The sequence below is a fragment of the Protopterus annectens genome, chromosome 12.part0 (genome assembly GCF_019279795.1).
Source record: "Protopterus annectens isolate FY-2018-M chromosome 12.part0, PAN1.0, whole genome shotgun sequence".
Lineage (NCBI taxonomy): Eukaryota > Metazoa > Chordata > Ceratodontiformes > Protopteridae > Protopterus > Protopterus annectens.
The window spans coordinates 1,051,713,501-1,051,785,589 of NC_056746.1; positions in this window are offsets into that span (position 1 = coordinate 1,051,713,501).

Consider the following 72,089-nt stretch of genomic DNA (forward strand, 5'->3'; position numbering starts at 1 on the left):
CTCCAAGATGATCTATGCCTAACATACAAAGCTATGTCAAACCCAGAGCTGTTGGACATGATACACCTAACGAAATCCCAATCCCTCCAGGATATATTCTCTAGGGACCTAAACCTTGTCACCACAATAAATAGAACATGCTGAAGGGATAGATTCCTGTCCCAGAGACTTCCCATACTCTGGAACAAGCTACCTATCTATGTCAATCAGAGTTCCTCATTAGCACTCGTCAAGAAAAATCTTGATGAGTGGATGGGAATTAGGAAATTCACCCCAGAGATCACTTCTGTGGCTCTGCTCAACAGGGGCCCAGAAAAATAACTTTCTTGGGTGGTGAAAGCCAGGGAACCTTGTTGGCTAGGCTTTCATAGGCCCTAGGGCCGATAGCCTAGTACCTACCTATGAACCTATGATGAATACTATATATAAATATATGAGAGCACACTCACGCTTATGGGTTATGCAAACCCATACGTTCTTTTTTACAGCTTCTAATTTTTTTTGACACACCCACCTAGCAGGATACTAAGTTGCATATCTTAACTTAAAAAGTCAGTACATAGCAGTGTAAGACACCCCACTGTAAATGATTAGTTCTTGCATTCCTAGAAACACCCACCCTCCACAAGCACCTTAGAGACACGACTGGTATATTATTTAGTAACCAGAAACATGGCAATAAAAAAACAAGTAGGGCAGGAATTACTTGCTTTCTAAAAACATATACTACAAACAGCCCCGGTTAAGAAACTATATGTGAAGATGAGGCCAGGTCACAGACAGCACCTCACCTTGGAATGTTAACTCCTACAGTCCAGAAGCTGGCACTTTTCATGGGAAACACCTGAAACATGAGATTCAAAGTAGAACACTAGTTTGCTTAAAATCTTAAATAGTACTAACCAATGTCTGAAAGGGTGGCGGGTGCACACTTAAGACATATACACAGAACTGTCTCTGAGTTCAACAGGCAGTCAGGCACTGTCTCACGAAGCTGAAGTCATCACACATGCTGCTGCACGTTGATAACATTGCGGGATATGCTGGCAATGTGTGATGACATCAGTCTTAAGTTAAAATTGTAAATAAATATTAAAAAAAAAATCGAGAATTGAAGGGGGCACTTGGAAATTCGTGTTAACCCATTATTTTGTCCTCAAAACTGGTAAATTCCGAGGACTTTGGTATGGTTGAGAAGTATGCCATTAGGGCATTCAGGGACAAGAGCAGACAGGCACAGCTCAGCTACAATTCATAGAAGCCAATTACACCAATTCATGGTCCCTTCTAATTAAGGTATGCAAATGTGTAGATAATAAGATGGAAATGAGAAGTGACGTTAATGTTCTTATGCTAATTAAGGCTATTTTACACCAATTGCAATTCATAGTCAGTTTTTCCTGTTTTCCCGCGCTTGACACAGATGCAGAATAAAAAGGGAGATCTCACCAACTGGTTAAAATGCTATCTCTTGCAGTGAGCTTTGCTATTGATAGCTTAGAGCTGCTTGTTTGGCTGTGCCAAAACCACTTGCACCCAGAGGCACTCATCCACCAAGAAGGCACAAATATAGGCAAAGGATTACTCATTATAACTTTGATAATCTTATGATTATCTACATGTTACAATGGCCTTCCAGAAACAGAGTGGGGAAACCTCTGGGATCTCACAGACTTCTGCTTTAAGGATACTGAAGGAGTTCCTGGATGTACTCTTGGCGTATGCGGATCAGTACTTCTATTTTCTGGCATCAGTTCAGGACCAAGCTTGGACTATGCATGTCTTTTATGAGATGGCATGTTTTCTTGAGGTATTCAGTGTGATAGATTGCTCCCATGTCACTATTAGGGAACTTCCTGGTCCACAGGCTGAGCGGTACCACAATAGGAAGGACTTCCATACCATCAATTGCCAGGTAATGTGTGATGCATGAAGGTGCTTTACCAACGTGATTCCCATATCTGGCACACTAACTCACTCTACTGCCTCTTCTTGCATGGTCGGATGTTCAGTGGTCATTTTGTTGGTAAGTGGAAAGTTTTTTTTTGTTAAGTATGTAGTTATTAATGTTAAAGGTAACTGCTGTATATTAATCTGTATTTTCACTCCCCATTCTCTCTCTCTCTCTTTTTTTTTTTTTTTTTTTGTAATGAGATGCCAGATATCCACTGGAGCTATTGCTCATGATTCCAATGAGAAATCCATCTGGATCTATGGAGGAGAAAAATAACACACCCCTGTCCCAAACCTGTATTGTGATCGAGAGGGTATTTGGCCTTCTGAAGAGTTGTTTCAGGTAACTGGCTGAGTCTGGGGTGCTCTTCAGATGACCCAGCTACTATGTGTAGGATGTTCATTGCCAGTTGCATTCTGTATGATATAATAATGCATTGGTCTGGTGGTGAAGTTACCCATGCTGTCACTGTAGCTCCCAGTTCTAGTTCCACTTTAACTAGTGATGACCAGCTGGCAGCAGTAGCAAGGGACCCCATGAGGCAGGCTGGTATACGGCATGTGGCTGCACAGGTTAAGAGGTTGCATTTTGTCAATACCTGTAGCTTTGGACATGCAGGTTAGTGCTTCCTTTTTTGGTAAAAAAAAAAAAAAACATAAAGTTTAACTGGTGCATGCAATGATACTTGTGCACAATGCAGTGTGGTGCATTGTCCACTGTCACTGTTCATCTGGCATTCTCTCTCATCTTACAATATTTTTTATTACTAGCTGTTTGCCTGAGTTCTCGGTGATTACTTTTCAATGATGCAGAATGGCAATAAGTCAATAAATAAGTCAACAGTTGCATGTACTATATTTAATGCAGCAAGACTACCCCTTGCCTCTTCCTTTCTACTTCCATCCTTGCTGTATAGTGCACCTCTCCTTATTAATATACAGTCCTCTCTTAAATCCAAACTGGACTCGTGCTACAATAAAGTCGCATAATTTGTAACCAACGCCAAACACTCCTCCCACCACTGTGTATCAATCCAGTGTCTAAACTGGCTAGAACTTTCCCAACATCTAACATACCTGCAACTAACCACAGCTCATAAGCTAATCTATAAGTCTTCTAGTTGTCCTCCCCTCTCCTCCCTGTTCAACATGTATTACTCAAATAGACCTCTGCGATCAGTCAATCAGATGTTCCTTAATGTAGCAAATTCTAACCTTTTCGCTAGTCAAATGCGTTACCCGTATGCTACAGCAAAACTATGGAATGCTCTCCCTCCCTCAATTAGGTCTACTAGCAACCCTGAATGCTTTAAGACTTCGCTGATACACCTTTTCTTCCAGTGACTATGTACATGTACCAGCACTGACTATAAAAAAAAACAATATTCCTAGCCTTCCTACTTTTCCTCCCCATCTCACTTATGGCTTTGACTCCTCATATATACATTCAGTGCTTCCAACTTACTAAGTCCAACATGTGTCACCCAGCCACAGATAATCTACTACTATATCAGTTACTTAGCATATGTTCTATTCACTCTTGATGCCTATATAACAATAGCTCTACGGCTGTCCCTCACTCTCAGAATCTTTAATCTGCTGTTCTCCATCTTTCCCTCTCTACTGCATTGTTCACACATTTGCTATTATCCCATGTTATCAACTGTATTCTCGTTTGGCTTGCATACTTAAAATCTAACATCTGTATAACTCGTATTATCTATTTTATTGTATCACCTATTCTGTAATATACTGTTCTGTACCATCGCTGCTTGATTTCCGTATTTTGATTCTGTAGCTTTATCATGTTATTTGTTTTTGGAACTTTTCTCCCTGGGCCTCTACTTAAAATGGGCTCACCCTGGCCCAGTAGACCTCCCAGTAAACAAATGCAAATAAATAAATAAATAAATAATAATAAATGTTTTTTATTTAATTACTTATTAATATTAAAAAGAAACGTACTGTGAGCAGTGAGAAATGCAACTTTCCTTTTCAATTTATCTCTAAAAAATTATGTTATACTGTACATCACGTCTTTCTTACTGTCATGCAAAATATTGATGAGGTCAGAATCTTTCTTGATTTGTGCAGTGCTGAGATATGTATGCACTTAACATATGTACTTAGACTTCCCTCCTCCCCACAACACAATTACATTTAATCACAAACGTACAAGATTGCATCTTCAGAATATGGTGAAAGTAATAGCTGGAAAGGGAACAACTTTGCATATATAAGAAACCTCATTAGTGATGCAAAGAGGACAACTCAGAGCCAGCAATAATGTATAAAACGTTATTACAGATAATGAAGCCTGGTAAGGGGGGGGGGGCTCATGGTAATTTTACTTAATAAACTGGGATCTGTATAAATAAATACTCCAATTTTTATTAATATATATTCGTAATGGCAAAACTGTCCATTGTAAATGTAGATATAAACAACTTCCTGTTGAAACTTTCAGGCTGGTCAGATATCCTTCCCATCTCACTATTACGTTGGCTATTAATACTCAAAATAAGTAAAAAATGCCATGTCTCTCTTAATAATCACTTCTTGTTGTATTTCATTTAAAAACTCAAGGGAGTATTCTCTCTTCAATAAGGACATCACATTCACAAAGAAAGGTATCAGGTTCGGATATCATTCTGGCCAATCTGACCACTTGGCCTTTGACCACTGGTTTTTTCATGCCAACTGGAATAGTGGAGATATGAGTTTGAAAAGGTTGGCTTGTGATAGACATTAGAGACAAATCTTTGAATGAACCATATCTTAACTAATCTCCACATCTAAAAAATTAATTTTATATTAATCAAAACTGAGAAAAGGAGAGGAATTGTGTGGTATTATTAATGTACTGTAAAACACTTCTAATTTTTCAGGGGTATCTGTTCACAAAATATAAATGTCATCCTAAAACCTGGTAAACAGACACCAACTGCCTTTAAAGTTGCTGTTGAGCACATATCGATCTTCTCACTCAGCCATTACATAATTGATGGTGAACATGGAGGCATGAAATCAAATTCATTTTTGTTATTTGCCCCTCAAATAACATGTCATGTAATACACTATCTATTCTAAAATATGCAATCAAAACTTCATTCCTTGACAACGCTTCATATGTTTCCTCTAGCAAAAACAGGCTCATAGAGTAGATATAGTCACCTTTATCCATTACCATGAGCCCCCCCTTTACCAGGCTTCATTATCTGTATACTGGAATATGTGGTAACATTGCTCAACAGCCTCCTTTCATTGCTACTTAACGTACTAAACTCAACTTCATGGGTGTTATGAAAATGATGTCTAAAATCAACTTCACAGAATTTTTCAAAAGTTTGCACAGTCTGTTGCAGAGGGGAATTAAACACACTTGGTCTCTGTAATTCAGAACTAACACTGCCAGTCTCTTTCTGACTGAACTAAAGAGCCAAGTTCAATTTATAACATAACAATTTCAAGTCAATAATACACTGGATCCACTCGCCTTGCAGGCAGAAATGATAAACCCTTTGCTAGCAAGTTAGCATGTGTACTGGTAACTTGTTTGGAAGAAAAATTAGAAACTTTAAAATCCCCACTATAATCCCCACTATAATTTACAACCAGTGTACAATGCCTAACATCAGTCTCAACAGTCTCAACAGTCTCAGCATGCAAAAAGTCACTGGCCGTTATTTGAGGTTCTGTTTATTCCACTGCTTCCATTTGGGTTTCGCTCCTTGCCCCAGGTAAAATTCGTCATTGTAATTCCAGCATTGGTCCATTCCCAGTAATTTTTGATTCTTTCAGACCTCTGAACTGTTTCTGCTCTTAAAGGAGTAGGCTCATCATTATGAACTACATTTATACTTCCCGAGGGGTAGGGTGGATCTTCTTCCGTAAACTCATGATGATTGGCTAATCGGATCCCATTTCCCTGAAAATCATGTAGTTTAGGGTAAGCCTTACCCTTAATGTATTCTTCAGTATCCCTTTAAATGTATCTAGCTTTCTCCTTAAGATAATGTTGTATTGCCTGTCCACATTATAAAATGTATTAAGATAATTTGTTTCATAATGACTGAAGTGAAAATCATAACAGATGGTTTTATTTAAAGTATCCATGTGTTGAGACAGCTTTTCAAGTTCTAAATTGTTATACTTTACCATAATTTGCATGATATCACACCTGGCCTTATCAAATATGGTGTGCAGGTCGTGAACCATGTCAGGATTGTCCGTGATACTATTAGGATACTGCCACAGCCTTAAGCCCTTAAGTTCATGCTGGACCTCAATGTTCTTTAACAAGTAAGTATTTTCAAGGTGCAGTATGTTACAGGCAAACAATGTTTTATCAAAGGAATATAAAAGGTCCACCATAGAATGAAACTGTTCATCTCATGCAGATTAACATCATTCATTCATATTAATCTGAAAATTGTTAGCCTTCCAATCATTAAACACAAACTGGGAAGGTGAATTCTTAATGTAGTCCTAACCTGACAGTGTAGTAGCTTGAGTCAATGGCAATCCAAGACTAAAAGCCGAACTATTCATACCATTTGAGTGGAATTTGAGAAATTATCCCCTGAATGGATAGAACAATGCTGGCTAATCTCCTACAGAAACAACATCAGGTCTTCAGGGCTTTGGATAAGCTTAACTCTGGTTAATAGAGTTTTATGTTTTTTCTGGCTCCAGGTTATCCTCTGTGCATCACTAAGGAAGTTTTTTTTTTTTCATTTATTCATTTGTGGATTTATATTTCTCAACTTTGCATATATGTCCACCCCACCTCACACCCCCAACAACAACTAATCCTTAAGTTTCATTATACAAACATACTTATAAAGAAATGTTAAATCACAGTGGTTCTAGATCAAAGAAGTCATACACCTCTCTATTTGATAGTCCCGGTGATGGTGCAGCAGATGTGAAGGATGGGCTACCATGAGAACCTTAAGGTCAGATATTGTGATGGTGTGATCTGCAGGAGGAAGGTGATCCTCCTGTTAGTGACCTGACAATGCTTCGTGACCATGACCTTGACCTGGAATGTGAGGTTCTCCTAGATATAGATGACCATTGATGTGGCCTATGAGAAATGTGTTGTGATTTCTCACTGTGAGTGCTGACATTACTGTCTTGAGAGTCAGTGTTACTATCATGTGATCTTGCTACACATGCGCACACTGTCCCCTGTCTCCTTCCAATGGTTAAAGTGAGTCCGGATTGACTCTGGTATGTCCAAATCAGTGTACTAATGGAGGCTGCAACTGATGTCTGGTGTGCCACCACGCTGCACATTAATGAAACCATGGCATTATCCCTTCTTTTTGCCAATTCAAAGTACTGTTTGAAATCTTCATGCATATCCTGTAGGACTCTAACCATTTCTAGATGACTCTGTTGTAGTGGTTTCAGCCGTATGTCACAGCATATTTCCTGTTGTGCTGCCAATACTTTACATGTTTGCTGATGGAATTCAAAGTAATTTCTGTGCCTAGAAACTCTTTGTAATGTTTTCACTGTGATCATAGTGGCCTCATACTGCCTGTATTCTTCCTGAAACAGTTCTTCTGCCTGTGGGGGCACTGGTGTTGAAATGCATGTTTGTTTTTGGTCTACAAGCTTGAGCGAGTGTCAGCCTGTGTTTGATTTCATGATGCAGTGTCACTTTCTGTAGAGTTACTAATGTTGTGAGGTGAGACAGCCTGTCAATACATGGGGAGGAGACTGCCTGCCACTTCCCTCCAGGTGCCTCGTAAATACATCTACATCATCATCATCAATATCAGCAACACCCACTCTACTGCTTACTTCATCTGTATTTATTAATACAGTCAAACTGTTTGTTTCTGATACTGACTTTGTAAAAGAAATCATTACAACATATTAATAATACTGAAACAGCATACGTTATAGCATGCTTATGGGGGGAGGGGTATGTACCATGAAGTCTGCCTTCATTTTCCTTAGCTGTTGATGTACACGGAAGTGCTTTTCGATGTTAAGCGCTTTCGTGTATGTATGTTCGATGTTTTGTGATTCGGGCATATGCTAGTCGAGCATGTGTCCTAGACCCATATATATATATATATATATATATATATATATATATAAAATACAATTGGGTAGAAAAAGTTGCACAAGTACATGTACTTCAAAGTCAGATATTTCATCTGCAAATATGTACTCAAGGTGACATTCTGAAATGCACTCAGAAAAAAATGCCATTTCATGAAATCAGACATCTGTTAATGGGTGAAATAAATGCTGCTGTTACCTATTATGAGGTTACAGAAACAAATTAGAATATCAGTAAAGAATATAGTAATTTAGTAATCTGTCCGGATAACTTTGTAACTGTATTAGTAATCCTCCAATGTCAGTAATGCTGACACATGTAATACAGTTAGAAATAAAACTTGCAGTTACAAATGTAAAGAATTTGTATTGCATTGTACTGCAAAGTGTGTAAGGTCTTTTCCATTTATTACAAGAAGACATGTTGCATGTACAACATTTCTGAAATGGCAGTCATCACACCCTAGTCAAGCTGACTGTTGGGGGAGGGGAGTGGGGGTTACTTTTTTTTAATCATGAGTTGCAAATACCCTTTCAGAGAGCAAGCTGTTATACTTAATTACAATATATTAAACAAAGTTCTCCAGAAAAGGAAATTCACACTTCTTGAATTGTTACAGTTCAGCCTTTACAGTTCAGGTCTTCCACAGAGTGAAACATATGCATTTTCTAAAACAAAAGACAGACCTGCATTCATATTTTTTCACTACCCTACATAATGCAGTAGAATATTTCACTGGTGAGTTGTAATAATACACACGTGTGTATTCAGCAGTTACAACCTGACAGGATAAAACAGAAATTAAAATGAATACAGGGAATATAAGACATTCCCCGGGATTCACAAAGCTTCCGCCAGATGCAGGTGTAGCGTTGGCGTTCCAACACCAAATATGGCCGGCGAGCGATCCAGGTATGAGTTGTTTCCATGTGCACTACCTGCGTACGCTACGCCAGCACAGCTCCCGGCACCTCTATGCTAATTACTCCATTTGCAGCAGTGTATCATGCAAATGAAGGTATTTAGCAATCCAGGAAGTGGTGCAGGCATAGTGTAAGCATGCAGAAATGTAAACCGTAAAAAAACGGTTTACATTTTTGCAAACATAAAATCGGAGTCATGACAGCTGGCCAAACACATGTATTATATTGTTAATATATGCCAATGGCTAAATATATAGCCATTGGCATAAAAAATGTACAAAATATAAAAATAACATTTAATTTTTTTTCGCACTATCGAGAAGTTTATGTGTAGGGCAGCGGCGCACAAACGGGATCACAAGGAAAATAGAAAGATATAGAATAAAACTGCAATGTAACACATATCATGATTTCCCCATAATAGTCAATAGCAGGCATGTTACACCACACCATGGTGCAAGGGTTGCTAAGGGGCTGTGTCAGTGTTATGAGCGGTATCTAGGAATTAGTAGGCAATCTCATGCAAATGAGGGGAGTTATAGTGAATCACAGATTCCCCACTGGTGTAAGGATGCACCTCACAGCGTAGTGTTATAATACCAAGGTGTGCCCATGAGATAAAGATGACATCAAGAGAGGGGTGTGTCACCTTTGCTGTAAGCACATTGGAGCATTGCTAACCCGGTTTGCCCAAAGCTAAGCAAAGCTGCAGGAAAGGGATGTGTTGAACTGGCTTTAGCTTTGCTTAGCTGACAGCACACAAGGTAACTGATTATGCATGTGATCGGAGATTAAAACGTGCTTAAACTCGGTAAATGGGTTTGCTCGGTGCACACTGGAGCTGAAAGAGGAAGGATACAGGTAAAACATAAGGAAATGCTGCAGCAGGAAAATTGGAGTACACATGACTAATTAACACCTAGGAACCTACAGTGGGCCATTGACAACAGCTAACAAGGCTGCAAGCAGCTACCTGCAGAACAGGAAAGGGGAGTGGCTGTACTGCAAAGAAAACAGTGAAGTGTCACAACAGAACAAAGCAGAATTGCATTATATCAGCTACAAAACACATTTTACAACACATGACTGGGTAGGGAAAATACAAAACAAGAAAGCTGGCAGGTGGCTGCATGCCTGACAATGGGAGGGGATCCAGGTTTAAAAGGGAATTAAAGGGCAACAGATTAATCATGGCCGGCAAGCATAACTCTACACTATAGGCCCCACACTTGCAGTACTCACTTTAAAACCCATAATTAAGATACCCTGCAGCTGGAATTGCTCATACACAACCAATGACATCAACAGCATCCATACCACAATAGTATAAAGTGTGAAAGCACCTCACACACACTTGTGTATTCCCATACACGCTGCACCATTGGTGTATACATACAGGGACATTTTAATATGTACATGTTAGGGGCTGCCATAGCTTTGATCCACCAGCATGTGTTGGAGACTGAAGGTGGTGTGGAGGATGATGATGACAACCACCTCAGGCAACAGAGGAGGAGAAGAGTGTTCAGACCCAGGGTAACCTACCAGGGGCTACGTGATCTGGAGATAGTAGAGCATTACAGGGTGGACAGGGACACTCTACAGCAACTTGTGGAGCTGTGCTGGCCATGCCTCAGAGCCAGAACAAACAAAGGGGAGCCCATCCCAGTGGATTTGAAGGTATGTGTAAGCCTGAGAATACTAGCCACAGGTACCTTTCAAAGGCCAACTGGAGATATCATGGGGATCTCACAGGTATCAGCATCCAGGGTACTTCACCAGTTCCTGGATGCCATGCTACCACATGCCAATGAGCACATATACTTCCCTCAAACGCAGGAGGAGTTGTCCAGCAATATGCATCTCTTCCACCATGTGGCAGAATGCCCAGAGGTACTAGGTGCAATAGACTGCATGTACATACACATCAAGTCACCATCCGGTGAGCAGGGGAGGCACTACATAAACCGCAAGGGATACCCCTCCATCAACTGCCAGGTCATGTGCAATGCTCAGGGCATTATCATGGATGTGTGTGCTACCAGCCCTGGAAGCTATCACGACTCCCACATTTGTCATGCCTCACAGCTGTATCAGGTATTTTCCAGGGGGGACATTCCATATGGCCACCTGGTGGGGGATGCTGGCTATGCACTGGAACTGTGGATGATGACTCCCATCAGAAATGCACACGCACCCATGCAAGAACGCCATAATGAGGCACACACAAACCAGAATCATCACAGAGTGTGTGTTTGGGATGCTTAACTCACGGTTCCGTTGCTTGGACATATCTGGTGGAGCCTTACAGTACTCTCCAGGCACCTTTGCCCACATCTTCATAGTATGTGCCATGCTACACAATATGATCCTGCAGAAACAGCTGCAGCAGGGACAGAATGGTGAAGGCCCTCACAGCCCACCACCATTGCCAAGGGCCCCACAGGCACAGAGGTACTCAGACCACGAACACTCTGAGCCAGCCCCAGTAGGCAGATGGAGGCATGCCCAGTATGTCCATGCCTTGGCAAGGAGAGAATATATAGCACACACACTGATAGTGTAAGCACCTAGGGACTGACACCTTTTTCCACCTGCACACACAGTAAAAATGGATGGCACAGACACAAGACTACCTGTAAAATGTCATGTATAGGCAGACTACTGTGTGCATCCAGCATAGGCAACCCCCAACTATTGCACACACAACTGCTATTGGCACAAGGTAAGTCAACACCTGAGCAGTAAATGAAGCTATCAGCATGTCATGAGACTGTATGTATAGGTTCATAGGTAGGTACTTGGCTAACTGCCCGAGGGCATTCATAAGCCTAGCTAAAATGTGTCAGCTTTTACCACCCCATTGATTAATTAACTGTCCCTCTGTGGAGCAGAGCCAATGGTGGGATCCCTGGAGTGTATCTACTGTTCCCCATCCACTCTTCAAGGTTTCTCTTGAAGAGTGTTAGTAAGGGGCTCTGTATAATGTAATTAGGGATGTTGTTCCAAAGCATGGGGAGTTTCTGTGACAGGAATCTGTCCCTCCAGCATGTTGTAATTATTGTTGTGGCAAGGTTTAGCTCACTACAGCATGTGGCTCACTGTGACATGGATTCCCATAGGTGGAGCATATCCATTAAGCCTGAGTTGGACATGGCTTTGTAGGCCAGCAAAGACCATCTCTGACTAAATGACATGCCACTGAGTAAAGCAGGAGTTTATTCAGTCTGGCTGCATAGGACATATGTTTGAGGCCAGTAATCCTTTTGGCGAGGTACATTTGTGGTCCTTCCAGCTGTTGGAAGTGTCTTCTGAGGTACGTCCCAAATGGGTTATTATACTCTATGATGGGACTGATGAGTGACGAGTAAAGGGGTACTATAACCTCAGTATGTCTAGATGTGAACCCTTTAGTAATCAGATTGGCTACATAGAAGGATGTCCTAACTACTCTGGAGATATGATTGTCAAAGGAGAGAGATCACTATCTACCTTAGTCCCCAGATCCCCTATTACCTCGTCTGTATTAAGGTGGCTGCCACTTATGTGTTAATATGTGGGTATTTAGTTTTCCCCAAATGGAATGACCATGCATTTTGTGACACTTAGCTTGAGGCCATAACTTTGACACCCTGTGTCAGTCTCTGTGCTGTGAGGCCCTATGAAGGATGTCTTTGTCAGCTGAACTGTCATTTATGGCTCCCAGGTTTGTCTGTACCTCTGAGAAGTATATGCCAAACAGTAGGGATCCAGGACTGAGTCCTGTGGGACACCAGTTGTGACTGGTTAAGAGTTGGACCTGGAGGCTGCTAGTCTTACCATGTGGGTTCTGTGTGTAAGCCTGTTGGCAACCCATCCTGTGATGTATGGGTTTATGTACAGGCTGGTGAGTTTATCAATAATACCCGAGTGGGGAATGGTGTTAAAAGCCTTGGTAAGGTCCAGGTAGTATGTGTGAACCACCTCTCCCCTCATTAAATGCCTTGGTGACTGTCTGTAAGACGTCAAACAGGTTCAGTAGGCATGATCTGCACTCAACTAAGCTGACCTGGGTTGGGTCAAGTGTTTGGAGGTTACCAATGTCTTTGTTAATGAGTGCCATGATGATGCGCTCCATAGCTTTGCAGACCAGGCTAGTCAGGCTTACAGGGTGGTAGTTACCATGGTCAGTTGTGTTTCCACCTTGGTGGAGTGGAATATTTGTTGCTATGCACCATTGTATGGGCATGTAGCCTGTGTAGAGGCTGATGTTGAAAAGCTTAATTAGGTGGTGGTTAGCTCATCTTGTAGTGTTTGCAAGACACAGTCTGGGACATCATCTGCCTCCATTGATGCTGTTTTGCTTTTTGAGAGTGCTATTTCCACCTGTGTGTCTCTGATGTCTGGGATACTGTACTTTTCGGGTATTGTTGTGGGCTCTTTAGGGGGTGAAGTTTGGAATGAATGTATCTGCAAGGATGTTGACGATATCAGTAGGTTCAGTATATTTTGTGCTATATTGCACTGGCACAGTGCAAATCTGTGAGTTACCACTTAGATCTTTGATATAGCCAAAGAAGGCTTTGTGGTAACCTTTTGAATCCTTGGCTATTTTCCTGTTGAAGTTAGCCTTGAATGATTTCATGAGGGACCTAAGTTTCTTACTAATACTGGTCACGGATGTTTGTCCTTCTTGAGATTTGCTGTTTTTCTGGACTACTGTCCTACTTCTGTTGTATAGCCTGTTTATTGCAGGGGTCCACCAGCCTGGTGTCCTTGTCTTGGAGGAGCGAGTCTTGGTTTACCATTGATGGCATGATCCATACATCCTTGTAGGTGCTTATAGAGTACATTTGTAAATCTTTCTGTATCTTGAGCAGTGTTTTCCCTTAGCATGGGGGCTGTGAAACCTCCCACCTTTGTCTTTAGTAGTGTGACGTTAGCTGTAGGAAAGGTTTTCACTGTGGTTTCCTTGGGTGGGGGAGATGGTTGGGTGTGGAAATCATCAGTGAATAGTTCATGGTCAGATCTAACCAGTGACCGGTTTACCTCTGCTGTGGTGCACCTGTCACCCATGTTGGTGTTTATGTTTCCACCTCTGGTTGGGGAGTTTACCATCTGATACAGGACATTTGAGGTGATAAATTCCAGGAAGCGCTGGGCCTGGAAGTGAGTACTCAAGTAAGTTTTCCAGATAATGGTAGGGTAGTTGAAATCGACCAATACCAGGGTGTTCAGTAGAACTGTCATGTTTTCCACTGTCTCCAGGTAGGTTGAGTGGTGCTCCTGGGTCATGGAGGGTGATCTGTAGGAGGCCACAGTTTGCATTGCAGTTGTGGCTGATGTTAGCTGCACATGGATGATTTCAGAGGCATCATGCTGCCCCACTAACCTGGAGGTGTAGGTATCCCTGATGAATATGGATACACCCCCTCCATGTCTGTGTCAGTCCATGTTCTGTGGCCGAAATGTGTGGTATGGGTTGTAGTCCAGTAGTGTTGGTGTGGTCTCAGGAGCCTTAAAACAGGTTTCAGTTACTGCAGAGATGTTGACGTTGTCCATACTGAGGAGTGCTGTGAGTGCGTGCATTTTGTGATTACAACTCTTGGTGTTGAGAAGCATAACCATCATTGATTTTTCTATTGTGCTGTTTATGGAGGTGGGATTCACCTTTGAGCCTTGCCTAAAAAAGGCATCATGGGGGTGCCAAGAGCCTTGGCCAGTATTCGAAAACCTAAGGCTGACAGATGCAAGCCGGTATGGTATTGTTGCATGCATGTTTCCCATCTGTGCTTGTTTCTCATCTTTCCTGTAGGTAACCTACTGGTAAGCAATAGAAAGCCTTAAACTGATACAAGTCTTCTAGCTTCCAAGATAGATTTTTGGAGTGATTAAGTATCAGTGTTCTGTATTATCTTGCTGTACTTGATTGTTTTCTGACTACATGGTGATTTCTCACTGTATATTGTGATCTGAAAGCTCTGTTTATTCACATATTATTTCTGTGATGGCCTGCACTTTAGTGATTCACAGATAGGTAGTAGGCTATCTGCCCAAGGACATTTAGAAGCATAGCTACAGTATGTTGGCTTTCTCCGTACCATTGATGAAGTAACTGAGCCTCTGTCAAGCATAGCCAATGAAGTGATTCCAGGCAGAGTTGCAGGAAGCTGTTGAAGACTGGGGTGGCGGAGGGTGATAGGGGCACTTAGTGATCTAAAAATGGCATGTTAACATGAAAATTCAACACCATTCAATTTCCCCAACAGGTCTTGCAGCTATAAATCTGGAGGGGCTCCCCCTCCCCCTGACTGTATGGTTTTGGGACACATGATCCCAGGGGTGTATATTCTGTTACCCATTCACACATCAAGGTTTCTCTTGAAGTGTGTCAGTGAGGGGCTATGCCTAATGTAGTTAGGAATTTAATTTATAGTCTCTCATTTCATTTGTTATGTTTTTATTTCAAGAGCAAGTGAAACTCAGTGGATTTGCACGCCTCCGCCCTTTGCTTAGCCTAGCTTACACATAGAAATCATCTAAATAGGAAATAGGCTGAAGCAATGTTAATGTCAATAGTGTAATGGTTACAGCATTCGCATAATATCTGTGCATTTGTGGTTCAAATCCCAATAATGTCAGAGATGTTTTTCATGTTAAAAAGTATACCTTAACCACAGCTTGCATATTTAGGAAGTAATCTTCAGTATAATAAACATTTGAAACACCCATATAAACCCATATGTGCAGAACAGTAAAGTCAACAGAGATAGTAATGTTATATAAGCACATAGTGAGATGTTACTACACTGAAATATATGTATCCTGAGTAGTTAGCAGATGTGACCGTGTTTGCACACACAGGTTATATGTTTTTAAAATTCGTTTAACTGTGTTTAACTGCTGCTTTAATGTCACACAAACACTTTTAAACATGCTTACAAGAGCCTTATTCTGGAGTAAAAAACATTTTTAGAGCATTGCAGGTCTTGAACCCTCAACCATGCACACCATAGACATGAGACTTACCACTACGCCATCTGAGCTGTATACATGTTTCATGTTTTTTAGACTACACCTTTTACTATAGGCATTCCACAGTACTGATCACAAATGGGACAGTCACTTTGTGTACATATGCACAGTACATTGTAATGTACTGTAGTTTGTGAATCAACATATACAAGTCTACATATGTATAACTGTTAAAAATTAATACTAAATATATATATATATATATATATAGATATATATATATATACATTTCAGTGATGTGTGCACATATATATATATATATATATATATATATATATATATATATATATATATATATATATATATATATATATATATATATACATGCATACAGTTATATCTATTGCCATATAAACATCTATGAACACACTTCATGACACAGAAGCAATCCAAAGGAATTGAAGTGTACACAAAACACATACAGCTCTGGTATTATAACTATTAATATTAATTTAATTCACCATAGAAGGGATGGTTGTTGTGTATGTGGGGTTTGGGGAGGAATGATGGATAATGAAATTATGCATCAAGGAGAGCCTGGGTTGGATATTCAATAAGTGAACTGGAGGCGTATACATGGAGTATGGAGACAATAAAAAAAGACACAAAACAAGAACCATTCTCATCCCTAATACACCCTGTCAGGTCACATTAAAACACTTAATTCCACAAACATATGAACATTAACATGTATCATACATATGTACACCAACTGACTGCCACATTTGTTTTCAGTAGTGAGCAATGCCCGTAGTAAAATGTATATTCTAAAAACCATAACATCTGTACATATCTCAGATGCCTTAGTGATAAAGTCAGTGAGTATGGTGTTCATGGTCCTGGGTTCAAGGGCTGTTAACTTATTTTGAGGGCCAGAATAAGGGCTGTTGGATGCAGGTTGATTAAGGCACATTTAAGAAGTTGTAAGCATTTTTGCATGGGTTTGCGCGACAGTAAGCAGTGCTTAAACACGGTTAAACAGATAAGCTCTTCACAGGTGTAACCTTTGTTTACCGTCATGCAGACCACGGACAAACTTGCTTACAGCTGCCTAAATGTGCGTTAATCACACTTTCCCTACCAGTGCCTGCTCTGAGAGGTAAAATAATAACCACTTCCAGGATTAGAACCCAAAACCATGTACACCATCTTCTGAGTAACCTACCACTAAGCTACCTGAAATGGGCCTATGCCAGTTGTATATTCAGACAGGTTAAAACACAAAAGGGAGGATTGTGTGGAACTAGGACAAACCGCCATGTACCCAACGAAAGGTGTATGCTAAATATATATATATATATATATATATATATATATATATATATATATATATATATATATATATGTACAGATGCACATATATATATATATATATATATATATATATATATATATAGAGAGAGAGAGAGAGAGAGAGAGAGAGCTAGATACATGTCTATATATAGAGATATACATATATGTAGATATATAGATAGGTTAAAAACATCTACACATCTATGGAGGTACACATAAACGTATGCAATAATATACATTATATAGCTCTATATATATATATATATATATATATATATATATATATATATATATATATATACATATATATATATATATATATATATATATATATATATATATATATATATATATATATATATATATATATATATATATATATACACACATATATACATACATGTGTGTATACAGCATCTGAAGTGTTCAAATCTGAGTATAACATGGACCATAGCAATCACACATTCTGCCATCCCCAAACAATATGAACATAACATATAAAGAGTATATACCAGTACACTATTACAAATATGTTCTATGGGCATGAGCCAAATAGGGTTATTCACCAGCACAACTGCAATGACTGCAAATATCCATGACAGAAATACACAGACATCTTTCATTTAGCAAAACTTTATTACATTCCGATGTATTGCCAAAAGGATTCAAGGACTAACATTACCTGCATGCTATATACAGGAAGCATTTAACAGTGCCTTAATGAATCAGCCTGCAATTACCATAGTATTAGTCCAGTAATTGATAGGTGTTCACACCCCAACACACATATAGAATATGTATAAAAGCAGTTCCTACACATCTGCATCTCCTATGTACACCCACCAACATCTCCCCCACACCCAAACTAATTACAATACATACTGTCATACCATAACCACTTATTCACCCACTGTACGGCATCTGCTGAAACCTTGACATACCTGGACAGAGCCACACTAACATGGCCCTATGTGAAATAGTTGCTGTTATACAATGGAACAGTTGCTGATGTTACTGGGTTTGTTTGAACAAATCCTGTTTCAGAGGGTTGAAAAGTAATTACACCAGGAAGTGTTACCAATTACTGATTATCAGCACAGTATAATACACATTTTCACCAAACTTAAGATGTCTGGTGAGCACAGTGTAAACCCCCTAACATTATATGCATAGTCATACAGTCTCGAGCTGGTCAAACATCCTGGCCAGACTGAAACATATGCAGAAGTATTAGGTACAGACAATCCCTGCACAAGTCAAGTAGCAATGTTCAGAAATATAACAGCAGTACGCACATTTAGACCAAATCTTCTAGACATTACACACACTATATTTGTGTTTGTCTCCATACAGCTGTTGCAATACATTTCAGACAACACTTCCAGGCTGTCTTCCTCACAAGTACGGCAAAGGGACAACGCCCAAGTGGAGTACGCAAGTATACTCTACTGTTGCCATGGTATTGGCTAATGGAGTAGCTGCACAGCTGATCTGCATGTAATTAACTACTTTGGAACACCAATTGGTGATCAGGATAGCACGTTACTGATCTCTAACTATAAAAGGATGGCTTGTCACACATTCAAACCATCTGTATACACCTGCAGAACAGTACAAAATACCCAACAAAAGATTGAAACACAAACTGACAAAGATTAGAATACCAGTCAATAACACCTCCAATTACCAATAAGGTATATATAACTTTTAGTATGTCTGTGTATGCAGTACCTGTTCTATAATAATTACAGTGTAATCAATGCATATATTGGAAATAGCTATCTTGTAGTGATGTATTGTTGAGCAGTAGTAATGCCTGTAGTATTCTATGTGTGTACTGCTGTAGGTCACAAGGCAAACCCCTCATACACCACAAGGGATGATATATATGGGCTTGGAATTCACCAATTCTTTTCCAGCCACTGTCAGTGTCAGGGTTGGTCCAACAAGTATGTGCTATAACAGGGGATAGTATATGTTGATATATTGTAACAGTAGACATATGTATGGGTGTATTAGTGAGATGAACATGTCATAGATGGGCTTACTTTGCAAATATGACTTGCATTGTAGGATATTGTGCCAATAACTGTGTAATGTATAGTATTGTAGGCAGATCTGTATTACATTTTACATAGCATTTCTCTTATGTTATGCAAACATTAGTTATGTCTATTGGCAATTACAATACTCAGTAAAAGGATACATATGAATTGTAGTCATCTGACAGTTTAGCAGCATGATAGCAAAGACAATTGGAAGAGCTAGGTAACTATCCATGCATATAAGACATGTAATATTCACCTCTTTAGTATCATTTGCAAGCAGTAACAGCTGTGCATGTGTACATGTAATGCAAATGTGTAGTGACCCTTGTTACAGCGCTGGGCCAAATGGCTATGTGCACACCTACATAGAGTGGATATTGAGAGTAGAGACACACTGGTTGAACTTTCAGGTTTGTGTAGCCTAACCTCTCATTGCCAACCTAACAGCTGCTTGCAAATACTGTATGTAAGATTGTGCACAGTAGTGGTAATGAAACAAGTTGCATATCATCTTTAACTCCAGTGTAACATCTGCAGTAGGAGTGTAAGATGTAGGAGATTGCTGCCCATGTGTAATAGCTGCTTCATAGGTGATGGCTTTCACTATCTGATTATATCCTGATCATGTTGATACTGGCAGCAGAGTCTAATGATACTTGACTTTGTTTGGGGAGTGGGTGTCCGTGCCCAACAGACCTCATGGTTCTGGTGGATATGTGAGTATATACTCAGAAAAGGATACAGACCTGTTGATACTTGCATCATCTGTAATCAACTATCAGGATGTGATGTGCTCCTCAGATGAGGATTGCTGCTAAAGTTAGCTACTATGTTTCCGTAATAGCCAGTGGTGTCACGTCCATAACACAAATATTTACATGTGAGCATCACTGTCTAAAACATCTTCATAAGCAATAAGTAAACTAAATACAGTACTTGGTACTTGTAGTACTGAATGCTCATACAGGCATGTCCACTAGTCAGCTACTGGTGTTTACTAATGTCAGCTTTGTGTATGTGGCCATCCTGGGGAATGTAATCTCTATGCCATGTACACTGCCAAACCCACCTAACACCACACCCCACACATTGTTTGGGATGCAGCTACAGAGGTAATCTGGAAGGCAGTCCAGTTTACAGCCATGACTGGACTGGACAATCATGAGGTGTAGGTTAACGCATGCATCTCATCACCACACTCAACACATACCCTTACCAGAACACAGTAAAGACACCCACACATACCACCAGAAATCACACACGTTCACAGAGGCTTCTAAGTATCTGGCCAAGCAAGAGACATCCCAAGCTGGAATAGACATACAACAAAATACACAAACTGTATGACATAGTTTGCCAAATTGTGCCACTCCTCAGAACACATGGCCAGAAACATGCCCAACAGTGCTCATTTGTGAATGCAAACTCTAGCACTATGTTACACACCAAGCTATATGAGGGCAAACATACTGTCAGCTGCCTGTCTGCCATGATTAACCACATACCCATACACTCAGACCACCTTTTGAACTATACACATGGCTCTGGCATATTCCATGTTGTTTTGCAGGACCTGTGATGCAGTAGCCTGGACTGCATGGAAACACACATGTAGGAACTGTCAGGTCTTGTAGCCCATGCAGGTATGTCCCAAGGCCTGAGTAGCATTCTGCCATTGGCCAGAATGAAACTGCAGTACAGGGACAAAAGGTTTGTAGTCCACAATTGCCTAATGTACTAGTGTAATTCAAAGGGTATCCAGTATCTCTCTGCCTCAGATAACATGGTTGACAGACCATGATGCTTTGCCAGGCAGGGCCTGCACCTGTCACCCCTGGGAATCTGGATACTGGCTAGGGCTCATGCTTCCCCCATAGCGCCTTCATCATGCAAGGTTCAAGTGAAAGTCCACTGCTGTAACAGGGACAGCCAAGCAATAAACTGTGGGCCTCGCTACTCAATGATACATTTCAGAAACTCAATATGGACTCACTTACATCAATCCTTAACATGGTGAACATATCTGTGCAGTGACTGTGATATGGTTCAATGCTCCGGAGAGCACCCATGCATGACCATGTTATAACACATACCTCACCTCTTGCCCATTATCCTTTATTGGAACACATGGGCCACAGGTGTGTCCATATTCCTGAAGGATATGTACACCCCACGCTAGTTGCACTTGCATAACTTCAGATGCATTATGCTGAGGAATTACCTTTGTGCCAAAGTGGAATCCAAATTGCACCTTGCAACAGATCACCCACCATGCCTCAGAATTCCCAACTGTCATATTGTGCTGTAATGGGGAATATTAGGTTTGAGACAGAAAACCATAATAATGGCTACTCCCAACTATCCCATTATGAACTGGGAAGACTCCTCATGAACCAACACCTGTGCTCAATGCATGTTGGATTTCATTAACCCCAATGACCTGGATCACCATAGTCACACAAACAGGGCTAACAGTATGCTACACATAGTCAGTCTCCAAAGCCAATGTTATGCTTCTTAAGAGCGAAGTGGTGACTGTCATGGCACCCATGCAGATGGACAATGTATGAGCAAATGCTGAATCCTACACAAATGCACTTTAAGTACTCACATAAGTGCAGTGATTGTGCTATTGAAACAGAACCATGATTCAATCAAACACAAACAGGAAGGCAAACTGGTGTTACCCTTCCTTAAACTGTACCACAGAAGGTAGAAACTGTTGCAAGAGTGAACACACATGATCCCTGATCAGTCTCAATAAGATGCAGAAGCACTATATAAAACCACACAAAGCTACTGTGAAACTAATCAGCCACATATTATGAGGCCAACCACAGAGCATTCTATAGCTGTGTCATGAATCGTAATGGCAACAACAAGAACTGCCATGCTTCACAGCACTCTGGCATGAGAAGTACTGCACCTACAGAAATAACACTTGTTCTTCCAGATAGGGTCTTGGATAACCTAAACCTACTCTCACCTCCCCCCAACAGGTGCACATATTTATATATTAATGTACACTACAGAGTCCCTGTAATATCAACTATGCAGGTACATGCTGCACTCTCTAAAGCCATACATACAGCTTGCATGGGACCTGTCAACATCCTAGGGTGTATTTTACACAAAAGTCAGAACAATTTGCTCTCAACATACACATCATGTTTAATCATAGCTTCATGTCAGGCTGTGTACACACTGAATGGTGCACAACAACAGTTATCACAACCCACAAAGGGGGCGACACCACTGATAATGGGAAATAGTGCACTACTACCCTGCTGAGTCTGGTCTGTAAGGCCATGAACCTTGATCAACTTATTTGATGTAGTCAGTACAGATGTAGAAGACAGTAAGGTTGATTCACAGTGCATATCTTGACCTTGCCAGGTCTTAGGACACCATCACTCATACTGTGTTCCAGCTACACTCAGTAAACTAGGTGTATATTCCTATGTCACAGGATTGGTTGTCAACTGGACCGCTGGCAGAACCAACTCTACAGAAAGTGTCTGACTAATACACGCACATCAAACCAGTGCCAGCTACAGTAATACAGGGTTCATTCCTGGTACTCCCCCTCTTTATTATCTATACCACACAGACTAATACAGACGGCATCTGCCTATTGAAGTTTGCAAATGACTATGAACTAGGAGCTATAGTTGACTCAATGAGTGCTGTGGGCAACATACAGAAGGGCCTTTGTGGATCAGATGTGTGGTGTGTGATGTATGGCCACAATCTCACAGCTAAGTATTGCATTGTTATCCCCTATGTTAAAAACCCTGTACCCATGAACTACCACCTAGGCAGCGTTCAACATAATGGGAACTGTGTGTGTATGGGATACAGCTGGACAGTAGTCTTTCCTTTGATAGTCACTTCACCACACCAGTCAGGTAGTCGTAAGTGGCACCCCTAATCATGACAGGGTGCCATCCATGAATATAGAGATCATTGTTCAGCCATACTCAACACTCAAGGGACCCATAATAGATCACATTTTTCCTTTAAGGGTTATTGGCCATGTTCAGATGGCTTACACCGACCTTCCCAAACCTTAGCTCCACTATGTAGCATGATGCCTACCCTGAATAAAGCCATGTCCATCCCAAAGATGTTGGACATGCTACACTTACACATCCTGATTTCAAATAAACACATACTTCATGGACATCCACCTTTCTAGTACAAGGATCATAACATGCCTGACAGATCCCTGTCCCATACACTTTACTTACTCCTGCCATACTATGCATCCCTGTCCAGCAAAGCTGCACATTGCCTCTCTTTGAGACATGGTGTGATGACTGCATGGCAAATATATCAGTAACCCTGGATCAGTTCTGTGGCACTGCTTGAACTGGCCACTGAAAGTTACCTGTCTGTTGGCTACAGCTAGGTAACCTTTCAGCCTAGGCTCATAAATGGCCCAGAGCATATAGCCTACTAGTTCACTATGACCATACATGCTAAAGTTGATACCCAACCTTGCACATACCATCAAGCTAGCCATTTTCCCATGTGTTTCACATGTGCAACACAGGTAATATATGGCAGGATGCTATACTGCTGTACAGTGCCATGTAGATATATATGGCAAAACACATACATGTACAACTTTCCATGAGCAAGTCTGCAGGGTCACAGGTCATGTCCCTTAAGGCTGTGTATGAATATATATGTGACATATACACAGCATTAAGGTCTCTTGCATTAATGTGAACATATCCAGGCATGTGCTGATAGGTAAAGACACCAGTACAGGCAAACAGACATGCCCACATCAAGACAACATCCACATGGAGTATAAGGAATGTCACCACTCGACACACACATATATGGTGATAACATCAAATCACCAGTAAGTGTCAAATGTCTGTGAGTTAAACGTCAGTGGTGTTAGTGTCATGCAGATTTGCAAAGACATATTTGTAATCATAATAAATGTGTTACACATGTATGTGCAGCTGTACTTCTGCACTTGTCTGTGAGTTACTGTGACCTATCTCCATCATTATGTCTTCCAGGTATGCTGCATGCCAGGCTGCCACCATACACCCACATAGAGGATGAGGTCCTCATTCATACCTCCTTGACAACCATGAAACACTCTTCAGCCATGTGCCACAGGATGCACAGCACCGGGATGCCCAGTGGGAAGAACTTCGCAGAAGGGTGAATGATGTTGGTGGCCACAATCGCACCTATCAGCAGGTGCGCTGACACTGCACTGACCTCATTAGATGGGCAAAACAGCATGCAAATGCAATTGCCAGGGAACAAGCTGCAACAAGTGGGGGCCACTAACCCAGCCCCCACTCACATGTACTGAGGAGCTACTGACCAACCTGGGGACACCTGCAGAACTCCATCCACAAGCTTTAGCTGGTATTGTGGAGGTGGGTGTCTCACAACCACTGAGCCAGGAGTTGCTTGGTAAGTCACTACTGCACATATAACACAACTATATTTAATATAGTTACATGTGTTACTGTACAACATTTAATGTAACATCATATGCAAGGCATGTATGCACACATGCCACATACTATAGTTTGCTACTCTATGTATGCACAGATGTGCATACTCCATAGTACAGTCTATTGTACTGGCTTATGTGCTAACATGCACATTGCACCCTGTAGCTATCACACAGGTGTGGATAATGATCTTACTTCTGTGACACTCCTATTTAGGTATCTCTGGTGTTTCGCAGCAACAGCAGCCTGTTGCTGGTGAGATTGTTATTATTTATCAGGCTTGATAACGCACAGATCATATTAATTGCATGCTATCTGCCATGTGGCCATTTAACACACGTACACATAATGTATGGTAGTCCTGTTAATATATGCAGATCAAACCTGCAATGCATCATAGTGGTTACCCATGTGGAATAATTGAAGACTATATGAAACACCTACACTAAACCTTACAAACTGTCATTGCCAGATGTGTGGACAGCTGTAAATGCAATGGTGGAGGTGTGGTTCACTGTAGGGACATGTACTACAGATCAGCATTAAACATGTGTGGAATGCAAACAGTACTATACAGAGAGCATATGTGTGCACACACACAGTCAATGTTTTGGAGCTGGAGTATGACCAGCCCACAGGATTCACCCTTGTGAATTATACCCTTGCTATGAATGTCACACAATGTCATGTGCTATCTGACATGTCCATGACATTTTGTGGGCTGAATGCAACACTGGCTAACTATCCTGCAAAACATGATATCTCACATCCCAAACATACCACCCTTTGACTGCATAACCCTGTCCTCAGTGGAGCATATGACATCTACGGGTGTATGTCATATGGGACAACACTGACATATGAAATAGATGCCTATCACAACCATTGGACAAAACATGTTTACACATGTCCATGGAGGATGGCCAGAGACATGAAGCAGCACACACAGTAGAAGGGATGTACATCTGTGTACACCCTGTTGTACATTGGCTCAACACAATACAACTATGGCCTCTGTGTAACGGTGGTATTGCAGATGTGACACAATAAACATCATACAGCTTGTGCACAGCTTGTGTAGGCATGACATCAAACCACCACATAACATGTCTTGAACATCTTGAGTGTGTCACGACATGAAAGCTTTCATCTATACAGTATCCAAATACATACATGTGTTGCACAACATGCACATGCAACCACATCAGGCCACAGATACAGTACATTCACCTTGCTGGTGTCAGACATTACTGTCATTGTTGCTCCTCATGTGTGTGAGGTACACATATGGCATGTGGGACATGGAGTACTGCTAAGTTAGCCATGTCTGGGCATAGTTGCTAGACATCAGCAATATGGTTGCAGATGTGCAGGGGTGTCATCTTTATACCCTTCAGTGACCTGTGTCACATTCCACATTAGGGTTTAGTGTGTATACACTTCAGTGATGTGGGTCACATTCCACATTAGATATGTATTGTATCTGAACACAGTCATGGCTATGAATTGTGTCTGTAACTCACACTGTATAGCAATAGTGAAGCCACATGATACCCTGCAATGGCGATGCACATCAGCTCAATGTGCAGTATGTCACTGTATATCTGTAGGGTGGACTGACAACATTGCATCAGCTGAAGGTCCATGTTAGTATAACACATCCCTGCATTGGGACACCATTACCTCACTGCATATTTGAAAGGACACCATTGTGTTAAACATGTATGCATGTCATTCAACACTTCAGCAGAAGACATGTCATACTACATTTGATTGGCAAAGTCATATTCCACACATCAGGCTGGTGTACTGTTAACCTGTGCTGGTCTGTGACACAATTGCAAAGTAGGGACAGCCATGTCAAACATGTTTGTACAGCAACATGCACATTGTCTGTAGACTCAGCTCAGGGGTAAGCAGAATAATGTTCAACAGACATGCACTGCTTCAGGGGAGATATGCAAGCTAGGGCTCAGGCAAACATAGCCTTCTGCTCATGTCCTTCTCACACATAGGGGCAGTGGCCAACACAAAGCATCAGTGGCAGATGTACACAGGTCAGCGATGTTCTGTTAAAATGTGGGGTATGTTGCACAAAACATGGCAGTGCGGTGTAATGGTCCAAAGTGCATGCATTGTGTTGCAGGTTTGGGGCATAACCTACTAACACAAATGGTGCAACACAGGAATGTATGCTAACTACTACTATAATTGTGTAAGGTGCATGCCTTCTGCTATAACACATGCATGCTGTTGTGTGCAACACAGGGATGTATGATAACTACCACTATAATTGTCTAAGCTGAATGCCTTCTGCTATATCACATGCATGTTGCATGCCGTTGGGTGCCATATCATGTGTCTGTGTCTGTCTGTGTCTGCCTGTGTGCCTGCCTCTGTGTGTCTGTCTCTGTGTGTCTGTACTGTGATGTATAACTTGTAATGTACAGTTCTTGCCTGCCCCTCACAGGTGTTGATGTAGGTGCGTTGACCTCCTGTGGTCCACCTGATGTTAGCATCCCCACAGACTCTAGCAGTGATGATGAAAGTATGATTGAAGCACAGGCAGGGTTGTCAGGGGTTGAATCTGTGCCATTGGTTGCCATTCCACCTGTATCCCCCTCATCCCCGCATACAGTTCTCATGCCTACACATACCCCATCACCAGTGGCCATAGTGCAAGGACAGTTGGCGGGTGGTAGCATAGAACAGGAATGTGTGGAGACTATGGAAGGTGTGCCTGCACACCATGATCCTAGCCAACTGACTGGTGATGTCCCACACAGGCATGTGCCCAGGGCTGCTCGTAGGAGGTCTTCTGGCCAACATGTCCCTGCAAGACATAGCACATCAGCTGGTGTCACCAGATGCATGTTTCAGGCTGTAATGGAGGCACAGGCACGTGTTGAATGGCACAACAGAGAAGGTCTGAAACTTCAGAGGGCTGCTGTCCATTCTTTAACTGGCAACATCCAGGCAATTGCAAATGCTCACCATCATTTTGCAGATGTTTTGGATAGACAATTGGGTGACATGGTGGGAGTCCTTGACCGTGGAATGTCAATCCTTGAGCGTGGAATGTCTGTGCTAGAACATCTGGTGGGAGTAAGGCGTCAGGCACGTGGACGTAGGCCAGATACATCAACTGCTGAAGATCTACGTGAACATGCTACTTCACATGCCTGCTCCCATAGTGGCAGTAGCAGCAGCAGTGCAGCTGGTGCTGTGTTATCCACACCAGGACACAGCAGGCCACATGCACATGGTCCTGGATGGTCCCAACAGGGACAGAGTTCCAGTGAACATGTGTCATCAGACAGTACCCAATCTGGACCGCTGCCTGGTAGTGGCCATGCAGCCCTTGGCAGGCGCAGGTCAAGTAGCTGTGGCCGGACACTGTGAACTGTAAAACTTGCCCTGTACAGTCTGCAGCTGTCAATAATACCCCTGTGTAGGCCAACCACATGCCAGACCTGTGTGCATACATACACACACACACACACACACACACACACACACACACACACACACACACACACACACACACACACACACCAGAAACAAATGTAGGGCACCTCAACACACACACGCATAACATCCACACATGCCCAATGAAATAAAAGGCCCTAACCCACACACATGATGTCATCCAATGGTGCAGCCTAAGCCTGTGGCAAACATTATCACCCTGTGCATATGATGATGCCTGTGCCACATCCCTGTCATCCACACCATTGGTACAGGGACATGCTCATATGGTCTGATGCACAGGGTGAACATACTAGGAAGACAACTGCAGATTACCATTGTTGAGTAGTGTTGACAGGCAGCAGACATACCATGTACTACAGTTTTAGAATGCATTTTGTACTTTTGACATTATGTATCATGTGTAACAACAGTAACTGCATATTGATCTTGATGTTCTGCATGTGCTGGGGGATGTCAGTGTTTTCAGTTAGTGTCCCATATGTAAATGTAGACTACTCACAGGTCTGTATGACAATACCTGCATGCACTTTGTAGCTTCCACATCACAGTTATAATGTCTCAAGTTTCAAACATGTTTACTGATCTAATGATCCAAGAGCATGATAGCTGTGTAGTAAGCTACTGTGGTCAGAGCCATCACATCCATAGTGGGTGACATCATAAGTATAGTTACCTGGAGTGGGGAGGAGGTAAAAGAGTGGTTTAGCAGATGACAAGGGTAAAGGCCAGGGGATAATGTGGTTTCTCATTGGGAAGCAGTAATACCTGCTCTCATGACAGGATGCAAACACACATACACACTCAGGGATTCACAGACACAGTAACACACACACACACAGTTGCCAGTGTTGGGATGAGAACCCCTGCCAATGTGCAAATCATCATTATAGTACTAGGTAATTGCAAGATGCACCACAGAGATTACACATGTACAGGCAGTCAGAATGGCCTAAGATCGAGGACATCAACAGGGATACTAGATCACAGTGAGTGTATGTGGGGAGGTAGGCTATGGAATAACAAGCCTCACCCCAGGACTTACATGTTTACAGGCGGTTAGAATGCCCTTCTAAGATTGATGACATCAACAGTGATACTAGATTGCATTGAGTGGATGGGGGGAGGTGGTCTTATCATTTCACTATGGTAAAATACAGCCTCACTCCAGGGACCAGACAGCCATACATACATACATACACACACACACACACACACACACACACACACACACACACACACACACACACACTCACTGTGGCATTCACAAAGATATACACCTATGCCACACACATACAGACACTTGACATGTGTGAGATTCAAACCCCTGCCTATGTCTTGCTTTCTACACTTCACTCTGTACAGATGTCTACAACAGTGTACAGGAGAGTGAAAAACATTTGGGATGTATTCCCCACCATACGTGACATATATGGACACACACACACTCACACGTGCCAGTACTGTGAATCAAACACCTGCCTATCTCATGATAGGTATTACAGAGTTACAGCACTATCGCATGTGCTACAAAGCATACTGACTCTTTCCTTTGCCAACTGTGCTGATATATGCACAATATATGCACAGGAGAGGTGTTACTGTTACAGGTGTCAAGAGGTTTGCCTTCAGTGTCACCCTTATTGCAGTCTACGTTGTGTGTCTTCCCCTTCAATTAACAACCATAGCTTAGCAGTTACACACGTTATTGTAGGAATGGTTGTAACACACCTGTCCTCAGTAATCATTCATCTGCAAAGTAGCCCCACCACTTAGTAGTTATGTCCAAACATCTGTCAATAACTAAAGTACAGCTTACTGTACTTTGAGCATATCACCATATACACCTGGCAATGTTGAGGCTGCATTGCAACTGCATGATATACTAAGACAACAGTCACCTTTAAACATCAGACACTGCACACACATGGAATCTAAACACACATCAATACATGTACACATATGCAGTCTCCATCAGTAAGTAAACTAGCAGGTCAAGAGGATACATTCCACACCTTCCCAACACCATGTGTGAAACCTAGCTGAGCATTACACCATAATGGATGTTGGATTCATGTACTGGTAGGACACACAACCACCTTCACTGAGTAGCTAAGTGTACATTTATGCCAACAGCACATATCAGCAAGACACACACAGCAATATTCCATGTCATGATCCCACAAACTGTTAGTTGACAGTTCCACTGTGAAGCCAGGCCACTGTAATGGTCAACAGTGAGCACATCATATTTGCCACACACACCTCATGATTACTGGAAGAGTGCCAGCAATGTGCTCTGTTTGAGCTAGGCATTACACTTGCTCAAGCATGTGCAAGGTCTGTGGCTTATAAACATCTCACCCCAGCACGTTCTGGATATTGTGGTAATAAGGTTGATGTCCAGACAGCACACGGCATACATGGCTTGCAATTGTTGACATGGGGTATATGTAGGAGCTGTGGGTCATACATGGCTGTACATGTCATGGACATAACACCTGTAACTACTCAGGAACATACAGAGCATAGCTGTATTTCCCTGAGTCTGTCAATACAGGCCATGCGTGTAGGTCCTATGATCCTGTTATTTGGGTATGTTTGTAGGCATTGCATTTGGTGGGCATGTCTAATGACATATATGTCACATGGATCATTGTATGATATGATAGGTGTCATGGGTGACCAGTAGAGAAGGAATATTACTTCTGTCAACATAGATATCAAACCTTATGTACTGTTAGCATTCAGCAGCCATGGACCTATCTTCCATGTGCATGTGTGTAATGAATGTAGCCACCTGTATGTACAAAGGGCAACAGCTATGGTATTTTCATGTATGTTGTATGAGTGTGGGGTGTACATATCCAGGGCAGATGCATCTAGGTCATATCCAACCATGAGGGTATTGTTTACTGGTGTATAGCAACAGTCAACTGTGTTACTGCTGACAACATCCGAGGGACTCTGGTATGTATACAACTGACCTGGTTACAAACAGTGGTATTATTGCATTGCATAAAACATTATGCAACTATGTCAGTACATGGGTACTTTACACAGTTGATGTAGGGCTAGGTACAATCCACCAGTTGAAGGTTATTTGGTGTTGTACCATAATGTTTCATACCACATTTATGGATGTGTGTGTTGGTAGTCTGAAGACATGGTGGTGGATGTGTATGAGGATACAACCTAGAATGCAGCTTTTGCCACTGTCACCTGTACCTGACTCATCTGTGATGAATTATGTTGGAGTAATGGTCTTTAATTGTGAGTAGCCTTTATGAAAATGTGGACACCACCACCTGGAGTGGTCCATACCAGTGTTATGGCCCACATGTCTGGATCTGAGTTATATGGTGGTAGTGCTATTGTGCACTACACAGCCTTCAGCTAGGTGTTCCTCACTGCACAGATGTCAGTATTCCCCATTGTAGGTTCTACATTGAGCAAATGGATTATGAACATCACACATCTAGCCCTGGTTAGCATAAGCATCCAATGCAATTGTCTTGTAGGTGTCAAGGTGTTACTTCTATGTTTAGGACATTTGCCTAGGAATGGCACTATATGGGTAAATGCGACCTAGGTATTATCCACACTCCCTTGAATCATGGATGCATGTGATCTCTGACAAAGGCTTGTCTTCTTTCAGTCATGTCATCCCGGAATGACAGACATTGGACAACCTCATAATTATAGCAGGACATTGGCTCATTGTTTTGGTCAAGCAGTTGCCACTCATACCATGACATCACTGAAAGTGGCAGTATTGTGCTTGGTATCAAATGCTACATCTAAGGTGACGGACAGCAGCAGACATTGTGTAGATGACCAATGTCCGATATACTTAGTGGAGCGGTCCTGCTAATAATGACAACTACTAACACAGCCGGGTGAGGCCATCTTGACACCTGCACCTCAGTACCATTAGACAATGGGGGTCACATATTATGCTTGCACATGCCACTGTCCCAAGTATAATGCCACTGTCCACAACCTGATATCAATGTATGCCTTTCAGGGCAGCAATGTGTGTGACACATGCTGTACTTTGCATCCACCTGTGTGTCCCAGTTAACCAATTGTCTGTCACTTCCACACAGGCATGATTGTGTATACTTCACATATATATGGCAGTACTTCATGTACATGTATGCATGTGTATTACTCAGGACAGACGCAGATATATAATTTATGGACCACATACAGGTATCTGTTAGTAAACCTGTATGATATGCATATATACTGACAATTAAGATGTACATAGCTGTAAACCTGTGTGTTTACAATAGGAGTCCATTACAATGTGTTCTGTACATCTAAGTGTATGAGCATACCCACTGTGGTCTTCTGTGGTTAGAATCAGAGTGCATCCCAAACAGCCCTGTGCTACTAAGTGTATGAGCGTACTCACTGCCACCTTGTGTAATTTGTCAGTGGATCCAAACAAGCCCTTTGTTTCTAAGTGTATGAGCATGCCCAGTATAACCTTGTGTAGTTGGAGTCAGAGTGCATCCCAAACGGCCCTGTGCTATTAAGTGTATGAGCATTCCCACTGTTACCTTGTGTTATTACAGTCAATGAATCCAAACAAGTCCTGCAATTCTATGTGTATTAGCATGACCACTGTAATCCTGTACAGTGATAGTAGTTGTCCATTCCACAGATGGGCATACTCCAGTTCAGGGCTTGTTGTGCTACAACTATACCTCTCAGGCCTACCTATGTCTTACCTGCAGATGATGTGTCTTGTTTGTGCATACAGGCTGTAATGGACTCCTACTTTAAACACACAGGTTTACAGCTATGTACATCTTAACTGTCAGTATCCCTGATGATGTCCTCAATCTTAGAAGGGCATTCTGAGTGCCTTGAAATGTGTAATCTCTGTGGTGTGTCTTGTAACTGCGTTGTACTGTAATAGTGATCTGTAGATAGGTAGGAGTTCTGATCCCACCACTGGCAACTGTGTGTGTATTTGTGTCTGCATCCTGTCATGACCGTGAGTTTTACTGCTTTCCAAAGAGAAACCACCTTGCAAAAGCCTTTATCCTTATCATCTGCTAAACCACCCTTTTCCACCCTCCCAACCGCAAGTAATCAGTCCTGTGATGTCACCCAGCTCAGAAGCAGAATCAGATTAAGTGTAATTGTATGGGTTCTGTGGCACATACCCCAACTGCATACCACTCTACTAGTTACCTTTACATAGGCAAGACTTGTAAGCACAATACTGACAAGTGTGTGTGTGTTTGTGTGTGTATGACTACCCTGTAGCCAGGCATACACATGTGCTATGTCTTTTAACATGCTGCACACCATGGTAGTCATCTGTAGTGAGTGGAGTCTACAAATTATTACATAGTTAGGAATAGAAAAGAATAGACAGTCAAGAATGACTACTGTTGGGTATATTATTTTCCTGTGCCACTGTCAAGCAGTGACACAGAAGTGGTCCCTGGGGTATATTTTCATACCCATCATTCCCACACCCAAACTCCATAATCCCTGGGTATATTTCCTTAGCCATCATTCCCCACCCCAAACTCCACATACACAACAACCATCCATTCTCTGGTGAACTGATTAAGATTTAAATGTTATAATACAAGAGTTGCCTCTGTTTTGCGTACACGTCAATTCCTTCTGTGTCACAAAGGGTGTTCAGACATGTTTATATATATGGCTATAGCTGTGTCTGTGTATATGCATATATATATATATATATATATATATATATATATATATATATATATATATATATGAGTCGACAGCTCATATGACTGAAAGCTCACATGGTCGACAGTTCATTTGATTGACATGAATTTGCCCCCCTCCCCGATGTTGTGCGACCTTGGAGTTGATATATATATTTAGGAGGGGTGTGGGGGGCACAGCTCCCCACATTGGGGGGTGTGGGGGGTGAAGCCCCCCACCTAAAATTCATGTCAATCAAATGAACTGTTGACTATGTGAGCTTTCGGTCATATGAGCTGTCGACCATGTCAGGTAGAACCATATATATATATATATATATATATATATATATATATATATATATATATATATATATATATGTGTGTGTGTGTGTGTGTGTGTGTGTGTGTACACATCCCATAAGTGCATATATGTATATAGTATTTATTTATAACAGTTGTACATATGTAGACTTGTCTATGTTGTTTCACAGAGTACAGTACATTCAAAGGTACTGGACATATGTACACAAAATGACTGTCCCATTTTTTTTCAGTAATGTGGAATACCTGTAGTAAAATGTGTATTCTAAAAACCATGAACCATGTATACAACTCAGATGGCTTAGTGGCAAGTCCAGTGACTACGGTGTGCATGGTCCGGGGTTTAAGACCTGCAAGGGTTGTTAATAATGTCATTTAAGACTGAATAAGGCAGGTGTAAATGTATTTTTGTGACAGTAAGCAGTGGGTACACATGGTTAAAAGACATGTAAAACTTACAGTATGCTTGAAATGCCCTTATTTGGTAATCCTGCTGATGTCATTCATTGTGACATACACCTTTGGGGAAGAAGTACTTCAGTAATGGCTGTGGTGTGTACTATAACTGCGTAGTGATGTAGGTTAATAAACTAATTAGGTAGGGGCTCAAATACCAGATATGATAGGTGTGTGAGTGAGCGTGTGTGTGTGTTTGACTTGTATCCTCTGTAATGGTGGTTTGTAAGTGTGTGACACCTGTGAGCAATGTGGAGGGTGTTTTGCATATATTTTATGTTGGCCGTACTCTATATCACAATGTCAACCATACAGGAATAACACATGTACATTAGCTGTGAGGCTAGGGTGCAAAGCCATACCCATACATGTGACATCAAGGCCAGCCAATCACAGTTAGCAACCCCACTATTACACAGAGCATACACTCAACCCATGTGTCATATGCACACACATGCCTAGGCAACAGCCAATATGTGGGTAGTACACTGCATATTGGCCACTGATAGTAACTATGCAGTGATAGCAGTGGGCTACAGAGGGCATGTCACCCTGTCCATCTGTCAAATATGTACGTACATGCACACAGTGCACCTCCACCATGTTCCCCAGTGGACACCTGCACCACCTATGGTGCCTTCACATGTGACTCACAATGGATATACCATGCCTGACATGCTTACAACTGCTTTACAGTGCCTTAATCACACTGTATCCATCGGCCCTTGTTCTGCCTAGCAACAAAATAAACAATCTTTGCTAGGCTTGAACCCAGGACCATGCACACCATAACCAAAGTCTTTTACCTCTATGCCACCTCTGATATGCACAACCTTGCTGTATTCACAAACATATCACCCGGCCCAGTCATTCAACAGTACAGAGTATGTATTCTAACATGCAGATGTATGTGTGTGTGAAAATATATTAATGTCTACACAGATACAAATGTATGTGTGTGTGTGTGTGTATATATATATATATATATATATATATATATATATATATATATATATATATATATATATATATATATATATATACAGAGAAAGAGAGAGCGAGAGAGAGAGAAAGGGAGAGATATATAGATAGATATGGATATATATATATATATATATATATATATATATATATATAGATATAGACATAGATATAGATATAGATATATATATCCACATATGTGTAAGCAGATATTTATATCTATATAGGTATATATGGACATACATCTGTAGATAAGGTGGGAACATAGCAGAAACATATATGTCCACATGTACCATGAAGGATTGACAGGCACAAACAACATACGTCATGCACGAATAGGTATTCCCCCCACAGCAAAACATGTCTGACCTGCAATAGACTACCAACTGTTGCAGATCCCATAACCAGGACCTTACACAACAAGGCCACAAGATGTTAACAGTACCCCATCCCACCTGTATGATGTCAGGCTGGTATCAGTAACATATCATGCAGTACAGTCAGGCTCATAATGACTCCCATTTTGCAGTCATCTGTTACCTTTGTTAGCCAGAGTCCCGTACTGTTGGCCTCTACTACAGAGATGTAGAATTCAAACAACAGTGGTCCCAGGATTGAACCCTGAGGTACTCCACCTGTCACTTGTCTGGGGATGGATTTGGAGACCGTTACACCTACAGTTTGGGTTCTGTCAGTAAGCCATGTGGCAAACCATCGAGTGGCATAGGGATGTATGGCCCGATTAGTGTGTTAATCTATGTTTCCAGACTGGTGTATGGTATTGAAGGGCTTGGTGAAGTCCACATAGGTGTTGTGGACTGCCTTACCCTCTTCAACAGCTATGCAGACTGAGTCAAAGCAGACAATCCATTTCAAGAAGCAAGACTGGCCCTCCATGAGCCCAATCTGTGTGGGGTCCAGTGTTTGAGGGTTGCCAATGTCTGTGTTCCAAACTTCCCTGATAATGCATTCCATGGCCATGCAGATCAGGCTTGTCACACTGATATGACAGTAGTTCCAGGGATTGAAGGTGGATCTCCCCTTGTGGAGTGGGATAACTACAGTTGTGCACCATTTTGTAACCCAGTAATCTCCGGAGCGCGTCCTGTAACTGCGTAATGCTGTAGTCTGATAAACTAGTTTGGTAAGTGTTCTAATCCCAGACTTGGCAACAGTGTATGTCTGACTGCCTGAGAAGGGAGCAATGCTTTTTAGAGTACTCACACTCCTTAAAATTCATATACTCAACTTTGGCAAGGCTGCTGATGTCACCAACCTAGAAATACACCTCTGGGAATGCTGTAACCCAGTAATCTCTGTAGCATGTCGGATAACTGTGTACTGCTGGTGTGTGATTTAGAACAGTGGTAGGGTTCCATCCACAACCATGGCAGTTATGTATATTTTGTGTGTGTTTCAATGTCTCTGTAGAGAGCAATGCATTATAGCCTACTCACTCACAAGACATTTACAATGCCCTACTTTGGTAATCCTGCTGATGTCATTCCTTGTCAAATACACTTTTGGGGAACAACTTCCCTAGTAATCTCTGTGATGCATCCTATAACATCTCCATGCAGTAGTGTGATATAGATCTTGTTCATGGGTTCTACACCCCCACATGTCAGTTGTGGATGTTTTGTGTGTGTCTCACTGTCTGTTTTGTGAGCAATGCATTTTAGGCTTCTCACTTGCAGGAAATTTGAAATGCCCTACTTTGGTAAACCTGCTGATGTCATTCCTTGTGAAATACACCTTTGGGAATAGAGTAGCCCAGTAATCTCCGTAGTACATGCTATAACTGCATAATGCTGTAGTGTGATAAACTAGTTAAGTAGGAGTTCTATTCCAAAACATGGCAGGTGTGTATGTGTGTTTGTTAGTCATATCCTGTGCGGAGGTGGTTGTGAGTGTCTAACCACTGGACATGTTGAAGAGTGGGTTTTGTAGTTTTCCTATATGGTGGCCATATTATATATCACAATGTCCACCTCATGAGGATTACAGATTTCAATCAGCCAAGAGACTGGGTTGGCAAGCCATACCGCTGCATCTGGCAAAAGTCCTGGTGAACAAAGTAAGCAACCCTACTATCACCCAGAATATGGTCTGAACCCATGTGTCATACACAAACACACTTGCCTAGAAATATACCGCTATGTTGCTAGTACCCTGAACATTGTTGACAGATAGTAAGCATGCTGTGATTGCAGTGGGCTGCAGAGGGCATGGCACCCTGTCCACCAGTACAATAGGCACATAATTGTGGACAATGCGCCTTCACTATGTTCCCCACTGGACGCCTGCAACATATGTGGTGCCATCAAATGTGATCCACAAAGGACATACAATGTCTTACACACATGCCAGGCAAACCAGGTACACATAAACATGTCACTGTACATTAATGTGGGATGTGCACATCCCAGGCAATGTCCATGTCAAGGACTATCAAACACAGACATGGCACGCATTGCAAAGCAATGGCCACACACAATAGTAACCAGGATGACAGGACGATTAATACAATACCCATCTGTGTGGGACATTGCATACATTACACCCCTGAACCACACTGCAGACCACTGTCAGGTGGCCTGATGCCAAGGATTACCCCTCACCCAGCCTTGTACAGCCATCTTGCACAGCCAACCACTACACACCCATGAAGCAATGCACACATGCATGTCAGTACTGGCATCTTGTGTCTGCATGCGGGGTATGATGTTTCCAACCACAGTCACACCCAGTATAACTTCCATTGGCATACTAACTGATGTCAGACACGTTCACATGCCCTAGCCCATAGAACCTCAGGATAACCCCTGTGGTGCATGTAATACCTGTGCATTACTGTAGTGTGGTAAACTAAGTAGTTAGGAAGTGTATTTGTGAGCCTGCCAAAGTGTGCCAATGTGTCTGAGTCCCTTAGAGAGTGCGGCTGTGTTGACAATGACATCTGTTCATGTAGACAGCCATGTGTGCTACACCTAATGTATGTCTACTATACCTCTGTTGCAGATGTTGCTCACCAGCACACATATATGTTCTTACAGCACACCAACATGTCAGCTATGTGGCACATGGAGTAACTGCATGCACTTATAATAGTAATGGCTAGTTAGTCAGGGGTGTGAACCCCTGTACTGGTAGGTTTGTGACAGAAGATGCTTAGGTTTTAGGTTCATAGGTTTATAGGTTCATAGGTTCATACTAGGCTATCTGCCCAAGGGCATTTATAAGCCTAGCCCATAGTTATGTGGCTTTCACCACCCCTTTAGTTTGAATAAAAACTATGCCTGTCATTTTTCTGTGCCTCTGTCAAGCAGTGACACTGAAGTAATCCCTAAATAAACAGCTCTTGCAAGGCTCAAACCAAGGACCCTACACACCCTAGACAAAGTGATGTACCACTAAGCCATGCCAGATAATAATCTCCTAACCCTTCTCTGATGTACTTTGCCTCTGTCTGTCCCTCCAACACACTCTCTGGTGGATGTGGAGATGTACACCTGCTCAGCAGCAGCTTGTATTTTGTAAATGATGGTCATGATCAGGTGATGGCCTCTGCACCTATTGCAGTCATCCTCTTAATGATTGCATGTGAAACAGCTGTGGTGACATTCCAATAGCCAATTGCATGGAAAAACAGTACAATATCTGGGAACATCATGCAGGTATTTGCCCATGACAGTCGCTGAGACTGGAACCTGGATCTGGTGTTTGGTGAACAGCAACACAGATGAAATCTGGATATTCCTCAAACAACATACACTGTGGAAAATAGCCTAAAGATAGGAGGGTGATGTGCCAGACATGACTACAGCTTGTAAGTGTAGCTATGCTTCATTCAGACTACTGCCAGTTTAACAGGTTGTGTGTGGTAATGGCTAGTCTGCATGTTTTAATAACTGACAACACAGTGCCCTGTTTGTGAGGAAACCCCCATCTGTAGGGTCATCTGTGGACTGGTCAGTGTGTAGAACCATTTGTTTCTGGTGTTACTCACAGAGGACACATCTGTGAACTGCAGAAGCATAGTGTGAGGATTGCAGTCAGTACACGGTGACAATGATGAGAGTTACTGACATCGCATCCCTGATTGGGCATACATCACATGAAACAGTGGTATGACAGTCACTGTCTGAAATTATCACAGTGACATGCCAATAATGGGTCACTGTTCATAGCTGCAGTCACAAGTCATCTACGCTTTGGACAGATGTCATGCATTATATATGCATGTGTTGTGCTCCCTCTGCAAATGTATGACATCTGTTGTCTTGGGTTAATGGTAATATCTATGCATGCTGTTATAAGTAATCCTGAATGCTGTTGACTATTACTAAGCCTTATCTGTGTTAAAACTGCAACACCATAGGCTATATGGGATTGCAGGTCTCAACGGAACCACCTGTCCCACTTTAGCTGGCCATGGCACCAGGCACCAGCACATCTGGGGCCCAGCCTTGGACCTCCACCTCTGTTGGCTCTGCACCACCTTCGAGTGGAACTGCCACTGAGGATGGGGCTTGCCCCCGCTGGGAGGGGGTCCAGACAGGAACTTGTCAGCCATCATACGGTCCAGGCCGTGGTGCATAGGGAGCTCAATAAGGGATTTCGAGGCCAGCTACACCAGCTCGAGGGCAGAGTGGCACAATTAGAGGGTGAGCCTGCCCCTCCTAGATAGCCCCCAGCACAGCCACCTTTGGGGCTGTGAAGGTGCAGTGGTGGCTGCCCATGGGTGGGGACCTCCATCCCACTGTTTCCATTTGGGAGCTCATGGGCTTGTGACTGCCAAACACCCCTCCCCATCCAAGGTGTTTTCCCCCCACATGTGTCATATACCGCCCCTGTATGCTGTCTTGTCTGTCATCCTACCCAACCTATCCTCCATGAGCTCCTACTGTCCTTCCCCAACATCCCACTCTCACCTTTACAAAAATAGAAACAAAAGGCCAATCTGTTCCCAGAACAACTTTTGCCCCATACATAGCTGTCCATTTCACACATGTGTCCACTGGACACATATAACCTTTTTAATTTCCATCACAACATACTACTGTTGTCCTCACCCCTCTCTCAGGCATATGATCCTGGTATGCACATGACTCCTAAAGGTTCCAGGTACACATGATGCAGATGACCTCAGTGTACACACAACACTACTGGTCCCTCTATGGTTACCCCATTTAACTTGTTAATGATGATGATGTTGCACACAGCACCTTGCAAGAGTACTGTTCTCACATTATGATTGGACAGGAACTGTTTTGTTAATGTAAATAAAATGCTCAAAGTAATGTATTTGGGCAATGTACAAATGTTTGCATGTATTAATGACACATGTCTGTCAGAGGGAGTCTTGATATTACATAGGACAACACCACTACATAATACAGGAGTTGCTGGTGTTTTCCTTTTCATTCTTTTTTAATGCGTTGTTGTCACGTGGTTTGTTCTTGATATATCTATATATATCTATATCTATGTATGTGTGTGTATATATATATATATATATATATCTATATATATATATATATATATAAATATCTGGACATAAACACGCACACGTACATCTACATAATGAAATACATTTCCTATACTGTTGAATGACTGTGCTGGATGATATGTTTGTGATAACATCAAATGCCTGTATATCTGCCATGGCATAATGATAAATCGCATTGACTGTGGTGTGCAGGTTCCAGGTTTCAAGCCTTGCAGAGGACATTTTGCTGCTGGGCAGAACAAGGGCCGTTGGATACAGAGTGATTAAAGCACTTTTAAGCAGTTGTGAGTGGGTGTGCGTGGGTTTGCGTGACGGTAAACAGTGGTTACTTTTGGTTACAGTTCCTTACACTTAGTTACCTTCTTGATTGCTTAACCTGTGTAGGCAGTGCTTACCCCCGCGCAAACAGGCTGAAACCTGCTCACTGCTGCTTAAAAGTGCTTACTCCCGCTTACCTCTGTGCTAATTTCTTTAAAAGAAAAGAAAAAAGGGGTGATAAAGTGGTGAAAAAGGGGCACAAAGGGGGAAGGACAGTAGACAAGGTAGCTAAGATGCAGGAAGGGTTTAGGGAAGGTCCATAGCTGTCCATTTCTTCTACAGCAATGGCTGTGCATATGCAATAAATTTGGCAGTACATTTGGACACTCACAACCCTGAGAGAGGGGTGAGGACAACAATAGTATGTTGTGATGCCAATTAGAAACATTTATGTGTGTCCAATAGACAGCTATGTATGGGGCGTGCTTTTTTTGTGGAAACAGATTGCCCTTTTTTTCTTTTATTTTTAGATGAGAGTGGGATGTTGGAGAAGGAGAGTAGGTATGATCAGGGAGGATAGGTTGGGTAGGATGACAGACAAGACAAACAAGATGCACATAGGGGCAGTATATGACACATGTGGAGGGAGAACACCTTGGACGGGGAGGAGTGTTTGGAAGTCACAAATGGATACAGTGGGACTGAGGTCCCCACCCATGGGCATTCACCACTGCACCTTCACAGCCCAGAAGGTGGCTGTGCTGGGGGCTGTGTAGGAGGGGCTGGCTCACCCTCTAGTTGCGCCACTCGGCCCTCAAGCTGGCATAGGCGGTCTCCAATCTCCCTGTCGAGCTCCCTACGCACCACAGCCCAGAACGTACCACGGGTGACAGGTTCCTGTCCACTCCCGCTCTGGGGAGGTGCAAGCCCCATCCCCTGTGGTGGTTCCACCCAAAGGTGGTGCGGGGCCAATGGATGAGGAGGTTCCAGGCTGGGCCCCAGATGTGCTGGTGCCCGGTGCCATAGCTGAGGTGGGGCAGGTGGGTCCGTTGGGACCGGCCTTCCCATATGAGCTATGTTGTAGCATGTTTAAGGCAGATATGGGTTAGTAATAGTCAACAGCATTCACGATTAATTATAACAGCATGCATAGGTATTTCCATTACCCAGGGCACCAGATATAAAATAGTTGCAAAGCAGGCAGAACACATGCATATATGGGTAAACAGTGGCCATTACAACAACATGCAGGTTTCATTGATGGTAACAGGCCACCAATATGGGGGTATTTTAACATGGCACATGCATAGAAACAGATGTGAATATTTATAAACCAATAGGACATATGTCCCAACAAAGGTTAGGAGTGTAGACATACCAAATGAGTTGTGTAAATTGGTTATTTTTGCACATATGGTAGGGGTGAGAGAGAGTTCAGTTAACAACTAATAAATCCTTGTAGTTTTCACAACATTCGTAGTCACTGCAGTGGTCTGTCCCTTACATGTATTATTACACTACCCAATGGCTTTATATTGTACAATGGTATGTTTGTAGATAGGTTCATAGGTTCATAGATTGGTACTAGGCTATCAGCCCTAGGGCCTATACAAGCCTAGCCATAACAATTCCCTGGCTATTTCTTCCCACACTATTTACTTCCCTGGACCCCTGTCTAGCAGGGCGACTGACTGAATTTCCTTTCTCCCATCCAATCGTCAAGGTTCCTTTTGAAGAGGACCAAAGAGGCACTCTGCTTGACATGTATGGGCAATCTATTCCAGAGTCTGGGGAGTCTCTTGGTCAGGAACCTATCCCTCCAGCATGTTTTGTTTATTGTGATGACAAGGTTTAGATCCCTGGAGCATGTGGCTCTGAGGGATTGGGATTTCTTTAAGTGTAGCATGTCCAACAGCTCTGGGTTTGACATGGCCTTGTATGTTAAGCAAAGATCGCCTCTGAGTAGACGACATGCGACAGAGTATAGCTGGAGTTTTTTAAGGCGGTCAGCATAGGGCATCTGCTTTAGGCCTGTGATTCTTTTAGTGAGGTATTTCTGTGGCCTTTCCAGTTGTTGCCGATGTCTTGAGAGGTACATACCAAACAGGGCATTGTATTCTATTAGATTAGTATGTATGGGACCTGTGTCTTACGTACAGGCTTAACAATATGCAGGTGTTAATGCAACATGTTTTGAGACTGCTCTCATGCACTTTGGGTGAGATGCTGGGATGACAGGTATGTTTGCATGTACATTCTCTGACTAGGTACAAGTCTGGCTATCAGTTATATGTCATTAACAGCTGCCTACATTTCTTGGATCATCACACTAATTTGTCAGGGGAACAGTGCAAAAGGTAGGTGATGTGGGCCATCTATTCTAACAAACTGTGTGCAGTTGTGTGGAATGATTATGCATACAACTTACTAGCACTCCTCGGATCCAAAGCCCTGCTGTGTGTGACAAAAGCATTACAGTTAAGATCACTGTACACTATGCTATCAGGCAATTGTTTTGAGGCTTTGCAATGTATTTTGTCTAATATGACTGACCTGTTTGCACTTCCAACATTGTTATACAGCACTTCATACATATTTTATCTGCATACCATAGTGTGGGTAACACTGCTTACAACAACAGTACTATTTAATAACTGCAACAGTACAACAACATATAACTGCAGAGTAAACAGAAGCAATCCAGGGGTTACACCTTTATTCGCAGCATATTACACAATTCTGTATACTGGTACAACACTTTCCTAGGCTCTTACATTTATTTGCTATGACAGTACATGCAGGCTATTTACTAACCTGCCTCATGACGCATCCTTTGCAGCCTAGCATCATAGGCTTGCTGGTTCGCAGCACACTCATCTGCAGCTATCATAGAAGTGCAGTGATATTTAGCCATACCTATCCATAGTATACACAAGCTAGGCAATTATTAACTATGTAGTGGAAGGAGTACTTACTCCGTTCTGGGGCATTCTGCATCTGCCTTGCTTCCTGGATCCACTGTTCCAGGACATCCCCCCTCCACCACTTCAGGTCTGCATTGTGGTGCCTGATCTGCGCAGCAGTCCAAGGGATACCTGTAGCACTAGTGAGGTCATGTGCGAGATTTTCCCAGGCCTCTGTTTTGTACTACGAGCCCTGGTACTGGCCCTGCAGTAGTCTCCTGTCATGGTGCTTTTCCAGGAGCCACACCATGAATTTGGACTCCTGGATGCCCCAGCGCTGCGCTGTAGAGTGAGTGCCTTCTCCCACTCCAACCATTCTGCCTGCAGGGGGATGCTACAACCAGTTATGAGCCGTATTTCTGCCTCTTCGGTTTAAGTAGGGCCAGATTCCCGCACTTTTCCGTAATTGGTCGGTTTTGAAAAGGCTAAGCTATGGGCACACCTGCTTACTTCAGGTTGGCACTGCTTAAGGAGGTGTACCTATGGGCATTTGTATTGCCTTCCCTACACATTGCTTACAATTGCTTAGTTGGGCTGTGCTGCGGTTAGCATTGCTTATTGGTTATCTAGCATTATATTTGCCTTTTGTTAACAATGTCTTATTCATTACAGGTTATATATGTGTCTGGTATCCGTGATTCATGTGTACATACACTGCATGGGGTCCTGGGGACATCAAAACTTTATTACAGTGACATCTCAACTCTATGTTTACTGCAGTACTCCAATTCACATATTTATGGTCTGTGTGGGTTATAGAACATTACACTGTACATAGATTCAGTTCACATGTTTGATTTGATTTCTCTGTGGTGAGGATTAGTTTGCTGATACCTCCTTTATAGGTATTGCTATCATGGTGTAGTGGTTAACTACTGTGACTGTGCTGTACAGGCTTCTGAGTTCTAGCCTTGCAGAAGCTGTTTATTTTGTTGCTGGGCAGAACACATGCCATTGGGTACAGAGTGATTAAGGCACTTTAAAGCAGTTGTGAGCAGGTGTGCGTGAGTTTGCACAGAGCTAAGCAAATTTAAACTCCGGTTACAGTTTCTTACACTCAGTTAGCTTTACTTTGCTTAACCTGTGTAGGCAATGCATACCCACGTGCAAACACACTTAAACATGCTTACTGGTGCTTATATATGCTTACTACTGTGTATTTATGCTTAAACCTGCTTACTAGTGCCTTATTCATTATGACACTGACACTTCACTCCAGTTCACTTTTAATTGTTATTATGCAGGTTATACAACAGACGGATATCAAAATATGTTCATATACAGATTACCAATGGAAAATGGTATGTGCTGCAGTAGAATTCGAACCGGGAATGTCTGTTCATTAGGTGGATGCTCTAACCACTACACTATTGCTGTGCTGCTTCATTTGCATATATGCCCATATACCCATGGATCCTAGTTCCCCAAACACCCACCCCCAACACTTCACTGACACAGCAGTCATCCATTCTCCAGTTGGATACACGGTGTATCCACACCATTACACATTGGCCACTCCCTACTCCTGTAGACCCATCCCATGGGTTGACTCACTCCACGTATCCTTAGACATCCCAACTTTTTAGTCCACAAACACTGGTGAAATGAGTGACCATTAGGACACCATTCACAATTTTTGGGTTGTCCCACCTGGGACACACATCTTTATTTCAAGATTAGACTCTATACTTCATTACATCATTATTCCTGTTAACAAGACACTACAATAAATTAATAACTGTGACTATGTGGTAACGCACACATTACACATGAAAGCTAATAATGTATGAGTTCAGCAAAATTATATTACAAATAGGACCGGTTTAGTGATTGGCGTTTCCGTAGCAGGCAGTTCACAGGAATGATGCCACTATTTCATAGTGAGAAAGTCCTCACATTTTATTTTTTGAGAACAGCACTGACTTCAGACAAAGTACACACTTCTGCATTTTTGCAGATTCATCCCTTCCCTCTTATGCACAACCTATTATTCTATCTACTGTCGAGGTTTGTAGGGGCACTTTCATGTTATTTATGTCTGCAAAAGGAATGAATGTGGTACAGCGAATGTACTTCTACATATAGATGTATGTATGTGTGTATGTATGTATACTTATAGCGAACTCGCTGATCTCCACGAGGCGGTCCAGTTAGAACCAAGCCATCCAACCCTGACACTCCTGGATCCATAATTTCATACCCATGGTTCCTCCACCCCACCCGAGTTCGACATACATGCAAACCATCCATTCTCCAGTTGCTTTTACAGCCATAACACACCTCCACACATTGCCCTCTCCCCCAGCATTAGGGACCCTACATGTATGTTGTCCCAACCCATGTATCATCAGGCTCTCCCACCATTTGGTCCTTGAACGTACCTGCCCTTGCTTGTGTAATAGTCGGAAGTCCACACAACCTAGCAATTTTTGGGTAGTCCACCAGGGACTACCCTGTAATTGTTTGTAAAGTAGACTTAGCAGATAGACAATGTTACACCCACTGGTAGTATCCTGCCTGTGGTGTGAGTAGCAGTGATTTGCTCACCCCTGCCCAGCTTGATATGACATAAAATGACAGCACTAAATAATACTGGAGTTGCTGTAGATTTCCTTCTCATTCTTTTTGTGTGCTTTATTGTCACAACGTTCATTCTTCATATATATATATATATATATATATATATATATATATATATATATATATATCTGTATTATATATCTGTACATACACATGTGCATACATCTACATAATTATATACATTTCCTATGCTGTTGCATGACTGTGCTGGATGATATGTTTGTGATAACATCAGATTTATGTATATCTGCCATGGCTTAGTGGTAAATCACACTGGCTGTGGTGTGCAGGGTCCTGCATTTGACCTTTGCAGAGGCCATTTATTTTGTTGCTGGGCAGAACAAGGGCCATTGGATACAGAGTGATTATAGCACTTTTAAGCAGTTGTGAGCAAGTGTGTGCATGTTTGCGTGATGGTAGACTGTGCTATCTTCCGATTACAGTTTCTTAAATTCAGTTAGCTTCTACTATGCTTAATGTGTGTGGGCACTGCTTACACCCGCGCAAATGCACTTAGACTTGCTTACTAGTACTTATATATGTTTACTACTGCTTATTTGTGCTTACACCTGCTTACTAGTGCCTTATTCATTATGACACTACCACTTTGATTAAATGACATTAGTTAAATATTTCATGCAGTACTCCAGTTCACATTTATATGTTATTATGTAGGTTATACAGCAAAAAGATGTATAAATATGTTCATATACACATTCCACATGGAAAATGATATGTGCTATAGTGAGACTCAAACCGTGAATGCCTGTTCGTTAGGTGGTATGCTCTAACCACTACACTATTGACATTATCATTAACTCTGCATGTTTTTTTCTATTTGGATGATTTTGATGTGTAAGCTATGTTAAGCAGAGGGCAGCGACACACAAACATGCTGCGCTTCACTTACAATTTCAATAATGAAGCAATACAAATGTAAAATAGGGACACAGGGAATCTAATTGTGATAGTTCTAGGGACAGGAGCTCAACATTCCACTACGTGCTTGTGTGTTTACTACTTTGATTTTATTTCAGTGTTCGTGGACACTCTTGTATGCTTAGCATGCATTTCAGTATCCACGGACACTGAATTAATTGCTTACTATTAGAGGCAGGCACATTGTAGGTTGTGCAACTGTGGGAGCATGTTTAAGCCTCCGTAGAGCACTTAAACATGTGCCCTGCACTTGCACACATTTCCTGTGCACATCGAGTGTGCAGCAGTGCGCCCTCATAAATATTCATATGGTGCTGCTGCACCATCTGTAAGAAGGATGCTCGGTGCAAGGCTAAAACCGTCCTTGCACCCAGCTTCATGAATCCCGGGGATTGTGTATATGTGGAATATAGTCAAATACAGATAAGATTATCCTTCTTTTACTTGTAGCCAAGAAAGAAAGAAATAGTATACAATTCTCAACAAGAAAAGAGAAAAAGAAAAAAGAGACTGGTGGACTCTTGAAAGATTAACAAGTGTCCATAAGATATTTATTAACTAACTACCCCTAGTAGAAATTATTACACATGATTCAGGATAGCAGTGGTAACCCTGCAAACAACTGTTGTTATACCTTTGCAGCTGAAAGATATTCCAAGGAAGACAGGAACAGATTAAGGAAAATGTGTTATACTGTCATTTTTAATGTATTTATTTTCATTTATTTATTTAACATTTGTTTACCGGGAAAGTCCGACTGGGTGAGGAACCTATTTTCTGAGGAGGTCTGGGAAGAAAAGCTCCAAATGATACATGAAAGTTAAGACATTGTACATGAACAAGACGATAGCAAGTATCAAAACATGCATTAAATAAGTAATTAATAACAAATAAATGCAGAGAGGTAACTACAATAATAGAACATGTACTAGATAGGCAATACTAAATAAAAGTAAGGTGTTAGACTGCAACTTTATTTTTCAGGTAGGATTAGGGTAAAGAGTGCGGGTCAGGCAGAGGGTCAGAGTATTAGAAGCAAGCATATGCTTAGAAGAATTGTGGAGTAGGATGGGAATAGTTAAGGGTGTAGAAATATGTAACGTTTCTTAGATTAATATGGCAATGGTTAGTAAATGAGCATGTTTAACTGCAGTAACTAGTAATTTCTTTAATGTTTGTTGACTGTACTGTAAAATGTGTTTGAAAAGTGTGGAATTGTAATGCAAAATCATTTAAATTCATCACAAGTATGCATAAGTACTACTCTTACACATTTGCCCAAGTTACATAAGCACTTCCCCAGTCACTACTCCCAAGTGTACACATAAGCACTTCCCATACATAACTGGATTTTAATAAAGATATTTTTCTGAATGATTTATTGACTTGATACCTTGCATTACAACAGTATTGTGTGGATTTATTGTGCTTTTTTCTGTTTTCTCTCTCCACACACCTTTTTCTTTTCTTTTACTTATTTGCTTATGCATTTCTTTTTACTTTGTTGCTTTGCTTCTCTATCATTTCATTTTTCTTTTCTATAGGTTCAAATCCCTCGGGAGTAGTCTGGGTATGTACCTACCAGGTTAGGGAGAGATCATCCTCTGCTTGTCTGGGGCTATCATTGCAAGGTCAGAGTGAAGGCTGACATGTGGCAGCTTGGCAAACCTGACTGATTGGAGCTTTGGAGTTTGGTTGAGGACATACTGGAAGAGGTAGTGGACAGGATAATTATGCCAGCGTAAGCCTCTCTTTAACATGTAGAAAACATGCTCACCAGCTGGTTCAGACCAGTCCACCACCCCTACCACCTCAACATCAGGGACTTCCACTGCAACACCATCTGGCAGTGAAAGTGTTTGAGGATCTGTGGACTGGGTACACAGCCATTTCATCTACACCCTCTTCCCTATTTCTTACCCATTCTACCCTCTTAAAAAATAACTTCTGAAAAATAGAAGGGTTTATCCCCCAACAAAAACATAGTGCCCATCTTCTCCCACCTCCTTCAGCTCAAACCCTCTAGATGTTTCCCTTGTGTGTTCCTCTCTTTGTTTGTTTACCCTTTTTCAATCTTTCCTATCACCCCCTTCTATTCTTTAGTGAAACCATCAGGGTATCCACAAAAGGATACCCCTATGTGAAACCGTTTAATTTTTTAAGAAACAGTCTTAGCTGCTGTGCAGTCTGCAGCTTTGCTATAATGCTTTAAGCATGACTCAGCCACACTTGTCAGTGATATGCCAATGCATATAGTATTTACAATACTGCAAAATAGTTTGCATGTACAAAAGAACAGCCTTTTCATAATTTACATGTTTAGAAGAAAAGCTCATAATTGTAGAACTTGTTTTGCGTTTCCTTATTCAACGCAACGACATTACAGTCACCTTATTTGTATATTTGCGTAGGGCCATTGCTCACAGATGCAAGCTATGCACCTGCATAGCCCTGAACTATGAATACCACCCTATATGTTATATTCTAACTCTGGTTCATTTTAGTACTAGTAGAAGATAATATCTAATTGTTGCAGTCAGGCCTAACATTTTGGTTAATGAACAAATTACAGTTGATAAAATGTACAGTTTCTATAAACACTGAAGAGGCGTATTCAATTAGTAGCTTATTTTTTTAAGATCCTTTTCTGGTCATCTAACATCTAAGATTTACTTTCCCTTCTTTCCACTGTCTGTGTTTTTCTGTGTATCTAAAATGCTTATCCTTAGGTTCAGTGACTATTTTTAACAACCAGATATTTTAATGAAATTTAAAAAAAAGAACTATGAATCATAAACAAGATGAAAGCTTCCATACAGAGAACAATTCAAAAAGTTTCTTTCTTTTAACAGAATAAAATCTAACAAACACTAGTAACAAAACAAACCGATTCAATTACAATCTTGCACCCAGTTTCACTTCAAAACAGGCCATTAGAAATACTTCCTAGTCTTCAGGCTGACTAAACTAACCTAACAAATGGCTCATAACATGAAAAAGAAAAAGGTAAAAATCCTGGTAAAAATCCTAACAGGAACAGGTGTAACAAATGCCCACTTCCAATCCTTGCTTAAAAAAGTAGAAAATTCAGAAATTAACTAAAGGAGAAAGAATGAGACTATGGACCAAATTATGGACTAAGGTTACTGTAAGCAGTGTGAGGTGTACATGGTGTGTACCCTTCATGCCAACCATTTCCAGTTCATAGAGAGTCCCATCACTGTGCTTTAGCACAAACATGTACAACAACATGGCAGGCTGTCTCTGTGATTGTGCTAAATTCTAATGAGGCATTCTGGGGGAGTGGACTATGCTAATTAACCATGTGATCTCCCCTGGAAATGCCTGCATAAAGTAACATGGCAGTTCATATTAATAAACACGGCCAAAAACTCATAAGTGCATGTGTGAGTGTGTGAGTGTGTGTGTCTGCCTGGGAGGTCACGGTATGGGGGTTTATTAGGGGGTAGGGTAAATTTTTTGTGATATTTTGTATGTGTATGCAATAATATGTGTATATGTAGGGAGGGCTGCAATGCCTCCACACTCCCCTAGACTAACAATCAAATCCTACAACATTGGTGAGGGGAGGAGTAGACACCAAGGATAAATGTTTTTACAGTGTAGCTTACAGGTACTTATAAAGATAAAATAATGAGGTTTTGCAGCATTAAATATGGGGGAAATGCGGAACATTAGACACCAGAGGTACTTCTTTATAGTGTGCCATTAAGGCACTTATAAAAATAAAACAACAAGCATGAATGATGTGGGGAAGGGGGAACACTAGATAAGGTAAATTATCTCTCTGTCTGTCTATCTATCTATATATCTATATATATATATCTATCTAAATATATATATATATATATATATATATATATATTTCCCTGCTGTGCACTGGTCCAGTAATCAAGGAGCCTCAGTCCTCAACACTAGCACCAGTGAAGGGTGTCCACTTTGGGAGGATAACAAGTACACACACAGTAAAGTACAATTTCCCTTAAGAGCAGACAGAGATCACAGTCAGTCTGGGGCTGGTTTTTCCCTTTCTCTCCAGATCCCCAATAAGATTCCCCACTGGCACAGCTATAGGGTACAGATCTCAGCCGAGTGGTCAAGCCAAAACCTCCAGCACCCTCTCTGTCCAACCAGTGCTTTGTGTCTCTGCCCAAGTAGTTGACACACACACACACACACACACACACACACACACACACACACACACACACACACACACACACACACACACACACACACACACTTTGAGATATGAATTATATACAAACACAAAGACACTCCTATGGAAGGTTGGCACAGGTTCTCCGGCTATGCCCCTCCTGCCCAGACTATAAGGTAGAAATCACTGCCACCAACCACTACTTATCAGCTACTATAAGGCTCTTCCCAAAGGGTGACCAATTCCACTGTGTGTTGTTACTGTTATCCAAATAGTAAGTGTAACCCAGGGCTAAGGCTATTGGAGTGGCTTATACAGTATCACCAAATACATGCACGTATGCTGAGATCTTAAATTATGTCTACACAAAACAGCCACAGTTAAAAGGTTTAAAAAAATTTAATAATAATAAAAACACAGGACAATACTCATTTATTCAACACAGTGCTAATAGAGAGTTCATGAATCACAGGAAAATACTTTAAAACAATATTGTAGGACAGTCTGACATAAATACAGAAAACAGCTAGACCAATCTGGCTTGATTTCTATCTATCTTTAAGAGAAATCACTGTTCTAAATAACCTACTTACAGAGCAAAGCAAATGCTGTTGAGTTGTTGTCAGATCCAGAGCAAAATACAAAATGCTCTTCTTTCTTTCTTTCTGTCCTTAAATTGATGATACACAGTACTGCTGAGTCATTTCCGATTACATCATTCTTGTCTCTTCTCTGATTTAGTTCCCAGGGTAACAGAACCCAAACTTTAACATTTCTTTTTGTAATCTGCACCTGCCAGGAGGCCACAGCAATAAAAGACACTTCACATGGAAAACCAAGTAATTATCTATGTCTAAAAACAATAGAAATAATTTCCTAGCCCAGACATCCTGTCTCTGAGCTTGAGATCAAACAGTCATAAAATGCTTTACTTATCAGCTTTCTTCCAGTAGAGTGCACTGTGATTACATTTTTGAAGCTTGGCGCATAACACTGTTTTCTTACATTTGTGAAACCAGTCTGTGGATCATATTAACATTTACAACAACATAGAATTATTTACAAAATTCTATCTGGCTGGGCTGGCAGCCTTCACAACTTCATATTGCAATTCCTGTTTGTATTAGTCTAATTTACCTTTAATTTCTCTACAAACTGTCTAAAATTTTTATAAATATTAAATGATTGTAATATAATTTGTATTGATTCTTAACCAATGTTTTTACATTGTGTCTAATTTGTTATAATTATTTAAACTGCAAATGGTGGTACTGGTGGATTGAATCACATTAGAAAACCATGACAGAGTGCTGCTCACTATATTTTTATCTGTGACTGCATAACTGTCTGAGGTTTCTTCTAACAGATGTTTTTCCAATTGGTTCAGTATCTGCATATACTAGTAGTTGGTTCAAGACATATTTTCCTGCATACAGTAGCTATTTGATCAGTTTGTTTTTTGTAATCTTTATAATATATCTTTACCATCACAAAAGTGCTTACTCCTCTCTGTACTGCTCTTTTCTAGACCTAACACCACTCTTAAGTATTCAACTGCGGTACCACCTTTATCATTCTTATAAGAAAAGCGCAGTCCGGATCTGAACTGTCTGCAAACAGCTAAAGTTAACTATGAGTATGTGTATACCTGTTTGAGCCAATATTAATTTTCCCCCTGGAGAGCACTCTACTTTGGCTTATAAGCAACCCCCCCCACCCCCCCACCCCCACACACACACTCATCTTCCACTTTCTCTCTTATTCCCTTCTGTTAGCAAACAGTATCCATAACTGATCAATACTGTGTGTTTGTTAATTTAAACTGAGACCACAGTAGCCTACAGATACAAGGTTATCCTGTTTTTCCACCTGAGAAATGGTTAAGAAATGACTTACAGTTACAGAGCAGTCCTTGGTCAATTGTGATTGTTTCTTAAACACAAACTTGTCTTTGCTTTGGCTCATTATCAGCAGTACAAAGAACTGCCTGCTCACACCCTTGTTATCCCCTCCCCCTTCCCTGTTTATTACCTTAAGATAATCCCAAAGTTAATAAATATTACCTGTGGCGGGCACCATTTTTAAAACTACAACCACCCTTGTCACTATCATATGTTCATTTATCAGTTAACTCTGTTAGCTGATTGTTTCCAGGCCCCTCATAAGAGCAACTAACAGGGTTTCTACCCGCTTCACTCCCCACCCTGCCCCCTATTTCCTCCCGCCCCCAGTGGTCCCACCTTTATTACACTCTCAAACCCCTCCCATCTTTGCAATAGCCAACCACAGTGCTAACCCAACACTACCTCCTCCATCTTCCCACTACTATCACACCTCCTCAACTAACATGTGCAAGCATACCTTACCTATGCTCACTGCATGCACTCTCCTTGCATATCTTACATCCTACCAAATCTCCGTCATTCCCCCACTCAACCACTACCACTGCACTACTACTCACACCACCACTTATGTCTCACCCTCACTCAGCTCCCCTCCCACCAACTCAAGAACCATCCCTATGTACCCCCCCACATATTCTACCAACTATATTACTCAAACATAAAGCATCCCTACAAGTTAACATAGTAACCCTCCCACCATACCTATTACCCACAGAGCACAATCATAAAGTTTCCCTTATAAACAAACACATTCAAAAACTGAGAAAACTTATAACCTCATGCATATTAAAACTAGCCCTAAGTGGAGACATCCACCCCAACCCTGGCCCTACCATCTCCGACCCCAATCCTCATAATCAGACTAGAAACCACAACTTCTCCCATATTACAGCCAATAAAAAGCTAAGTGACTTCCTTCTACTAAGCCTAAATATTAGAAGTATATCCAACAAAGTCCATGAACTCCATGCCGCCATAGACTTGCACTCCCCAGATATAGTCATCCTGACAGAAACCTGGCTAAAACCTCACATTATCAGTGAGCAAATACTCCCTACAGGTTACGGCATACTAAGAGTAGACCAGCTAAACAAGAAAGGAGGTGGTCTAGCTATAATATTTAAACAGCATCTAAACATCCAGATCTTAAAATCATCAGCTCCACAAATAGGCAATGAAGAAATAATATATACCAACCTCAAAATAAACCAAAACAAAACCATCAACATAATTGGATGCTACTTCCCACCTGGCCAAAACATCCCTCCACTAGAAAACCTCCTCAGTTGGTCTACCCACCATCTCCCCCAAGAAACTATCATTTTAGGTGATTTCAATATTGACTGGCAATCCTGTTCTGGCAACCATCCAACCCATCATGTAAACCTTCATGGCTTCACCCAACTAGTCCAGTCGCCAACCAGGATAAATAAAAACTCCAGCAAGCACACTACCCTGGATTGGATACTAGTCAGTAAGAGCCCCCAGTCATATATAACAGGCTACTTATCAGATAGCCTCAGTGATCACTCCCCAACATTCCTACTCAAAAAATACCTATACCAAGCTAAACCTGTCATCTACCATCAAATACGTAAAAAACTAAACTTTGACCCACACACATTCATCTCATCCCTCAAAGAATGTAACTGGCATCCTCTAAAGTACCTCAGTTTTGATGACGCAGTTGTATTTTTTAATAGTACCTTCCTGAACATCCTTAATTACCATGCCCCCATAAGACTTTCCAGAACCAAAGCACAACCCTCCCCATGGCTACAGAAAACCACTAAGTCAGAAATGAAAAACAGGGATAAAGCCTGGGAGCACTGGCGCAAAACCAAAACCCCCTCAACTAGACAGAAATTCCTAGAACTATGCAATAGAGTCAAAAAGCTAATAAAGCAGGACAAATTCCAATACCACCAGTCTGCACTAGACTCCTCCCAACACAGCCCCAAACAATTCTGGTTCTCCATAAACTCCATCCTCAAACCAGGTAAAGTCAGTACCCCTCCTCCTAACATCCCTCACTCCTCAGAAAATATTGCTACCTCATTCAACACACACTTCACACAAACCACACTATCACTAGCTAAACAACACAACCTCCCTCCCCTCCAACCCACACCTTCAACTAGTAATCTCCCCACTGCCTTCTCTTTTTCTCCTGTACCTACCTCCAACATAAAAAAACTCTTAACTAAACTTAAGCCCACCAAATTAGCAGCAGACAACCTCCCAAGTGAATACCTACAAATCGCAGCTGATGCTCTGTCCTACCCAGTATCCATCTTGATTAACTGATCTCTGTCAGAAAGTTACGTTCCCACACTGTGGAAAGTATCACATATAATTCCCCTTCACAAAGGCAGACCCTCCACAGAACTAACCAATTACCGCCCCATAGCTATTCTCTCTCCACTCTCCAAAATACTAGAGAGATGCATACACTCTCAGGTCTCAGACTACCTCCTTACTAACAACCTCCTTTCCAATACTCAGCATGGTTTCTGACCAAGCCATAGCACCACCACTGCCTTACTCTCCTTTACTAACACTATCCTTCAGCATAAAAACAATGGCTATCTCTCCTCTGCTACTTTCCTAGACCTATCTAAAGCATTTGACATGGTCCCACACAAACAACTTATCTCTGTCCTCAATAACCTATCCTTCTCTCAATCAGTCACCAACTGGTTTCAGAGTTACCTGTCTGACCGCCAACAATCCGTTGTATGGCAGAATGACATATCTCCCTAACTTCCTGTCTCCATAGGGGTTCCCCAAGGATCCATCCTTGAACCCCTACTCTTCTCTGTTTTCACCAATAATCTAGCCTCTGCCACCAAACATGGCACACTCATACAATACGCAGATGACTCAACCATCATCTGCTCAGCCCATTCCCTACCCAAACTGCAAAATGTCACACAGGAAGCCTTTTCCTCTGTTGAAACTTGGTTATCCGATGCCCAATTAATACTCAACCCAAACAAAACTAAACTACTCATCTTCCAACCCACCAAACATACTCAAAACAACTCTCACTTTAACATCACAGCAAAAGACAACACCACTATATACCCAACTGAACACACCAAATTGCTAGGAGTGGAAATAGACAATAAACTAAAATTTGACATTCACATATCCATGACCATAAAAAAAGTCCACAAAAAACTAGGAGTGTTATACAGAAATAAGCAACTTCTCACCAAAGCAGCAAAGATTTTAATAGCAAATTTCCACCTTATCTCCACCCTACTTTATGCCTCTCCAATATATACCAACACAAGGCAATGCAATCTAAACAAGCTAGAGACCTGCTACAACAAAATCGACAAATTTGCCACAGGGGCATCCTACCATAGTCACCACTGTCTCTCAATTGCTGAACTGGGCTGGCTTGAACTCCCTCACCTCCTTCAATGGTATCAACTCTCACTCACCCACAAACTAGTAAACCATCCACTAAATGTCCCATCCCTCCAGAATCTACTCCAACCCTATCGCACCACCAGACCACTAAGATCCAGCAACAAAAATCACTTGCAGATCACTAAAGCCAATAACTCTGCTGGTGAAACACTATTCTCTTGCACCATAGCCAAATTATGGAACTCCCTCCCACCCACAATTACCTCTGTACCATCATGCACCCACTTCAAAACTTTACTAAAAGCACACCTAAAATCATGCTGGCTATGCCCTTGCAACTCCCACTCTAAAATCACCCACCCCATCCAACCACTACCTTTCTTTCCACTCCACTAACTACCTTGATTATAGCAAGCTCAGATGCTCATAAGCCTAGTACTTATTATACAGCAGGAACTTCTTATTGTAACATTTGTTAATGTCTGTTATGTACTTCACAGATAAAGATTCTAGTTGTCTACTGATGTACTATGTTCTTCATCTGTAAATATGTTGTAAGTAATTGCTATGTTATATTGTTAATCGCTATGTAATCCAGTGTAACTACTGTCTGTTTATTTTAACTGTGGAGCTTTTCTCCCCGGGCCTCCACTGAAAATGGACCTACGTCCAGTCGGACACTCCCGGTCAACAAATGTAAATAAAATAAATAAAATAAATGATTTTGTTTTATTTTTGAAGATAGTAAACTTATTGTTCTTAAAATGTTTTGTAATAATTTGAAGCTTTTCTCCCCAGGCCTCCACTGAAAATGGTTTTCTTTCCAGTCAGACTTTCCAGGTAATCAAATGCCAATAAATACATAAACAAAAAAATAAAGATAGCATTTTCAAAGGTCCCAAAATATTCAAAACCTGCACTGCTGCTCCTCCTACAGAGGATACTAGTCCTCTGCATCAAGGGATAACACAAATATTGTAAGTGTTGAAACAGAAAGCAAAGTAACAGGGGGGAATAGGTTCTAAACCCTCCATCCTTATCATGGAAAGTAAGAGCAGCATTAATCCACTATGCTTACGGATCATTTAGCTTCGCAAGAGTTTTTATTTTTATGTGATACAAAGCATGAAACTTGAACTTCTGGAAATATTCAATGACTGCAACAGTTCATGAGTTACAAGAGATGGGTTACCTATAAGAGGGAATAGCAGGAGTGCCCAGCAAAATCAGGGACAGATGGCTGAGAAGGATGGGTGAGTGTTTATGTGGGGGAAGCTTTCAGGACAAAGCCGTGAGGAACACTAGACAACAACAGGGAGAAATTTAAAGTATTACTTGGAGTCACTTAAATGGTTAACAGAACAACAGTCCAGTATCATGATGCACTTTATAAACAATAAGGTGAATGCAATTACAATATATGGTATTATTAACTGATTGCAATGATCAGTGGTTTACAAGGGCAGGGACAAAAATGTAAGAAGAGACATCAGGGATCTTCTCTCAACTCAGGGATAGGTAAGAGGTATGTGTTGTGTTTCGTGTTTTTTTTGTGTGTGTATGTATGTTTGTGTGTGTGTGAATTTGTATGGGAGAGTGAATGAGGATTGTGTGCCTGTGCTAATATGGTACATGGGCCACCAGTGTTGACTAACTTGGGAAAGTGCTGATTAGCAATAGCAGTAGCTAAGGTCAATTCAGAGACATGCAAATTAGCCCACAATAAGATCTTTCCTCACTGCAGCTAACATGCCTCTAAATCACATTTTTCTGGATTATGTAAAGTGACTTTTTTTTCTCACAGCTGTTACTCCTAATGGCTGAGTTATTTCTCAGTCCCTAGTTATGTCTCCCCATGGAGCCATGAGGCATAATCATCCCCTAGTAGAAATCCCAGGTGAGCTGAATTTTCAACAATAACCTTGGGGTAATGGTTATGAAATGGCCTAGAAGAGCGACAGAGATGGACTGCAAGCAGTTACACACAGCCATAAACTTTCCACCTAAGTTAGAGATGGTTTTAACAATACACTGTTCCACAATACATTACACCTACTGACCCCTCCAACAACTGGAGGACAGAAATTTCTCAGATGTCCCTAACTAATACATCACTAAGTCCATAACCAGTATCAGTATCACCCTATGGACCACTGACAGAAGACCATTAATAAGGTCACTATTTTTAACTGTTTATTCTAATATTGGGACATTAATAATTTTTGTTTATTTCTTGAATGGATTATTAAGTGATACCCAAGACACAGGATAAACTTGAAGAAATAAGCTCAAAAAACATACAGTGCATACTAAATAAAAGGGAACAAGACAGTTAATCACAGACCAAGTCAGTAAATGTCATCTGAATGGGCCACAACTGACTTGATGTCCCTCTTGTCAAGGCACTGCTGGACATTACAACTCCCAATTAAAGAGCAGTACTATCTTACCATTTGTTTTATAAGTTGAAGAAACAGGTAGCATTACATACTAACAAGTGTTTTAGGAATTGGGCAGTATTATATATTACCAACTGTTTCTCTTTCTTTCATTGGATCTCAGAGTTAAAACTTGTTAATAGCAGGGGAATTTTGGTGGGTGGGGTTTACACCAGGAAAAACACTTTTTTACAGCTGTGAAAGTTTGAGTGACGCATGTGGTCTTTTGATGAGCCGTACATAGCTTTATGTGGTGATTCAGTCTCCACGGCTAGAGATGCATGTGGTCCCTCAGTAATCAAGCTGTGACATACTGCTTTCTGACTGTCTATCATATGAGGGTGTTAAGGAAGTGACAGATGTCTGTCAGAATTTTTGAGTATGTAACAGGCCTTTTTTAGGCTCTTGTCACAGGCATTTGCACATAGAAATAATAGGAATTATACGAAGGCTACTGAGTCTTGTGACTATTACACCTGGTCAGTTCCCACCATAGATTGTATTTCCCCTCTCAAGGTCAAGCCCAGACTGAATTTCTGAATACCCATCCAATTATCTAGGTCCCATATTACATATTACATAATTGTCTGTAATTCAGAAATTCCTTAATTTTGTGAGGCCATAAATCTTCTAAATATTGTCTTTAAGTATATAAGTATTCATGGCGGAGACCTGGATTTGATCCTAATGATTGTTTAGCACCCATGATAAAAAGAATCAAAAGAGAAGTGTCAGTCAAGTCGAGTGCATCAAAGCCAGCTGGTAGTGTTTAGAGATTCTGCAAAACAGGAGGCACTAAAATGCCTAGTGTATTTAATAATTCTTGTATGCAGGTTTTCTGACTGCAAACATAGGCACATCATTACTCACATTGTTTGCCATTATACCACGTGCACTGATGAGGTATTGATTAGTATCCAATCAATTCTTCTGAAATTATATATAGTTTATTAGTCTGGACCGGAGTAATGACCTGAGATAGACAAAGGAGGGTGTGACTATACTGCAGCTGTAGTTCACAGCATACCTCTCAACACCTCAGAATTTCTTAAAATATCCAGAGTTTTGCTTCATATTTTGATATGTTCTTCGTACATTTTGTGGTTTTCTGGCAAATTATTGAAGATTGCAGAGACTAAATAATGACAGACATGAGTTTCAGATTTCATATTCCATCATAAAATGCATGTTAAAGGAAAATCTGCTTTTCTAGCAACTTTCTATGTTTATAAGAGCAATATTTAAAATCTGTTCCTGGTTTTGGCACTTTGTCCTCCTGTTATTTTGCCTTTGTTCAGAATTCTTGAGCAATGATGCTGAGTGATATATTCCCAGGCTGCGCTAGCCTCTGCTACAATGCTGAGCTCTCCTGTAATGGTGTAAGTCCAGTGAAGGACAGATACAGATTTAGTATTAGTAAATTCTAGTGGAGTATAAGCACATCCAGTAAGAAGATTTTTGTTCCTTACCAGGTAGAGATTAATTGCAATTATTTACCTTTTAGGATTATCACCTTATCATTGCTGAAAGGGTTTTTCAGGCTCCTGTTATCTTTTCAACTATAACCTCTAGAACCTTGTGCACTAGTAGTGCAACACTTGGGGAAACTGGTCTAAGTGGTGGGGCCAGATTAAAAAAAAGACCCAAAGTATGACCCCAAAACAGTTCCTCAAATAATAAAATCACTTTTAGTTTTGCCTGGGGCCTCAAATTAATGCTGATGTTCACTGGCAAGTGCTTGCTCATTAAATAAGTCATATAAGCTTATTGGACTCAGCCTCCCCCAAAAAATTTGCTTGGAGCTACTGTCTGGGCTCACCATCTCCTAAGTGAAAGGTGGAAGGGAGGTGCAAAAACAGTCAGGCAGGAGTGTGAGAAATTAAGAACTGGAGACTACACTTTACTGGTGGAGAAAGGGCAAGAGCTTCAGTAGTTGGGTGCTTGAAAACTAACATCTATATAAAGCTGGTCTCACTTCTTTATATAACAGTGGTAAAGTCAAGCAGATTGGTTATGTGGTCCGCATTGTTAAAAACTGGAGAGGAGAAGGTGTTACATTTATGGAAGGATCATAGCTCTCAGCTTCCATGAGAAAGCCTGTATCACAATACTGAAAGAAGACCTTATCCAATAGGTGAACCTCTGATTCAGGAAGAGCAGTGTGGATTCTGCTGTTGCTATGGTGCAGTAGATCAGATCTTTGAACTTGCATGGAAATTGGAAAGTTTATGGGAGATCAGCAGTATGGTCCACATATGTTTTGGGGGGGTGATAGTCATGCATTATTTCTGAAATAGCAAAACCACACAGAAAAGAAGCCAAAACCCAAAATATGACCACCACAGATTAATGTACAAAGAAATGTATTCACCTCTCTGGTGCCTTGGCTAAAAATGCCTTTCAGGAGTAAAAACAAAATATACTGAGTTGCCTCAGTTTATATATACACATCAATAAAAAACATTAATTGACAGCATAATGAGATAATTAATTAATCACATATTTCCAATTACATTCACTGTTTAACCCCATAGATATGAATGTATTAAATTTTAATATGAACAGTTTCCTTATATAATAATTTATCCTTAAGCTCTACATTTCCTCCCATCCTTAAAAATATTTTTTTCCAAAACACAGCCTTTCAGGCCAAATGGGTCACTATCATAAAAATTTTTAAAATGCATACCAAGTGGGCTTTCAAATTTTCATTTTTAACATCCCTAACATGTTCCTGAAATCTCATTTTGAACATTCATAAAGTCTCACCTATATAAAATAATCCACAGGGACATTCAAGGGCATAAACAACACCCTCCATCTTACAATTAAATTATTCCACTGGGTAAAATTTAATTCCATTAATGATAGTAAACTTATTAACTACAAATTTACATATAGAACATTTACCACAATTAAATGTACCTTTTTCTAAGGAGACACACCTATTATACCTACTATCTGGGGGAATGAACTTACTATGTACTGCCATATTTGTTATATTCTGACCTCTTTTGTAAGAAATTTGGGAGTAATCATTAATTAAACCTGAAATGTATTTATGTCTTAATAAAATAGGCCAATAATATCTTAAAAGCTTGTTAAGCTGTTCACTCAATATATTATAGGTAGTTAAAAAATAAATGTCCTTAGCTATAGATCCCCCTTTTTCTTTCAGGTAAAATTTTTTTTTACCCTCAGAACCAAATCTATATCCTACATTATTCTGTCTTTTCTTCCAAAATATTAAATTCATGTAGACTTTCCCTACATGTCTCTAAAACTTTTTTCAGAGTCCCCTACCTTCTCTTTTTTATAACCCCTGTTAACAAACTTTTTTTTTTCAGTTTGTATACTTCTTTCAAAAAATGTTCATCTTGATTATATAACTTATTTACTAAAAATTTGCCATATGGCAATGCTGTAATAAGATGAGGAGAGTGACAACAACTACAAAAACATACTATCCTCATTCAATTTTCTATGTACTAAGGTCAAAATATGACCACCCTCTGATCCAAATAAATCCAAATTTAAAAAGGACACCCATTTACCCATTTGTACACCATCAAATCTGATCTGTTGGCCTCAAGATCCTGTATAAACTTATAAATTAGTTCACCCCTTCCTCTTCAAATAAAAATTAAATCATCAATTCTTTAAAAACATGTTGGTACACATATTGTAATTCAGACAAAGCCATAATAATATTGGCATACTTGGGGGCAAAAGTTGCCCCCATTGCTGTACCTTTAATTTGATGAAAAATATTATTAAAAGTATAAAAAATACTTTAAGACACAATTATAGTATTTCAATAATATAATTAGACAATGGATTATCCCCTAAAAAATGGTACACTGCCTGTATACCATGTACATGATGAATGTTAGTATACAGGCTTTTAACCTCCATAGTCAGCCAGTACATATCTTCACTCCATTTTATTATCTTTAATCTTATCTAAAAATGTTGTGTGCCCCTAATAAAAGAATGAATCTTTTCCACAAAAGGGGTTAAATATTCATGCAGAAGTACCCTGAAATTATGTAAAAATATCTTTGTGCTGACAATATATGAAGCCCACTTAGGTTTTCTACCCCCTTGTGAATTTTAAGGACATAACAAAAAGCGGCTACTTCACATTTATTGGGGTTCAATTTTTTCTCAATATCTTGTTTAGAAAACTATCCTAAATGAAAACCATTATCCAATAGAGGAGAATAGTATTTTATAGAGTTGTAATATACTTCTGCATTACATTCCCCATAAACCATAGAATCATTCAAATGAGTATAACACATATCTAAATATTGCAGATAATTAAGCACTACAATGTTATTAATTTTATCTGCAGGTTTTACAATTAATTTACAATTTCGCCATAAATCATTCAAAGCATTCCACTCATTTTTAGACAAGTTATATTTCACTGTTTGCTTTTAATATATCGTTCAAATACATTTTCTGCAGAAAAGCTAAAATCTAAAGTAAATCTTTTTATGGTTCCATTATTAAATGGTGGTATAAACATACTGTCGAACTTCACCCTTTCTGTATTAAATTTTACAATAAGCATTATACTGTGAACTAATCAGATTATTTTTATCAGAAAAACAAGAAAGAAATGACAATTTAGAACTACCGTCAAATTCATTTTCATCACATTCAAAACTTGTTAAAAAGTTAATAAATGCAATATAAAAACAAGACAACACTGTATAAACTTCAACTCAAGATTTAAAAGAGACAAAGTTTCTTCAGATAGCTCACAGACAGATAAATTAACCACCAAAGAACATACAGACAAATTACCAACTGCCATTTTTGTTTTTTTGTATGTTTTATTTTTGTTTGTTTGTTTTTTTTTTTTTTGTATTACCATTAAATTGTCCTTCTCCCCAGTTATTTTGCCTCCCTTTCTTCTGGTTAATCTGCTGTTGTCCTCTATTTGAATTATTTCAAAGCCTCTGCTGATGTCTTTTGAGATCTTGTGGTGATGGCAAAGGGTGGTAGGATTCCATTCCACTATCAAAGTCCATGATTGTTTCTGTATCTTCCAAAGAGGCAAAGTTAGAAGGTCTTTTAAAACCTTCTGTAGGACCTGATGATGTACTGGAACTTGATTTCTGTTTCCATAGAAATATATTACTCTGATTATAGTCCACAAGTCACATTTTAACTTGTCCTTTTTATGATCAATTAAGTCCTTCTCATGGTACTTAAGTTTATCATTTATTTCTATATGTATTGTGCCAAAACATGAAAAATTAAAATGTCCATTTAAGTGTGAGCCAATCTTTGCAATCTCATATTTCCTTTGTTTAAGCAAATCTTGTTCCAGCAAAATTTGAACCCATTCTAATGAGCATTGGTGTGCCGCTGCCACACACTGTCCTCTAAAGCCCTTATCATCCTCTTTATTAAGGTCAAAAGGTGCACTACGGCTCTTAAATGCTCTTAAACCTTGGGATATCATATCTAATTCAGGATATCTTTTATTGCTTAAAATATTAAAATGCACGTTAGTCTCTTTGATAAGTAAGCTTTCAAACTTACTGCACATCTCCTGAATTTTAGCTGAAACTGTTACAGACATACTTGTGATTCCCACCACTGCTACCAATATGTGATGACCACCACTGCCACTAATATGTGATGTCCCCACACAGGGCCAGTAATCAAGGAGCTTGAGTCCTCACCACTAACACTGGAGAGGGACGTATACTTGGAATAAAAATGGATGCACTCAGTATTTCTGATGTAGACCTCTCTGCATCAAGTACAATTTCCCTTAAGAGCACACAGGGAACACACTCAGCCCAAGGTCTGGATGTCTCTATATCTGTCTCCCTCCAGGTCCCCAATAAGACTCCCCACTGGTAGAGCTGTAGGGTTAGGTCTTCAGCTGAGTGCTCAAGCCAAGTCTTCCAGCACCCTCTCTGTGAACCCAGTACTTTTTGTCCCTGCCCCAAATAGCTGACACATACACTCTTTAAGATTTCATTTTCACATATGCACACACACACACACACACACACACACACACACACACACACACACACACACACACACACACACACACACACACACACACACACACACGCACAAACACCTGGGAAAGGCTGGTACAGATTACCCACTCTACCAGCTTTGCCCGACTATAAGGCAGATTCACTGCTACCAGTCATTTACTATAAGGCTCTTACAAACGGTATCCAATTATACCTTGCAATATTAATACTAATACAAATGATAGTAGTTGACCAAGACAGCAAGGCCTTCTGGAGTGGCCCACACAGTGTCACCCAATAACTATAATACTCTCAAAGGTTAGATACTTTCTACAAGGACCAGCCACAACAAAAGTTTTAAATATATTTAATAATAAATAATAAAAGAATATGAAAATATTGAATATATATTTACAGTAAACCACAGAGTTCAAATCATAGGAGATATTGAAATGAACACTGATGGACAGACTCAGACAAATAAAGAAAAAATATCTAATCTAAAAGAATTACTGTTCCCTAGTTAAGTTACTTACAACTGCAAGGCAAGATGCTTTGGGTGAAGGTCTTTCTAGTTAGATTCCCCAAAATAAAACACTCAATACTCTGATATTTCTCTTTGTAATATCTAAAATGTAATTTCCAAGAGGGCTGGCAGAATGACCTCATCTGGTCACCTGACTCTAATAGTCTCCTTTGAAGCTGAGACAGGACTTTAGCATAGATGGCTACAATACACAATTAAATGTTTGTCAGTGCCTAGGATTTCCTTTGTTTTTTCTGAGCTAATGAACAAAGGCTTTTTTCCAGGCCTAGCATCTCTGGTCCTATTTGGCAATGTGGGGTAAATTTTAATGGTTTAATAGCTCATTTACATTTCCCTTATTGTTCTTAAAGTAAGTTAGCTAGTTAACCTCTGCAGTGCCAGTATCCTCTATTAAACATATATGTTTAATTCAGTTACAACAGTACATATAAATGCCTTTTCATTCCAGCAGGATGCACTGCTGATACATTTTAACACAATCAAACATCACAAATATACTTTCAGCACAAGCATCGGTACAAATCAGTTTGATATACAAATGAGATACATTTGTAACACAAGCATCTTGTATAAATCAGTATGATATTCAGAGGACATATTCTTTACAAACCTCCAGCTGGCTATGTTGTCACTTGCTCACATCCACCGAGGAAAAATGGTTCTCTGCTCACCGATTTCTCTCCTCAATATGCTTGTCCCAGAACTTAGCAGATGTTTTGGAAGTTCTGCACCTTCTATCCTCCATCTGTGATATAAAATGTTCCACTGTGTGCTGGGAGTCATCCAAAACACCTTTATGAAAAATACTTAGAACATTGGTAGAAGAACCTGTGGCCATAGAAAAATAGCAAAACCACACACAAAAGAAGCAAAAAAAAAAAAAAAAACATGACCGCACAGATTAATGTACAAAAAAATGTATTCACCTCTCTGGCACCTTGACTAAAATACCCTTCCAGGAGTAAAATCAAAATACCTTGTGTTGCCTCAGTTTATACATACACATCAATAAAAAACATTAATTGACAGCATAATGAGAAAATTAATTAATCACATATTTCCAATTACATTCACTGTTTAACCCCATATGTACCAATGTATTATATTTTAATATACATACAGTTTCCTTATATAATAATTTATCCTTAAGCTCTACATTTTCCTCCATCTGTACTGATATTTTTTCCAAAACATAGCCTTTCAGGCCAGTTGGGGCACTATTATGAAGTTTTTAAAATGCATACCAAGTGGGCTTTCAAATATTTCATTTTTAACATTCCTAATATGTTCCTAAAATCTCATTTTGAACATTCTTAAAGTCTCACCTATATAAAATAATTCACAGGGACATTCAAGGGCATAAACTACACCCTCTGCCTTACAATTAAATTCTTCCATTGGGTAAAATTTAAATCCATTAATGATAGAAAACTTATTAACTACAAATTTACATATGGAACATTTACCACACTTAAATGTATCTCTTTCTAAAGAGACACACCTATTAAACCTACTATCTGGGGGAATGAACTTACTATGTACCATCATATATGCTATATTCTGCCCCTTTTGTAAGAAATTTAGGAGTAATCATTAATTAAACCTGAAATTTATTTATGTTTTAATAAAATAGGTCAACAATATCTTAATAGCTCTTTAAGCTGTTCACTCAATATATTATATGTAGTTACAAAATAAATATCCTTACCTACAGATTTCCCTTTTTCATTCGAGTAAAATAAAATTTGCCCTCACAGCTAGACCTATATGCTACATTATTCTGTCTTTACCTTTCTACCAAAATATTAAATTCATGTAGACTCCCCACTACGTATATCTAAAACTTTTTTTTAGAGTTCCCTACCTTCTCTTTTTCATAACCCCTATTAACAAACATTCTTTCTGTTTTATATACATCTTTCAAAAAGTTTTCCTCTTGATTATGTAACTTATTTAATCCTAAAAATCTGCCATATGACAATGCTGTAATAAGATGAGGAGGGTGACAACTAGTACCATACAAAAACATACTATCCTCATTCAATTTTCTATGTACTGAGGTCCAAATATGATCACCTTCTGATCCAAATAATTCCAAATAAAAAAAAAAAATGACACCCATTCACCCATTTGTATACCATCAAATCTGATGCCAAATCTATTGGCCTCGAGATCCTGTATACATTTATAAATTAGTTCACCCCTTTCTCTACAAATAAAAATTAAATCATCAATGTAAGAATAACACTTAATCATCTGATTCTTAGAAAAACATATGTTGTTACACATATTCTAATTCAAACAAAGCCATAACGATATTGGCATGCATGGGGGCAAAAGGTGCCCCCATTGCCGTACCTTTAATTTGATGAAAAAAATTCATTATTAAAAGTAAAAAAAAATATTTTTAAGACAAAATGACAGTAATTCAATAATATAATTAGACAATGGATAATCCCAAAAAAAATGGTACACTGCCTGTCTATCATGTACATGTTGAATGTTAGTATAAAGGCTTTTAACATCCATAGTCAACCAGTACATATCTTCTCTCCATTTTATATATTTAATCTTATCTAAAAAATCCTGTATGTCCCTAATGAAAGAAGGAATCTTTTTTCAAAAAAGTGGTTAGATATTCATGCAGAAGTACCCCAAATTATGTAAAAAATATCTTTGTGCTGACACTATATGATGCCCACTGAAGTTTTCTACCATCTTGTGTATTATTTCTGAAATACTTTTGTAATCGGATTTACAAAGTCTAATTACAGCTACTAACCTGAAGCAAAAAAAAGGGAATCTAAACCCATGAAGCCAACATTTCATAAAACATTACCTCTGCTTATACAGAAGAGCAGCATCGCCTGATGTGGTGGCTGCAGCCATCACACTCCCACAAAATAAGCAAACTAACTCTAAGGTCACGGGAGCTTGGGGAGAGACAGCATACTTGATTTTCTAGTAAAACTAAATAACCCCCTGATAATGAGGTAGTGTAACCTCAGACTTAGTATATTTAGTTTAGGATATGGTGGGAAATGTCTCCATATACAGCAGATTGCAGGAGCACAGCACCCCTGTTAAAAACGTCATTGTATTTATTTATTCCTGTATGTATGTAGGTATGTACTTCATTTATTTATGTATGTATACATGTATGTATGTATGTATTTATTTTCATTTGATTTCTGTGTAAGTCTAACTGGGCAGCAGCCTCTTTTCAGCACAGTCCCGAGGAGAAAAGATCCAGAGTGTTTGCAGCTCCAGAACATTTGCAATTTGTTTCAAATAGAAAACTACACAATAAAATATGTTGCAGAGAGTTTGCAGTTATTGTCCCATTCATTCAGTAAAGGGCAACATCCAAGCATCTCTGGACTCGGCAGGAGTCCTTCAACCTATTTGTTCCATACTGGGGAGACACATCAGCAAATTAATTCTCTCCTATTGAGAGCCGACTGCTAAGAAGCAGGCCAGCTTCAGGTCAAGTGAGACAGCTTACCCTCCCTGTGGACCTTCTGTCACCAATAGCAGCTCCCTTCAGCTCCATAGTCCTGCCTGCCTTGATGAAGTCTGTGTGTGTGTGTGTGTGTGTGTGTGTGTGTGTGTGTGTGTGTGTGTGTGTGTGTGTGTGTGTGTGTGTGTGTGTTTGTCTGCCTGGGTGATTGCAGTGGGGGGGTTTAGTTGGGGATCATTAGTGTCAGGGTGTATGTGTGCAAGAATGGGTGAATGGATGATCTAGTGTTTGTGTAAACTGAGCAAACTAACTGCTCATTTTCAACTTGACTATACCTATACAATGAGAAAGCTATAATTAAGTTTACACAACTTTATGCGTAATGTACCCTAGAATATTTTGTGAGAGGTGCTAGAACAGTACAGGGTCTCATCACTGCTGCTGCATGTTATTTAGTCCTTGTACTTAGGGAGCAAGAGTTGTGTCCACATTGCCACAGTTAAGGTGAATATGTTCAAGTTATCGTAGGACTACAGTTAGCCAGTTATGTTAGACATTACAGTTTTGTATTCCTTATTGTTCAGAGAAATGGTATTTTGAGGCAAAACCTGTAGTTTTATTATCTTTTAAATGAAATAGAGCAACATTTGAAAATTGTCCCTGATTTTGATCCTTGGTCTCTTCCCAACCCCTCCCCCATTATTTTTGGATTTGTCCAGAACTCTTAAGCAAAGAAGTTAAAAGGTATGTAGGCACTATAACCTCATTTGTTCAGGGACACCTTTGATTTTTCATGGACAAATTCAATCTCATTTCATTGTCCCTGCTCACTTTCTTAATGAACACTAAATCCTGATAAACTGTCTGGATAGTGGAAACTGTTTTGTTTGCTTAGTTATATTTAAACAAAACTACGGTGAAGTGAATGACTGAATTCTCCATGGTCTGACTTGACATAATTGCGCAATTACACAAGTACAACTCTCTCTATCCCTGAATGACAGCAAGACAGCAATGGTCCATATAAGATTGCAACCTGCAGCAGGTTTACTTTATTGTTGCTGGTGATTTTATTTATTTATTTATATTTGTTGACCGGGAGTGTCCAACTGGACGTGGGTCCATTTTCAGCGGAGGCCCAGGGAGAAAAGCTCCACAGTTAAAATAAACAGACAGTAGTTACATTGGATTACATAGCGATTAATAATTTACATAGCAATTACTTACAACATATTTACAGATGAAGAGCATAGTACATCAGTAGACAACTAGAATCTTTATCTGTGAAGTACATAACAGACATTAACAAATGTTACAATAAGAAGTTCCTGCTGTATAATAAGTTAGTACTGAGCCTGCTATAATCAAGGTAGTTAGTGGAGTGGAAAGAAAGGTAGTGGTTGGATGGGGTGGGTGATATTAGAGTGGGAGTTGCAAGGGCATAGCCAGCATGTTTTTAGGTGCGCTTTTAGTAAAGTTTTGAAGTGGGTGCATGATGGTATGGAGGTATTTGTGGGTGGGAGGGAGTTCCATAATTTAGCTATGGCGCAAGATAATAGTGCTTCACCAGCAGAGTTATTGGCTTTAGTGATCTGCAAGTGATTTTTGTTGCTGGATCTTAGTGGTCTGGTGATGCGATAGGGTTGGAGTAGATTCTGGAGGGATGGGACATTTAGTGGATGGTTTACTAGTTTGTGGGTGAGTGAGAGTTGATACCATTGAAGGAGGTGAGGGAGTTCAAGCCAGCCCAGCTCAGGAAGTGAGAGACAGTGGTGACTACGGTAGGATGCCCCTGTGGCGAATTTGGCAATTTTGTTGTAGTAGGTCTCTAGCTTGTTTAGATTGCATTGCCTTAGGTTGGTATATATTGGAGAGGCATAAAGTAGGGTGGAGATAAGGTGGGAATTTGCTATTGAAATCTTTGCTGCTTTGGTGAGAAGTTGCTTATTTCTGTATAACGCTCCTAGTTTTTTGTGGACTTTTTTTATGGTCATGGATATGTGAATGTCAAATTTTAATTTATTGTCTATTTCCACTCCTAGCAATTTGGTGTGCTCAGTTGGGTATATAGTGGTGTTGTCTTTTGCTGTGATGTTAAAGTGAGAGTTGTTTTGAGTATGTTTGGTGGGTTGGAAGATGAGTAGTTTAGCTTTGTT